The following is a 67,280-nucleotide window of genomic DNA, read 5'->3' on the forward strand; positions in this document are numbered from 1 at the left end:
TTTATTACTCTCGCACAAGCATTGGTACTTCAACCAAAGTGAATTTTCTCAAACCATGGGTTAAGCGTACATAGGATTAAGATATTATTATCTTTAATACATAGGCATACTTTATGCTTCTGAGATATAAGAAACTAACGAATACTCAACAAAATTAAGTTAATACAAACTTAGTACATTGAAAGGTTAGAATTAGTAAACAACAACTTTGTTTGAGTTCAACATGTGCACGGGGGCAAGGGAGGTGTTTTCGCTTACTTGCGTTTATTTTTTCTGTATTATCACAAATAATTTTTAAGATTATTTAAGACTAGATCGATTATTGAAGATCGATCCATTCTAATCGATTTTCTTTGGCGGAATAGATCGAATAAAATCGATTTGAGTCGTACATCCCTAGTGGCAACTGATCGGACGCTGTCACATATTTCCGGGATTTTTAGTTTTTTGCTATATTTGTTTTCTGTGGTTTTTTGTGTTTGTTATGAAATGCAGTGCAGGTGATACGGGTTGCGCTCGCGATTTTAGTCAATTTGACAAAATATTTTTTTTTTCACAGGTTTGTGTTCAGTTTGGAATCATAGTTGTTATCAACCCTTTTTTTATATGAATAAGTTCTTAAAATATATCTATTTTGTCTGTATTGAAATGAAACCAAGCCTGGTTTGACTATGCTCAAACAGCAATCTAAGGCCAGTAAGAATAAGAAATTAATTTTCTTTTATCTAGGTAGGTACCTAATACTTAATAATGTGAATATAAAAATCCCTTGTATATTTGTGCTTTGCATGGAATTATAACTGTTATAACTGTTTGTTGAATTATAACTGAATTATAATTATCCTGGGTAATACATACCTAATAATATGATTAAATTACATTTAAAAAGCATTATCATTTGCTGGTGCTGTTTTCTGTTTTATCTTAAAAGTGTTTTATCCATACTTTATATACCTTTACTTTTAGGTTATTAAAGAAGAAACAATGGATGATGTAGGGGTTGCAGACTCTAAAACCAACACAGTCCAATCTAAACCAGGCTGTACTAAAAACATTAATAACCCTTTGGCCTTAGTGCATAAACTTTCAGTGGCTTCTGTTCACTGCCGAATATGTTATGATAATGAAAAGGAGGAAGACCTTATTGCTCCATGCCACTGTAAAGTATGTAATGCATGAATGTGGGCGTCAAGATGGTTTAAAGTGTAATGAAATATGATTTAAGAACATTGAGATATTTTTCGAAAAATGGAAACCGAAAATCCACTTAATTTTTTCTTAGGATTCCAGCAAAGAGATAAACCAAAACTATAATGATTTAATTTACTAAGTACTTAGTAAATTAAATTAGAAACTTGTGCTTCTACTTACTTAATATCACAATGTGCACTTATTATAATTTTCTGCTCTGGGTATGCCTTTCCTGTTTTAATTGTTGAAATTTTATTGAGTGTAGGGCACTGTGGCATTTGTTCATCGGTCATGCTTAGAAACATGGTTGGGAGAGTCAGGAACAAGTATATGTGAGTTATGTCATCAATATTTTAAAACAGAGAGGACACCAAAATTTTCTTCTGTAAAATCCATTTGGCAGTGGCTAAGATATGGACATAGCTATCCTGGTACTGGAGTGAGGAGTGATATTGTTGCTTGTGCAGTAAGTTTTAATTCAAAACCATATTATAAGGGTAGAGTATCTTACACAGAAGATAATACTAAAAACCTGCCTGAGGCTTTCCATATGATATATAAAAGAAATTAATATATTTGACAAAATATGTAAATTAAAAGAATACAATAGGTTGGAAATTTGTTATTTGGATTTTTTTTCTCTATTTACAAAAAATATTGTATAGTCTCTCTATTTTCAATTCAATAACTGTAAAAAATCATCAAAAGTTATAATCCTAAAGAAAGCCTGATATACTGGGGTACGTTTCACAGTGGCAGCAGCAGTTTCATTCCATTGTTATTAAAATTTAGGAGACAATACTCGCTTTCATATTTTTTTTATGGGGTTTCTCACTTATGAAAAGACATACATAAATGCGGTTTCGCGACACTATGCAAATTTTTAATAAAACCAAAGATGCACTAATCAAATTTGCCATAGCTAACTTGGTTTTTGTGCTACAGGGTGATTTTGAAAAAATTGCATTTTCAATCATGCCCTCTAACTCTGTTATAGTCAGAGAAATTAAAAAAGTAAAAACTAGTATGTGAATTGACCCAAAAATACCTTGGTCCAAAAGTTGATAGATTGCAAGATACAGGGTGTTAAAGTTACAATTTTATTTTCTATTTTTCAAATAAAAAAAGGTCCACTTGTTAAAAGGATCTAGTTGAGAGTTTTTGAGATATTTGTTTTTTTAAAGTTCTAATGATGATAAAACATATGCATAACATAATAATAAACTTGCTTATATTTACCGAAATAGTGCTGCAAGTGATACCTTCTAGTTCGTCAGTCAGAGCCTTGTTTCTCATGCTAGAAAAGCTGCCTATATTAGAGTTTTATGCCAAAATCTGAAATGTCTGAAAAATCGCAAAGGATCAACTTTTGGACTAAGGTATGTTTGGGTCAATTCACTTGTCAAAATATGGCCTGTAGTATCTCCAGTTTTGAGATTTTCCAACCTTTCATAGATATCCTGTATATGTAATAAAATCATGATTAGAAGAAAAATATACCAGGTGGTGCGTCGCCGCGCGGAATATAGGAAATCTCATGTAAATTTTAAGCGGGTCAATTATTGGCTTCCCTGTACATTAGAGATAATTTTTTGAAGAGACCAATCTGGCAAACCCTTGTGCAAAGTTTCAAAAAATTTTAATAAGCGAATCTTGAATTATTCAATTAAATGTAATTGCAAAGTTAGCTAATTTTCGGTTCAGGTAAAACCAAACAGGCACCAGTAAAATAAATATTGACACTGACGTGAGGAAAAGTGTCAATAAATCAGTGACAGTCGATATTTGAAAACAAATATGAATTATTCAATCGACGAAAAAATAGTTTAATAATTATAATATATAATTAATATTAAATAAAAGTTTAGATAAAAAAGTAATGTTAAGGTGTCTTACTTTAAATGTATGGTGTGAGATTGATAAAACGAAAAAAAAACATTTCTTGTATTCGGCTGTACGTCAGATTTGACAAAGCCTTATAAGAAATTGTTTGCTGGTGGCTGGTGTCTGGTTTTACCTGAACCGAAAATTTGGTAATATTGCAATTACATTTAATTGAACAATTCAAGATTCGCTTATTAAAATTTTTTGAAACTTTGCACGATGTTTTACCAGATTAGTCTCTTTAAAAAGTTATCTTACATTTTTTCTGTAAAATGTACAGGGAAGCCAATAATTGACCCCCTTAAAATTTACATGGGATTTCCTATGTTCCGCTCGGCGACGCACCACCCGGTAGAGTAATTTCTTGTATAATATATTTTATAACCTCTTAACAATATTATAATTTCATTGCAAATAAGAAAGGGATAAGAAATGCTGCATATTGTTGCGGTGATTTTTCATGTATATGTTTTTGTGTCCCTTGTCCTTTGTTTTACACTTCTTGAGGTGTGATTATGATTAACACACATTTTTCTTGTATCCCTGTAGAGTATTAATAGTTGCACTAGGTCTAGTCTGTTATATCAAAATTCAATTATATCAAATGGGGTATCACTATTCCCAAAATATTGTTTTCTATCAAAATATGTAATAATATATCATTGGTTCCATTTAAAATAAAAAGTTCGTGTCACTTCCTGTGGAACCGGAAGTGATGAAAAACAATAGAATATTTCAAAAGATGCTCTTATAACTGTTCTATCGATATACCAAATTTTATTTGCTTATCTTGAAAAGTAAAAAAGTTATTAAGTGTTCCCTTTTTTTCATCACCCGGTATATGGGGAGAAATGCTATGTATAGAGCTTACCATTCATTATAAATGTACGTCAAAGTTGATCATATCCGAGCGACAAGGGCAGTTGGAAATGTGCCCGTCTGATGTAACAGTGGCAAGTCTTTCACTTGTTATTAAAATAAAAATTGTTTTTTGTTTTATTGTAAAATTATTTTATATTTAATTTTTTATGTTTATTGTTTTTCATCACTTCCGGTTTCACAGGAAGTGATGAAAAACAATAGAATATTTCAAAAGATGCTCTTATAACTGTTCTATCGATATACCAAATTTTATTTGCTTATCTTAAAAAGTAAAAAAGTTATTAAGTGTTCCCTTTTTTCTGTGTCACCCGGTATATGGGGACAAATGCTATGTATAGAGTTTACCATTTATTATAAATGTACGTCAGAGTTGATCATATCCGTGCGACAAGAACAGTTGGAAATGTGCCCATCTGATGAAACAGTGGCAAGTCTTTCACTGGCAAGTCCATGCCATTTGTTAAAAAGTAACAATGCCTTAAAGTTTCATATCGGTACTCGATGTAGCAAATTTTCGTTTAAATGCACCCTTTACGAAATCACTTGCTAAAGGTTGGGGCAGTGTTACGGGCTGGCAAGCCGTAAGATTCAGATTCGCAACATATTTTACTTTCATGTTAATGTAATTTAATGGAAGTACATTCTAATGTATCTAAAGAGTCCCAGTGGGTGTCAAGAAAAGCGTTTAGTTCGTTAAATAACCTAATCAACTGATTGCATACATTATTCTGTAGTTCCGATTAACCAGTTATCCGAATAGTAATCATAATAATTTAACATTGTTGCTGTGATAGCATATTTCATCACTGATTGTTCCAATTAAGTTGTTGCATAAAAACTACTAATACATCATTATACGTTATGATAATTAAATATACCGAATGCTATATTTTTACGTTACATCGTCGATCTATCTGCCGACATGCTTCGCGTGATGTCACATCGGGTTGCATTCGATTCGAGACCCTGTGGAAGTAAAGTTTAGCTTCCACTAACGTTCAGTCATTATTTTACTTTTACGAAAATAATCAAAACTACTTTCCGATAAATTTCGCTGTACGCGGATGCGGCTGCGGGTTTAGGCTTGGATACGAGGTTAAATATGCATGTTACGAAAAAATTTTAATAGTTGAACCCTTTTATTTTTATTGCATTTAATATTTTTTCTTTTATTAAGAAAAAGAGGCCTTTGTGCCTCCTGGCAGTAGCTGCCGCTAAGTATCCGCTTATTGATTGGCTGTGCTAAACCTGCTTCAGTAGTCATGTCATTATGCGCTATTCTTCAATTTAGATATTATATAAATGGATCTTATTAAATATCTATCATGTCTTATGCATGTTAATATTTATTATATACAAGTTTCCATATTGAGTTTCTTGCAGCTTTTAGCTCATGCCAGTAATAAAAATAGAGCTAATTATAGTTTTTGTGATACCGTAATGATTTTAATAATATTATTTATGTAATGGGCCAGCCTTAGATTGGATTATCTCTTATGTAATGGATAGGCGGCAATTTGTTCAGGTTGTATCTAGTCAGGGGACGATTGTCAATAAAAAAATTCAGGTCGACCACTCAAGTTATAAGGCACGCTGTCCCGCAGGTGGAATACGGTCACCGCTACTTTTTTATTTTACAATAACTTGCCTGAATTAAATGACTCAAGCCAACACCAAATCAACCAATTTGCTGATGACACATCCCTTATAGTTTCTAATGTGACACAGGAAAACCCTATTATAGACATAAATGCCCACTCTAATAACATTTTAGAATGGTGTATTGACAATGGATTATTTCTTAACCCTCAAAAATAAATGTTCGGTCTACAATATTCTTTAAAACCCAACTAAGATTGAAAAAAACTAAAATTTATTCTATAAAACTAATTTTTTCTGCTTTTTTAATAGATTGATTTGAATTCTATTATAGTTTTTTTATTTCTTTAACAAAGCAATTTTGCTTTAGGTAAAAATATATAACGATAAAAAATATATTTTTGGTGTAATAGACTCGGAATATCCTGCTAAAAAAATATGTCCTCGATTCTCAATGTATTCCGAATTCTTTTATAATTTGTCAGTATTTTTGAAGAAAATAATATAAAAGTGTTGTATTGGACGATAATTTCGCGATTGCTTGGCCCACAGTTTGGTAAATCGAATATATATGTAGACTGCGTTCCATTTTGGATGAGATTGCAGAATATCTCTGTCGTTTTCTAGGATATAACTTTGCGGTTTTTCGCGACCTTGTATCACTTTTTTATAAAACTTTTAAAGCCAGAAACAGAAATATTCCAACTAAGATAGAAAAAAAATTAAAATTGCTTATAAAGATATTTTTATTAAAGTCAGTGGCGTATTTAAAAAAAATTTTAGAACACTGTTTTTAAGATCAAGCGCAAACTTGGTATTTTTTTAAATAGAACACCCTGTATATTTTAACGTCAAATTTCTGCATTTGTTTTTCTGAATACATTGATGTATCACAACCTAATCTTTAATAAATTTTACCTTAAAAAATCAGAAAAAACCATATTTGTGATTGTTTTTTTAATAGTAGGCTATGAATTCTTTCACATATTCTTTTACATATTTATCTAATAATATTTTAGACATAAACTCATCAAAAACTCAAATATTACTCTTTAACATAAGCTTAAAAATATTAAAAACAAAAAAATTATATCAGTACAGATTTAACATTAAAAACTGTAATTACGACATTGACATTTTATGTTTTATCACATGTAGTTTCAATTCGCCTTAAGGCATTTAAAATTATAAAGGCTTGCCTTTGTAAGTTTTTGAAGGCCTCTTCAGTTGAGGCTCGGAGTTTATCTATATTACGATGCCGATTTGCATACATTTTATTTTTCAAGTATGACCATACGAATAAGTCTAAAATACTTAAATCCGGTGACTCAATATTAAATATGCCTCTGCTCCTTATATGGGATTCGTCAGATCCTATTACCTTTTTTTAGCAAAATCCGGATCTTCATTAGTTTTGGTTAAATACCAATTAGAAAATTCCAATCCTTCAGCCTAGGTTTTGAATAACAGCCATAATTTAAAAGATTGGATTTTAACTGGAATACCGAGCCCGAGATGGCTGATGACTTTCTGGAAACCTAACAAGATCTTTTTTATATTTTGAATTTTGTAACAAAATAAATTAAGCCGATTCTTTACCTTTTTAAATATAATTGCAGCGCTGCTTCCAGATTTTCGTTAGAAATTTTTAAATATTTAATTTTTTAATTTATATCTTCTTTATATTTTCATTTTATACTCTTAAAAATTTTGAAATTCCTTGTTTCACCCTCATTATTGATTTGTATTGATCTGTTTTCCGTGAATGAAATTAACAAAACATTTTTTATGCATGTTCAACTTTTATTCATGTGTGAAAAAATTCATGGCCTACTAGTAAAAAAACAAACATAAAGAAATATGGTTTTTTCTGATTTTTAAATAAATAAGTTTATTAAAGAAATGATTATGATAGATTTATTCAGAAAAAAAAATGCAAAAATGTGATGTTAAAATATACAAGGTGTTCCATTTAAAAAATAAAAAGTTTGTATCCAATCTTAAAAGCGTTGCTCTAAAAAAAATTAAATACGCCACTGACTTTATGTAAAAATATCTATTATAAGCAGTTTTTATTTTTCATCTTATACCGGGCCTGAGAAATAACATGTTGTTGGTTAAGTAACAAGTAGTTGGAGTATTTCTGTTTGTGGCTTTAATAGTTTTACAAAAAAGTGAAACAGGGTCGCGAAAACCGCAAAGCTATATCTTAAAAAATGACAGAGATACCCTGCTATCTTATCCAAAATGGGACAGAGTGTACCGGGTGTCCAAATAAGAAAGGACGCCGGCTGTATCTCGGAAATTTTTCATCGCACAGCGCTGAAAAAAAAAATTTCTTCAAATTTCGTCTAAAATAGCCAGTATTAGGTACCATTTTGAAAACATCAGAATAATCTTCATTAATTTTGCCTTAATTTGGCTAAAGAATTTTCTTCAGATCTCCAATGAGAAGGGTGGGGAAAGATCATAAATAATGCAAATTTTTAATCGCCCTGTACTCAGATTCTTTATTAAAAGTAATTCAAGTGGGTTTAACTTGTTTAAAAGGAAATTCAAAGGGCTTTCAAAATATGCACCTGTCAATGTCACTTTGTTTTCAGTGAAGTCGCCAGAGGGCGTTGTTTAACAGAGACTGGGTTTAGAGATTTTCTCTAAAAAGTTAAATGCAATGATATAATTTTTTCACTGCGGTTTCGAAGACTTAAAACATACTAACAAACCAGTGAAAACCGCGTTTCGATATCTCCATTTGTTTTCGAGTAATTTTAAAATAATCTATTTTTCAAATTTTAAATATAAGTACCTATAATTAATTTAACAAATGATTCAGAATTAGCAGGAATTGACAGATTAGATAAGTCGGAATAAGTTTGTCTCAGCGTTTTTACATATATTGAGTCGCATTAATATACAGAGTGATTCACGGTAGATCGCCTATTAGACGTTTTACGCGAGTGGCAACGCCGATCAATCTGAAAAAAAAAACGTTACAAAAATTAAACTCCCCCGACTTGATAACAGTTTATTTCAAATGCAATCAGAACTCAACGGATGCCTCTAGAATAATATATATGCTATGCGGTATCTAGAACAGAGACATTATTCGAAAAGAACATTTGCAAGATTAGCTACTCGGTTAGCAGAAAATGGTAGCATCCGTTTACCTCTTATTCAATCTTCAAAATCCTTCTGACTAAACAATTATAACAAATAGCGCAAATTAATACTAAATATAAAATAAATAAAAATACAACATATAACTAAATCAATTTCTTTCAAGATGTTCGAAGTGTCTACCATCGTTACTAATACAGTCGCGTACTTTTCGATAAGTAACGTGAACTGCAGCCTCCACTTCGGCAACAGATGTGCTTGTTACCGCATTTCTGATCCTGACTATCATATCATTTCGTGTTGTAGGTCTGGTTTGGTAAACGATATCCTTTAGTCTGCCCCACAAATAAAAATCTAGGCAAGTCAGATCAGGAGATCGCGGGGGCCAAGGAAATATACTTCCTCGACCAATCCATCTATGAGGAAACCTTAAATTTAGAAAATTTCTCACATTTATCGCAAAATGCGCGGGACATCCATCGTGCTCTAAAAACATCCTTGCACGGGTTTGAATTGGGATGTCTTCAAGCAGTACAAGCAAGTGATCTTGTAAAAAATCTAAATAGGTGTGTCCATTGAGGACTCTTCAAAAATGTATGGACCAATAATCCTTCCCTCTATTATCCCACACCAGACATTAACAGACCACCGACCCTGATACTGCACTTCTCTCATCCAGTGGGGATTTGTGGGAGCCCAATAGTGCATATTGTGTAAATTTATACTACCAACATTGGTGAAAGTTGCCTCGTCTGTCCATAGAATGTTTGAGACAAACTGGGGATCTTCTTCCATCATATTGCTAAACCAGTTACAATAATCAAGTCGTCTATCAAAATCGGTTCCTGTTAATTCCTGATGCAGCACCATATGATATGTATGCAACCTAAAATAACATTCAAATTAGGTAAAAAATAAAAATAATATATATTTTTTAATATTCGATTCTAGTAAGAGTCAAATTTAATTATCAACTTTTTAACAAACCTGTGGTCTCTTAAAATGTTATGCACAGTTGATTTCGTAATGCCCAAATGCAATGAAATTTGCCTTATTCCTATGTGAGGGTATAATCCAATATAAGCATGCACATTAACAATATTTTCTTCAGATCGTCCAGAGCGACGTCTTCTGTTAAGAGGTAAATGGATACTGCCATTTTCTCGCAACCGAGTAGCTAATTTTGTAAATGTCCTTTTCGTATAATGTCTCTGTTCTGGATACCGCATAGCATATATTCGAGAGGCAACCGTTGAGTTATGATTGCATTCGAAATAAACTGCTAGCATATTATAGGCTACTTCATTTGGAATTTTCATTTTTAAACTTATTAATTTGTAGTAAAAAAACACTTACACATAAGAAATAACTTAAAACTGACAATTTAAGTAACTTTAAATGACATTTTCCAATCCTTTGTTTCTGTTTATATTTCCATAGGCCTCTTGATATAATAGTAATATTCATTCATAGAATATTACTATTATATCAAGAGGCCTATGTTATATATCATATTTATAGAATTAATAAATTATGCTCTAATAAATCATATTCGGAGATTCTCGATTGCCAATTATATTTTGAAGTGGAAATATGATTATGAGCAAAAATTTTTGATAATATTCTGTCACAAAGACCGCCCTAATATTGCTAATAATATTTAAAATTTGAAAAATAGGTTATTTTAAAATTACTCGAAAACAAATGGAGATATCGAAACGCGGTTTTCACTGGTTTGTTAGTATGTTTTAAGTCTTCGAAACCGCAGTGAAAAAATCATATCATTGCATTTAACTTTTTAGAGAAAATCTCTAAAAACCCAGTCTCTGTTAAACAACGCCCTCTGACGACTTCACTGAAAACAAAGTGACATTGACAGGTGCATATTTTGAAAGCCCTTTGAATTTCCTTTTAAACGAGTACCTACTTGAATTACTTTTAATAAGTACAGGGCGCTTAAAAGGTTGCCTTATTTATGATCTTCCCCCACCCTTCTCATTGGAGAAATGAAGAAAATTCTTTAGCCAAATTAAGGCAAAATTAATGAAGATTATTCTGATGTTTTTAAAATGGTACCTAATACTGGCTATTTTAGACAAAATTTGAATTTTTTGAAATTACTGTGCAGTTACGCCCTCTTGTGGTAGTCTTAGGAACTTGTAAATATTTTCCAGCCATTTTTTTGGTCACTTTTCTTAAGAATTTTTTTTTCCAGCGCTGTGCGATGAATAGTTTCCGATATACAGCCGGCGTCCTTTCTTATTTGGACACCAGGTACATACAAATAGGGAACTGGCCTCTGGTCGAAGAAGAGTTAACTCATATTGCTTGGGTAGAGAGTGAATATTTGGAGTTTATTATACCTTGAGAAGAATAACACGTATAGCTCGGCTCTAAATCCAGTTGAACATTTTTGGGGAGAGACTAAAAAACACGAGTACCGTATATCAGAAAGAATATCTAGATTTATTTATTCAATGTGATGAAGGATGGAAGTTTTTGTTCTTGTTATTAAAAAGTGTTTTAAACGGGAGATTTAAAACACAAAATAAATTTTTGACAAATAATTTTCTTTTGCTTTCAGATAATTACTCCCTTAGCTATATTAGTAACCTACATATGCCTGTACTCGTCTGAATATTACAGTCAGCAAAAATTTTCACAAATACCTGCAGCTAAATGGACGTCAATTTCATTGCTGATTATGATATCAGTCATGCTTTTTGGATATTACCTCTGGGTTCACTCAGTTATAAGATTACATGCCAGAATGTGGTATAGTTGGTGGCAAAGAACCTGTGTAGTAAGGTAATTAATCTTACTCTTAATTCCAGAAAAAAATTCATAATTGTGCAAAATTCCTAAAAGTTATATTTGACAAGTTGTTTTTAGATATATACCTCCGAGCACAGTCTCTCTCCACGCAAGGGTAGATGAACAGTCTATGCTGGTTCCAAATAATACACCTAATCCACTTTTAAGAAACGAACAAGATGTTAGTGGAAGTGAAAGTGCCTCCGTCATAAACTTTGAATCTGTGATAAATATAGAAACTCCAACTGACATGTCACAAGGTGAAGGCGTGACCATTAAGAGGGAACCCGAAGTTGTTATTGATTTGGTTAATGATTGTAGTAGTGAGTTTTTTGATCTGAAATAAATAATCTAAATTAAAATGTGAAGACATACTTTATATTTTTTGCGCGACATATGTTTATCGCGTGCTGGAAATTTTAAATATATTTATGGACTCCTTTAACGTCTCTTTCCACAGTTCTCAAATCAGAAAGTGTGGGTATTATTAATACCCCCTTAAGAAATAAAATTGATCCTCATAGTATTGACTTCATACTTTCTCTTTTCAATGTCTACCTTTTTCAGGGCTATATTTATTTTTAACACTTTTTCTAACAAATAGATGGCTTAGCTTAGAACATTGAAAGGCCTGTCAATGTTCTAAGTGGCTTAGCCGTGGGTAGTTGATTATTTCTACTTTTGGCTAATTCAATCATGGACCACCTTAAATTTTATAAAAAATAATATATAATAAGAAATCATATTTTGTTATAGGTAAGTACGCAGCTGCTGCCTCTGTTTTCCGAATTGTGACACAAGAAGCTGTGTTGCTTTTAGATAAGTTAAATAAAATACACTATAATATTTCATTCACATTAGAATTATAAAGCAAAAATAGTTTAAACTTTTTAGATTTAACCCTTTACAAGAAATCGAATAATCTAGAATTTGTCATCTACCGAAGACACATTCATTATAATCACCCTTAGCAACACAAAATGGCTTCAATTACTACAATTAATACTTTTTTAATGGCTTCCTGAATAAACGATTAATATACTTACAAAAATTATTGACCTATTAAAAAACAAAACGTCTACCATTGTTGATAATATTTCAAATAAAATGATTAAATTACGATATAAAGCCTTATGAAAACCTTTTATTTATTTGATTAACATTAATTTTAATTAATTATTTGAAAAATTAAAATTTCGACAATAAGTATTATTTGTTATCAAATGAACAATATGGCTTTAGGGAAAATTGCAACATACGCACTTAAAAAGAATCGAACCACATTCTCTCTAATTTAAACATGGGCATGATCTTTTTTCTTGATTGAGCAAAAGCCTTTTATACCGTGCCACACCATATTCTGTTAAAACGTCGAGAAGATATGGGTACAATTTATACAATATTAGCTAAGCAATTATAATCGTTACAAGAAAATAGAAAACAGAGGGTGCAAGTAAATGACACATTAAGTTGGTTATTTGATAACAGTCCTGCTTATCTTAAAAATAGATAAAACAAGGCTTGTGTTTTGCTATGAATAAATCTAGTCTGCCAGGTTATGGTATAAAACTTTGGCAGAATCTATTCTTGGTTACGGTACATATACTGTTTTAAATGCGTTCTTCATCACAAAAAGCATTGCTAAAAGTTTGCTTATTTAAATATAAATACCCATTGATTGATTTAGTTGAGGAGGCAGGAGTTTTTCGAATTCAACACCTATATGTAAGTTCAGATATAAAACTCCTATGTAATAATAAAATAAACATAAAACTAAAAATACAGCATAGCTTTTACTAAATATATGTCATTTATGTCATGGATGTAATTTATTTTTGGCAGACTACAAATAGTTTGTTAAAATTTATAACGAAAAACAAACTCTTTTTGTCTAAATTCAATCAACTTTTATTTAATCTTTAACCGCCACGACTTCATATGGAACTGTTTCTTGTTTCTTACTAAAAATACGCCTTATCCTCTAAACCTTTTTAACCTAAACAAAGTATCAAGTTACAAACTAATATTTCTCGGCTATCGCTACGTACTTCTTAAGTGCCGCACATCATTACTTTTCCCATAAATAACTGACACTTATTTCGAACCTATATAACAAAAAGATTATTGTCCTTATATTTAAACCGCGTAATATTCGGCCATCCTAATTCTCTTTTCCGTCCTCGGAAAATAATGATCATGACTTCCTGGCCAACAATCCTTGATGACCTCAACAATCCTAAAATACAAAATTCTACAACAGCAAGATGGCTTAGTGTGGATCTTGGTTGTTCCTTTTCTTAAATATTTTTTTTTAATTAATTTAATACTTTGCCTCTTAATTAATCGAAAATACTTTACATTTTCTCCACAGCGATTTATTACTCAATCATAGCATTTCATAGCTATTTTTGAAACTATCTGATGACTAATTTTCATTTCACCACAATTAGTTCATTTTCTATCTTATGTCACTTTCTCAACCCTATTTACAGGTCATTCACCCCATACGTTACACTGGCCAGATTTTTTTTTTTTTTCAACTGTTTAACACAGGTTCCCTTTTAAGTCGTCCTGTCCGACTATTACATTTAACACAGGCTACCTTTTAAGTCGTCCTGTCTGACTATTTTTATTCATCACAGGTTACCTTTTAAGTCGTCCTGTCCGACTATTACATTTAACACAGGCTACCTTTTAAGTCGTCCTGTCCGACTATTTTTATTCATCACAGGTTACCTTTTAAGTCGTCCTGTCCGACTATTACATTTAACACAGGCTACCTTTTAAGTCGTCCTGTCCGACTATTTTTATTCAAAATGCCAAGTGCTGTAGTTAAGAAAAGAAACAACAATCCAACAGTTCAAATTCTAAATTCTACATTAACTTTCCAATAAATCAATCAAATCATGTCTATCTCTTGCATCTTCATCGGATTCACTACCTGAACTCTCATTAATCATTATGCTACGATACGGTCGTAAAGAGTCAACAGCAACCAGTGTGTTAAACTTTTTATAGCCTCTCATACCCTTTACACTTCTAATCTTATACCTATCGTTATCAAAAATCTTTTCAATTACATACGGCCCTGTAAATTTACCACTTAACTTAGAGTTGACGCCGGTCTTACTACAAGACTCACCACCTTTCCATAACACTAAATCACCCTTTTTATATTTTTTCGGTGGTTTTCTCTTTCTATCAAAATAAACTTTCATTTGCTCAGAAACCCGTTTCAAATTTTTACTAGCGTCCTTTCTTTTATCTGAAAAATCAACCGTGATTGACCCTTCTAAATCTCTTTGAACATTATTTTTATACCCGAACAAATGCTCAAAAGCACTGTATTTAGTACTCTCATTGACAGTATTATTAATGCCCCAAATAATTTCAGGTAACTTATCGCTCCATTGTAAATCACTATCACTAGTCATTGTTCTCATTGCGTCTAAAAGTGTCCTATGAAACCTTTCTACTTGACCGTTAGCCCGTCGCGGTAGCTGTCCTTATATGTTTAATCTGTTTACTATCTACAAATTCCTTAAAATATCTACTGGTAAATGCCAACCCATTGTCAGAAACAATACGTTTTGGATACCCTAAATAACCACCAAAAATCTCTCGTAAATTCTTAATACACTCCGCCGAACCTAAAGTACGACAAGCCCTTGCTACCATGTATTTCGTAAAGGAATCAACAATGGTCAAAATATACGTAAACCCTGATTTACTTTTAGGAAATGGACCAACGTGATCGATATGAACTGTGTGCATAGGCACATCAGGTTTTGCTATAGGATGTAATTTACCCTCTTCTTTCCCGTAACTACCCTTTTTATAATTACAATCTAAACAACTTTGAACATATTTTTTCACAAATCGAGACATTTTTGCAAACCAAAATTGATCCTTTATTAATTTTAAACAACGTACAAAGCCTGGATGACCTACGGAATCATGATATTTTTGCAATATTTGGAATCGTGCAAATTTTGGAATAACTAATTTTTCGCCATTTAATGTTTTCTTAAAAAGTCGACTATTTTTATATACATATTGCCTTTTAAAATCGGGATTAGAATTATTTTTAATTTGATTTATGATATTTTGTAGTGTTTCATCCTGCATTTGGATTGTTAAAAACCAATCTTCAATATTAATTTTTCATATATGCACCGGCGGATTTCTACTTAAGGCATCTACATGCTTCATAGTACTTCCAGGCTTATGTTCAATTTCAAAATCGTACTCTTGTATCGATAACCACCATCTAGCAATTCTTGGAACTAAATCACGTTTTGCAAAAGTATACCGGACTGCAGAGCAATCAGTTATAATTTTAAAATGTGAACCAATAAGATAAATACGAAAACGTTTCAAGCTTTCTACTACTGCTAAAGTTTCTAATTCATAACTATGATATACCTGTTCAGCCACCGAAGTCACTCGGCTAAAATAAGCCACAGGTTTAAGTCCTTCATCGTAAATCTGAAAAAATATACCTGCAATACCCTTCGAGCTTGCATCGGTATGAATTTCAGTTTCACGATGCTGGTTAAAGGGCGTTAAGATGGGTCTTGATATTAATTTATCTTTTAACTCGGTGAAAGCAGATATCTGGTCTTTTTCCCACTTAAACGGGGCATTCTTTTTTGTTAATAGCGTAAGTGGCAAGGCAATTATGGCAAAATTTTTAATAAATTTTCTAAAGTACCCAGCTAAGCCTAAAAATTGTCGAATTTCGTGAGCATTAGTAGGCTGTTTAAAATTTTTGACCGTATCTATCTTAGCTAAACCCGGAGACAAACCATTTGGACCTATTTCATGACCCAAAAATTGAATGCTTTGTTTTAGAAAAGAACATTTTTTTAAATTTAATTTAAAACCTGCCTCAGACAATAACTGCAAAACTTTTTCTAATAACTTTAAACCTTGCTCAGGAGTACTAGTGGGGATTAGAAGGTCATCCATGTAAACTAGAACTTGATCAAACCGCAAATTACCCAGAGCTCTGTCAATAGCACTTTGAAATACAGCTGGCGCATTTATCAAACCAAAAGGCATCTTTATATACTCAAAATGACCATCTGGGGTGACAAATGCCGTTTTATCAACAGAGCCCGAGGCAACAGCTATCTGGTGGAAGCCTTGATTACAATCTAAACTTGTGAACTAATATTTCCCCCCTAACATATTTAATTGTTCTTCAATATTTTTCATAGGATAGACTTGTTTTTTAGTTATTTTATTTAATGACCTATAATCACAACATAAACGATATGAATTATTTTTCTTTTTCACTAGAACAATAGGACTAGCAAAATCTGAATTAGATTCTCTTATAATACCTGCAGAAAGCAAGTCATCGATTTTCTCTCTTACTACATCTCTCTCTTTCAGGGCTAATCTATAAGGGCGATAACACACTGGTTTTGACTCATCTTTCAACTCAATTTTTAGCTCACAACCCTTGACCGTACCCAATTCCTCTGTTTTACTGCAAAAACAGTGTTGCCGTTTATTTAACAAAACTAAAAGCTTTTTTTTTATCTCTCTCTCTAACTCACTATTCATATCTACATCGTTCAGGTCTAATCTACTCATATTTATTTTATTTTGTACTAAACTCACCTCGCAACTATTTTTCCCGGACATGTTCGCAGCACATTTGGTGCCTCTGCCCAACAACTTTCCAGCCTTCCATGTTATGGCCTCCTCACCCATATTAGAAACTGGCAGCATCGACAAAGGTCCCCTAACTATAGCTCCTGGTATACAAATCAAAGATTTGCCCAAGCGGAAACATTTTCCATTTACAAAAACGTCTTCTCCATCCTTCACCCCCGTGATATCCACTGGAACGACGTGGGTTGACCGTGGACTAATAATACTATCCTCTTTAAGCAACACAAGTGGCCTCAGATCTTCAGCTTCAAGTGTCAGTTCTTCCAATAAACCAGCAATGTCTTGGCTCAATTTTGCCTCGTCAGAGTGGACCAATAAAGAAATTCCTGTAGCGTTAATAATGGGTTGTCCAATTAAAACATCAAAATCACCCATTGGAAGGTTAGTTATTAAAGCGGATGTTTCTATTTTAACCTCATCAATTTCGATGGTAAATTTAGTTGTTGCCTCACTTACGTAAGTGCCACCTCCAAAAGCAGTTAAAATATTTTTGCATGGAAATGTTGGCAATTTCATTTGGTTTACCACATCGCAGTTTATTATATTTTCCTGGCTACCACTATCAATATATCCGGTTACCAGATGCCCATTGATTTTACAGGATTTCTTGTAAATTTGATTCACGTCTTTGTTTAAAAACTTGACAGATTTTTCCCCAACGTTTTCACGTGACGTGCTAGGAGTAGCAATATTGCGTGAATTTCGTAGGCGGCAGTTTTCCGTTTTATGGCTCAATCGACCACATAGGTAGCAACGTATTGTACTCTTAAAAAGGCAGTCTTTAGCTATGTGGCCCGGTTTTCCACAAATGTAACATTCTGTTGGCTTTTTGGTCTCACCTTCATGCTTAAATCTTTTTGATTTAGGTTCATACGTAGGGCTTTGATAATTTTCTAAAGGTGCTATAAAACCAGCATACAGTTCATCTGTAGTAGTGCATTGGAAAGCACGGGCATTTGCCTGCAATTCTAAGGGTAAACCCTTAATAACGCAGGATATTGCTGCTTCCTTATCCAGCCTGCATTGTTGAATTAGCAACAACTTATCATGATAATAGTGGGTCATTGTCTCATTTGGCCTTTTTTTTCTATTTACTAGCTCTTCCAAAACTGTGGCATAGTCTGTACATCTGGGAAATGCCCTGGTAATAGCCATTTTCCATTCTTCCCACGTTTTTCTGTAGTCGTCAAGACGATTAAACCAGCTACGCGCAGCACCACGTAACTTTTGTTGCATATACGCCGTTTTCTGGTAATCTGTCCAGCCGTGAATCTCACTTAATTGGTCGATTTTCTGAAGCCACCCTACAATTGTAGTACTTTTATCGTCTGGGTCAAAGGTAGGAAGAATATCACCCCGTACAATGATCGTAGAGTTCTCTCCATTATCACTTTCCCTTTCGGTTAAATCAACCTCAGCAACCTGTCCAAATTTCCTCTTTAATGCTTGTTCAACTTTCCTTTCAATGTGCTTTTCCAGCAAGCTTTGGTATAATTATTAAGTTATTTTCATCATCACTCATGATTTTTTTTTATTACAAACACCGAAACACCCTGTATATTACACAATTAATTTTGCCACCTGCACTATCAAACAATCACTTATACGAAAATAGTCTAATTCAGCGAACGACTCTAATACTCCGGCGCGTAGAGTTCATCCCACTTCTGATGTTAAAATTTATAACGAAAAACAAACTCTTTTTGTCTAAATTCAATCAACTTTTATTTAATCTTTAACCGCCACGACTTCATATGGAACTGTTTCTTGTTTCTTACTAAAAATACGCCTTATCCTCTAAACCTTTTTAACCTAAACAAAGTATCAAGTTACAAACTAATATTTCTCGGCTGTCGCTACGTACTTCTTAAGTGCCGCACATCATTACTTTTCCCATAAATAACTGACACTTATTTCGAACCTATATAACAAAAAGATTATTGTCCTTATATTTAAACCGCGTAATAAGTTTATAGAAATTTTCTTACAGCATTTATATACCTAGAAATACTTGAAATTTTTTTTACACGGTATCTGGCAAAATTGAAGCAACTTTTGATTATTTGTTTCTAAAGGTAAACTTAATAAATTAAAGCCACAACTATTTACGGAGAACACCTTTAAAAAGAAATACAAACATAATATTTAAGGCTTATAAATTTTAGTTTTTATGTAAATATCTGATACATTTTTTAAAAAAATTGTATGAGCGCGACAAAATTGGAGCAACTTTTGTATATTTACAAAATTAACGCAAAAATTCTTAATATAAGAATTATAAAATATTAATATTTAGCCCAGTAACCATTGTTTTTAATTACGTCTGGGCATGAAATCAATTAAATTATTAATAACATCATTAATCACCTTCCATGCCTTTTCCACTCCTTCATGTAATTGTGCCGCATTTCTGATATTTTTTGTTCGAATCTGGTTTTCTAGGATTTCCCATAAATTTTCTATTGGATTAAGATTCGGTGACCGAGATGGCCACTGCAAAACTTTAATGTTGTTTTCCGTAAACCGATGCTTTACAATTTTGGCGGTATGTTTAGGATCGTTGTCATATTGCAACACGAATTTTAACGGCATTTCCCATTCTGCATAGGGCAGCATAACATTTTCGATGATGTTTCGATAGTCAAATCGGTCTTATTTCCCTGCAAATTTTTTGCAATGGCCCCATACCATATGTAGGAAAGCAACCCCAAATCATTATATTACCTCCTTTATGCTTCACTGTCAGGTTAACATATTTAGGATGTAGTCTTTTGTCTTCTGGTCGACGTATCGCAATCGGTACCGAAAATGCAAAATTTTGATTCGTCGAAAAACAACACTTTTCTCCAGTCTTTGGCCGTCTAGTTACGATGAGAAGTTGCAAAAAGTAACATACTGTCTCTATTTTTTTTCAACGCCAAGGCTTCTTTGCAGGTCGTCTTGCTTTCAGACCAGCTTCAACCAGACGTCTTTGAATTGTTTTTCAGGGCACACTAGTACCGTCCGCATATTTACAAATGCTAGCGTGTGTTGACACCAGAGTGTTGAAATCGGTGAGGTTTTGCAAAAACAGTACACTTACAAATACTAGCAGATTTGGACACCAGAGTGTTTAAGCCAGCGAGGTTTTGTAGTGGCTATATATGCACAGATGCTAACGGAGACTGACACCAATTCAAAATACCTACCTGTGCGAAAAAATATTTATGTGATTGGATATTAATACACAATTAAACTGTTTTGGAATATTAAAAATATATCAATCAATCAATGCTTTATTATCATAAAATTTAAAATTTTGTTGACAAAGCTATTATTTAAATAAATCATACAAACAAAATATACACAAAGACAAAACAAAAAATACAAATATATAAAAATAAAAAATACAACAAAACATACAAAAAACTTAACAATTTTATAAATTGTTTAGGTCACATTTCCTTAAAATCTATAAAATATATATACATTCACTTGTATACAAAGTCGGCAAAAGGCAGTTGTTTACAAAAACATTATTAGCAAACTACTAATTTGTTTATATAATATACGAATATTATTTATGTACATTATCATAACAACATAAACAAATTTACCAGTGTTTAGGAAGCGCGTGCTTAAAATTACATAACATTAATTATTAAAAAATTAAAAAAAGTCGTTTACTGTGTATAAGGCTCTCTCCAGCAAGTATGATTTCAGAGCTTTCCGAAATTTGGAAAAAGTTGTTATTGATTTGATTTCAAATGGGAGATGATTGTGCATTTTTTTTGCATTATAAAGAATGGATCGTTTAACTAGTTCTGATCGTGGGGTTGGTAAATAAAGATCGTACTCTGCGTTTCTAAGAGGATAATTGTGAGATGGCCTTTCTGACATATCTGATAAGTGCTTGCGGATTAGGCAGACGGATTCAAATATAAATAAGGAAGGAAGAGTTAGTATTTTAAATTTTTTAAAATATTCCTGGCAGTGAGTTCTGTAATTTAGTCTTAATGAATAGCGTATAGCTCTCTTTTGTAGCTTAAATATGCGTTCAAATTGAGTCGCACCACACGTACCCCAAAACGGAAGGGCATATCGGAGGTGCGACTCAAACAGGGCATAATAAACTGTTATAGCCGTTGCCAAACTTAGCTCCCTGGATACTGATCTCAGAGCAAAACATGCAGAACTTAATTTTTTGGATAAGTAATCGATGTGGATATCCCATTTTAAAGAGTTGTCTACCATCAGTCCCAAGAACTTTACGGAATCAACGACCTCCATTCTGTTGTTATTTATTACAAAAGGTTGCAACGCACCGCTAAATGATAATACTCTAGTTTTTGAGACGTTAAGGCACAAGAGATTTGAATCGCACCACGATTTAATGGTGACTAGGTCACGAGATATGGTTCTACGAAGAGCCACCATATTTAAGTTGCTCCAAGAAAAACTAGTATCGTCCGCAAAGAGACAAATTTTACCATTTATGTCCAGATTAGCAATATCATTTATAAATAGAAGAAACAAAATAGGGCCTAGAACTGAGCCCTGAGGTACCCCGCATTCTATTGGCTTGCTTGAAGACGTCATCGAATCAACCCTAACAGACTGATTCCTGTTGTTCAGGTATGACATGAACCACTCGAGAGGTGTTCCTCTAATTCCATAGTGCTGCAATTTATTAATTAGGATATTATGGTTTACACAGTCGAAAGCTTTAGAGAAATCACAGAAAATTGTTGCTGTAGAAAGATGGCTGTTTAGGCTGGAGTATATATTATTAAAGAGGGACAACATAGCATCATTGGTGCACTTGTTACTTAAGAATCCGAACTGATGCGGGGTTATAATTTTATATTTAAACAAAAAGGATAAAAGTCGTTTCTTTACCAGTCTTTCAATAATCTTCGATAATGTTGGGAGAAGTGCAATTGGGCGATAGTTCGAACATTGATCCTTCTCGCCCCCTTTATGTAAAGGAATAATAATTGCCGTCTTAAGGCAGCTTGGAAAGATTCCAATTTGAAGAGACATATTAATCAAGTTGGTAAGATGGTTTAAAGTGATATCCGGGAGATTTGAAAACATTTTGAGCGTTAGACCATCAGCCCCAGATGAAGATTTGTTTTTAATGTCTTTTATTGTGCTGCGTAGTTCTTCTAATGCTATGGGTGTAAGAAAGAAATTATGTAAATTCTCATTAGCGAGATATGAGAGAGGATCGTGGGAAGGAGTTACGGTATTCATGAGATTTTTGGCTACATTTATAAAGTAGTTGTTTAAGTTATCCGGTGAAGTGGGGATTGTGATAGATGGAGAAGCCTTATCCCTTAATTCATTAACAATAGACCAAGTTTCCTTACCAACATTTGCAGAATTAGAAATCCTTTTATTGTAATAGAGGTCCTTGGCTGCCTTTATTGTTTTATGGTAAATTTTTTTGTACAACCTTACGTAATCGTGGAAGAACACACTGTCTGAGAATTTTTTTAAGTGTGATAAGGAGCGTATATTTTTAGAAGACAAGCGTAAGCCTTTAGTAGACCATGGTTTTTTTTGTTTAATTTTGATGGGTCTAAGAGGAAATGAGTTGGATGCCAAATCAGACAGTGACTTTATAAATCGAGAAAACTCAGTGTTAACATCATCAGATAGGAAGTCCCAGTCCGTTCTTAGACATAGATTTTTGAAATTTAGGAAATTTTTTTCCCCAAAGATACGGCACATTTTGCGCGGGACTCTTTTATTTTTGTGATTTAGAGAAAATTTAGTTAACACTGCTTCATGATCGGAGAAACCTGAGTTAAAGATAGTTAAATCAACGAGTTCCGGATCAAAGGTTGATACGACGTAGTCAATGATACTAGAGCTAGTTTTGGTTATTCTGGTTGGGGAGTTAATATGCATAACCATCCCAAATGAATCAAATATGGACTGAAGGGATTCCTTAGCAGCACACACACTGGAGAAGTCAATATTAAGATCGCCACACAAGATTAATTTGCTTATTAAGGGCAGGGATTCTAGCAAGCTTAATAATTTTTGGCAGAAAATTTGCACGTCCGCGTCAGGTGTTTTGTAAATACAAACTATATAAAGGTCAAGGGTATTATGATAGACAATGGAAAATTCGAATACTTTTTCAGATAATAAATTATCAAATTTTGTGACCGCGGAAAAATCGTTGTTAGTGGACATTATCATAGTACCCCCATGAGATAAATTACTTCTATTATATCTAGCTAAAGTGGTATAGTTTTTAATAAATACAGGCTCATCAGTCTTTAACCAATGTTCTGTTATGGCAACAATATGTGGAAAGTTTAGCTCTTCCAATAAAAGATGTAATTCGTCTGTTTTATGTCTTAAGGACTGAATGTTAATGAGAAATATATTAAGCTTGCTAACGTCCATTTTTTTAGAGGGTGCTTGATCCTCTATTCGCGTCGTTTTATTTAAAAATTTTTTGACTTAGTTGGAGAAAAATAATTAGTTTGACCTTCTCTAATTTTCTGGAGCCGTAGGAGTCTTTCTGAAGAGAAGAAGGATCCAAAGGCGGAGAGGTCTGCTTCAATTTCAGCCGAACCAATACCATAGGCATTATGAAACCGACAGTATAATTTTCTCAGGGAGTCCATGTCAGTGGGAAGTCCTTCTGCGGCAAGCATTAGTTTAATGCTAGTTTTCGTGTGCCCTTCAAAGCATGTACTCGCCGGCAGGTCGTGGAGGTATGCCAGGTAGAGCCTTAGTGATTTTAAAATTGAAGGGTCTCTCAGTCTGGCCAATAGGTAACGGCTATTCTCAGGATCAGAATTTTGGGACAGCCTCACTATTGGCGGAGTCAACGGATCCATAAAGGGCTCGTCTTCGTTCATCGTTTTTTTTTCTATTATTATTTTAGAGGGTTTCCGTGCAAGGGACTTACTCGCAACGATTGCTTCCTTGTCTGAAGCAATTCTTAAAGATCTCTCTGGCGTAGCAGTGGCTTCTGGTGGTGGCTGAATATTGGATGTTGGTGAATCTGGATGGGTTGAAGCATTCAATTTGTAGCCATCTACAATTGTACCTGCTGGCCACATAGTTGGGTCTTTTAAAGTTTTTAGGTGCTCCTTTTTTTGCACGCCAACTTTGAAGTCTGAGTCTGGACAGTCCTTGTTCTTCAGCATAGGAAAGCATCTAACAAAGTCCGTGGTTTTAAGTTTCTCCTTGACGTAGTGTGCAAGTTGATTTGCTGTATAGGATGAGGGGATCCTAGACACAACCACGTATTCCCATTCCTCTTTTACAAAAGATTTGGAAGGTGGAGGAGTGGTTTTGTTTATGGGAGTCTTCACATCTATAGGCTTTTCCAGATGCTCGGTCTGCGTTGAACAGGATTTTTTTGGTTTCGGGAGGCTACTTCCACTACTCGTGTTTCCCTTAGAAGTTAAATTGTCGATGGAAAGTGCCATTTGGTTAACACTTTTTCGGAGATCACCCATTTCCTTTGCGAGCTCTTCCCTTGATGAGTCGTGTATCTGGACCTTAACAGAATCTCCATGATTATCCAGGAGAATAGACGAGAGATTAAAAATGCCTTGCTTCATTTCCCTGATGGAATGGAATAAGGTTTCTTTTCCGTTTTCAGGAGTTCTTGTATGGAGGCAATGAATTTCATCTATTTTATCGTATAAGGTCTTCCATTTCGAGTCATGGTAGCTCAGAATGTCGTAGATCTCAGATAATACAGGGAACAGTTCGTTGTTCTTTTTTAGGCACGTTCCCAATGCTTCAACAATTTCAAGGGGAATCTGACTTTTTTGTAGATGAGAGACTTTGTCGTGCAAGTATTTGAGTGTCGGAGAGTCACAGACATTGCAAAAATATCTTACATTGTGGCACTTCTGCTGATAAAGCGCTTTTGTCATTGTCTTGTCCAGCCCGGTGCAGTTCATGCAGAAATTCCGGCGACACTCTCCGCTGCAACGAAGTTTATATTTATCCTTATCGGATACGGTTTTTTGACACGAATCACATTTGAACTCAGTCATTTTTTTATTAAGGTGAAGAAAGAAAAGAAATATATAATAATAAAAAATGTAAGATTGTAGACTAAAAAGTTCAAAGACAAAAACACTTATGTAGGGGTCAATGCTAATTGCCAAAGTCAAGTTCAGTTAAGCGGGAACAAATTTATAAACAGGTAGCACGCGCACAATAACCACTAGCCGCGTCGTCGTAATGTTATGATGGTTCAACAAACTATGTTGACAAAACACGTGTATTAAACAGGAACTACTTTTAGATCAGGAACAATAACAGTCAAGCGGAACTATTATTTTTTGCAGGAATCACGCACAGCAGAAACGTCAAAAAAAAAAAAAAAAAAAAAAAAAAAAAAAAAAAAAATCAAAACAGAACAAAACAAAACAAAACATCAATCCGGCAGAGCCAACGAGTGGAAACACGACCGCTTCGTACGACTGCTGCAGAACTAATCTATATATATACAGATCTGTATATATACAGATCGTGTTTGCGTTCGTTACTTATAGGAGACCGCATAGAGGCGAAATTTTGCAACGTCGCGCGTGTACGAGTGCCTGAGACAGAGCACCGCCCCGGCCGGCCCGAGGACGGGATTAGTAAACATCATAAAATATGAACCTACGGACTCCGTAGTTTCATATTTCCGTCAGGTATCATCATATGTCCGTAGGTTCATATTTTATGGTAAACATCTGACTTTCGTGGGAGCTACGTCGTTTGGCGACAAAATGTCCCAAAATATTACGCGAAAATCCAGGCATTTTTAAAATATTTATTCTAATGCGGGTTTTACAGACATGACAATGTGTAAAACCCGCATAAAATTGTCATCTTAAAATGTTTAATATGCTGTGTTTTATGCATAATGAAAATTAACGCGTTATTCTAATAAAAAATAAAATATCAACTCTGATAAAAATATAATAAAAAATCAGAAATAAAACTCTAATAAACAAACTTAACAACATATCATTTTTTAAATAAAAGGCTCAAATGAACCGCCTTCTTTCGCTAAACAAAAACTTAACCTATCGTAAAAGCTATTTCGCACCTTCGACAATTTTATTCCGCAACTCCTCTAAATTTCTTGGCCTACTAAATTCATGCTTGTAAATGGTCTGCTTAAGGTAACCCCACAGATAAAAGTCATTTGGAGACAAATCTGGAGATCTAGAAGGCCATTTAATATCGCCAGTCCCACTAATAAGGCGGTTAGGAAAAGTATTTGTTAAAAATTCTTTTACCCTAGCCGCGTTATGAGCAGGACAGCCATCTTGTTGAAAATAAACCGATCCCAGGATTCCCAGGTCTACATCAGGTAGGATTTGAATGGCACAATAACGAACTATGGAAGGATTGCATTCGCCATGTAATGGAAAAGAATATTCACCAGAAAACAAAATATTTTTTTAAAAATATTCGTTTTCATTTGCCTTTTCCATCATGGTTTCACAAAATTCCATTCATCGCCACTGGTCTTCAGGAAATTGTTCCTGAGTTTTTGAATACTTGAAACATTTGTACCCATATTTTTTCTAGATACGAGCAACAGTTTTATTGCTCATTCCCAGTCGAATCAAGTTCTAGGGTACTGCAAACCATTTCTTTCCGCCGTTCTACCCTGGACCATTTCAACAGGTGGTTCTTGACGTTTTGTATGGCATTTTTTACAATCTTGAAGACAAAAAGATGTCTCAAAACTTGTAACCACATTTAAAACCGTTTTTGCACAAGGAATCGGTCTATTCTCAAATGTCACTGAAAACAAATCTCTACATTGTACTGCCGAATTGAAAGAAATGTTGACTGTCGTCTGTCGATAGTGTCAACATTGAATGTTGGCGGTTTTCACCGATGTTTCCACATTGTTGTCAAGTTAAACTAAAAAAATATTTTGGGTGTTTTCCATTTGTTAAACTTTTTTGCATTTGTGCATTTTCATTTAATTATTACTAATTTGTAATTTACATACAACTAAACAACAACATAAACTGTATAATATCCGTCTAATTTCTTTTGATATAAACCAGCATGAACGCGATAGCCGCCATACAATATTTAAAATCAGTGTCAATATCCGTAAGCATCTGTGCATGTATAGCCACTACAAAAGCTTGGTGATTTCGACACTCTGGTGTCCAAATCTGTTAGTATCTGTAAATGTACTGTTTTTGCAAAACCTCACCGATTTCAACACCCTGGTGTTAATAGCATCTGTAAATATGCGTACCGTCCCTATTGGCCAAAATTTATAGAGCTGACATCTTAGAATCACTTCGACTTATCCTCTTTATACGCCGGTCTAGTTTTTTAAAGGTTTTTCTGTGGTGGCCACCTCTTACCACGAATTCGAAATTTCTTATTAGTTTTTGAAACATCTTTTCCGACAGAAAATTGTTTTGATGCAATTATTTATTGGTTTGAGAGGCGCTTTATATACGTATTTATAATGCGGTCTTTCAGATCAATTGATAAATTAATTTCACAAGGCATACTTAAATAAGAAGGAATGCGAATATATTATGCACTCAGTCTTAACAAAATACTAATATTACATTTTTGTAAAGCTTTAATTTTGTTCGAAAAAATTATCAGCATATTTTGGAATGTTGAAACTATTTATGAAGATAAATGACGCATTTAACACATTTGTCTGAACTAAGCTGTTGCAAGATCAGAATTCTTCAACATATCTTCAACATAATTTAATATCGAACTGAAAATATGGGTCAACTAATAGGTTTATAAAAGTTCCTTTAATTTTGTCCGATACTGTATTCGGCTTTACAAAAAAGTAGTACATTTTCGCGAAACCGCATTTCGCCCACTCGTTCAGCACAAAAGCACCCAAAATGGGATACCCTTTATATCTGACAAAAAAAACATTTCTATTGGATTCTAATTCATTTTGGATCTATAAAGCTGATCTCTTCCTTTACTTTTAGTTGATGTAAGATAGAAGAGTACCTATATCTTAATATCTTAGATAATCAAAAGGTCTATGTGTAGAGAATTGTAAATCTTTTTAGATTAAAACCAAAGATATATACAAAATAATTATAAAACAATATTATATTATTTATTTTAATATCACGAAAAAATATGACAGAATATACAAGTGACTATAATAAAACATATTATACTAATTGCCTCTATAAAGAGAAAGATTTTTTAAGTAAAAAAATTATGCATATACTATAATATTACTCTAAAACCGAATACATACGTACAAAAATGTATTCAGAACTATTTATAGTTTCTAAATGTTCAACCCCCAAAGAATGTCTTTTATATTATACCTAAAATAGTTGTATAAACATAAATAATATGACGATCTAATCCTAGTATTAATAATGATAATAATAGTATTTTTAAACATATTTTTTGACGATAAACAAACTTTTAACTAAAAAACATACCAAATCCGAATCTAAATTACATTCCTAGATTATCTAAAAACAGGCCCGTACGCAGATCCTTAAGTTTAGGCAATTTTGCTTTAATTTTGGAATTTTTTTTTTAATATAAATAATTTTATAACATGGCACACGCTAAACTAACAGTTATAAAGATAGTAGGGTAGAAGTCCATACTTTTGCAGAGGACTGGAAATTTTTAGTACATGATTTCTGTTTTTTAGTATCTGATTATGGCTATTATAAAAGTCTAAATGCAATAGCCAAAAAACATTGAAAACATTGGTTTAAAGATGTTGCATTTTATTGTGGCGAGAACATAACCTTTATTATAAAGATTATAAATAAGAAATAAGTAGTTATTGACGATTATAAGTAACACAAAAATAATAAAATAAATTTATTATGATATTTATTCTAATTATTGTAACTGATGTTTTCACATTGTTGGCAAATGATCTTCGTATGTATCTTTGTTTTTTTATTAGATTTACGGATTTCTAATCTATATAAATCCATATTTCTTTAGTATGTATCATTTACCACCTTTGTACATATTTTGGAGATAATGCTTTGACGCTGCGCCGCTAGATGGCTCTAGCTACCTCAATTTAATTATCTCTCAATAATATTATTTTTACTGTTTGGTATAATGGTTAAACGGCGGCTATGAGGATGCTTTCTCTCCGTTTTGTCTTGAGAAATTAAACAAACGTGTTTGGGGAGATCGAAGAACGACCTCTCCTCCGTACGTACGGGGCTGTCCATAATAAATGCCTAAGTGCGGATATACACGATCCGGTTTCAGCGGATATACGCGATACACACTGCGTAGCAAACGGATATGCACTAAGAAAAAGTCCAAAATTGAATTGCTTTGAGACTTTTATAGAGAGATAATGTCTTCATTACTAATAATTATTTGTGATCTTGAAGCAGATCTTTTACGAGAGTCAGTATAACGTAAACATATTGAAGGCATCCATATTTTGAAATCGGTGTAGAAAAAATCGACAAATTTTATACAAATGTTCGGCAGTATAATGATAAGTTTTTCAATTATTATAGAAAAAAAATTGTCAATAAAAATGAAATCATTTGGCGAATTGTTAACTGCGTTAAAATAATATATTTAATGTAATAATTTCGGTGAAAATGACTAAAAACGCGCGTTACAACCTGAACGTGTATCGCGATACACTTAAGTACGTGTGTTGGCTAAGGACCCTCCCGTCGGCGTCGCCTGTTGCAGCCGCAACAGTCTGCGTTGCTCTTCCGTCGATGCGGTACCACGAACGTATAAATGTATGTACCTGGACTGCTAATGCATATGGCTACGATACCCAAAAATTACCACTGCATGGTGGCCGCCATTTTTATAGGGTTTGTGTCCTTTTGATGTTCGTCACTCTGAAAATTTTTAGTGTTACCAACAAAAAATATATTAAATATCGGTAATGAAGTTGACGACGCTGACGTTTGACGTGTAAGTATAGCGTATTGCCTGGTTTTTGGGGATTTGTAAACGACGCTTGGTTATATTGTCTGGAACAGGTGATGTATCTTTGTCCTTATTTAATACGTGAATAATGTATCACCATCTTTACAAACGCTCATAAAATCATCTATATTTTGATTCTTATAGATGGGTGTACCTATTAATGTGGAAGGAAATTATATTCTCTCTATCCTATATCTATTCTATAGGAAATAATAATCATCCTATTACATGGAAGGAAAGTAAAAATAGAAAGAAAATAAGAGTTTTTAACTGAATTTGTTAAGTAAATACAAGCAAAAATTTAAATGAATATTATGATTTTCATCGTATTAGTATTTATAAGATCCAAGATTATCAGTATGATAAAACAAATATTTTAAAGTGCATGCATCTATTCCAAGTTGATTGAAACTTTGTCTCATTTTAGGTGAGGATTACTTTCTTTCATAAATTTTAACGAAATTCTTAAAGAAGTACCAGAAAAATCACAGCTCTAACGCATCTTAAATTCTTACCTATATGTAACTTTCTATTTTGTATTTTTGTAAACATAACCTCTCAAGAACTTTAATTGTTTTGTTTCCCTATAGTTGGCACAACTAAAATTTGTCAGAGTGATCAACATCGAAAGGACACAATCACGCAAAATGGCGACCCCCTAGTAGTGGTAATTTACTTTCCATTGAATTGGCAGTCCAGGTATATTTATAAGTTCGTGTGCGGTACTAATGCATCGTGTATCGCCTCCTATTTAAACCTATGTGTTGTCGTACCAATGCGGTACCGCTGCGTTTCTACCGTTGAAACCGGATCGTGTATACCCGCACTAATACTTTTTTTAAAAGTCATTTTAGCTTTAGCACATTGAATACACTAGAATAAACATTGGCTGTTTTGGATTGAGCGCACCATGTCCACAGGGGGCAGTTGGGATATTTTATTAATAAGATATTTTTTGGAAACTGCGTTCATTGTTTACGTCTGAATAGTATTTTACCTTTCTTATAGTACCGTATTAGTATGAAAAGGATATTTTTAATGGTTTCTATTGTAAAACAATAAAATGATTTTGGTAGCGACCGACAACCGGTTAATTACAACCAGTTGTTGTGGTAAAATAGCCTAAGTAGCTTAAATTCAATGTGTTTGCTATATAATGAAAAAATATCGGGTGCCTTGGAAGTGTAATGCCTTTTTAGTAGTGATTGTATATTTAATTAAGATCCCAACTTCCGAATAAACTCAGTGGTTCAACAATTTCAGTGCGTTTTTTTATTAATAATATCCTTTTTCATGATCCTTTTTTATGACAAAAATACTGTGAAGTATGTCATATATTTCAACACTGAATAGTTGCGTTTTAGACATATATTAGGTATTCTACGTTGCCAAGCTTTTTTTAAATTGTTTTTATGTTTAGAATACTTTTTAATTCTGAAAAATCTGTTGATTCATCTTAAAGTATATCTAATTAGATAGCCAATAGAACACAATAAAAAAATGTTTATGATTAAGAAAAATAGATTATATTGTATGAAAAATTGGTAAAGCGATTTGACATCAATGTCTGAGAGACGGTAAACTCAAACACCTCGTCTATGGTTTGCAGCAAGCCTCATTCTAGGTATTCAATGTTCTAAGTCTCATTAAGTAGTCTTGTAGGTTGTTACTTCAAATTTATTAAGAACCATAAACGGATACATTTTAATAATACTCTAAGCCTTTCAATATAAAACGCAGTGTTTTTTCCGACATAACTATATTTATGCACAAATATTAAATAAAATTAGTTTTGAAAATAAAACCTACTGTGTTACCGTGGTTGCTACATACTGTCTATAAATGTGCACGGCTGTCAAATTATGAGAGTTAAATGATCATGTTAACTTTGTACCGAAATGGGGGGAGTAGCTGGTGGACTGCTTGAAGCTCTTTGAGTAAACGGATGGTCAACCTGAATCGATCCGTTTTGAGATGGTGGGGCAGAAGAAACAGCTGGAGTACTGCTTTGAGTCATATTGCCGGCATTTGCGATAGCCATTTCCCGTTGCATCGCTATTCGCCGAGCCATTCTTTCTGCTCTTTCTTTTCGGAGACTTCTGAAGAAGGTAAAAAAGGTAAAAATTCCCAAGCCCTAAAAAATATTACATTAGGACACGTATGTTCTACTAAGCTTAGGTAAATTATTTTCATTTACTTTTTTTTAATACATGACAGTATATATTTTATTATATATTTCAGTGACGTAAACTCATGATATTTTATATACAGATATTGTCATTAGGAACTTAAGTAAGTTTAATTAAAACACTTGTATGCTGGCTAATAAATAACAATAAATTTCTTCAAAATAAAAGGTTTTAATACGAATTAAAGTGGAGCTTCTGGAAGAGGAAAACTTTGCTTAGTGAACTGTATTAATATGTTAACAATTAATAATTACAGGGTGGTCCAAATTTTGCCCCAAAAGTTACATTGAACTAATCCTGAAAAGTCAATATTTTTAAATAGAAACTCCTTTTTTATACTCTTCAGAAATGTATATAATATTTAGAATTAGAGGAATTTATCCATTCTAATAGTTTTCGAAAAATTGATAATTTTGGATAAATAATCTTTTCGAAAAATACCGTCAAGTATATTACTATTATATATTAAGTATAAACAGTGTTACTGGCAATTCAAGACATTCCTTTGGAGATTGGGGAAGGGGTATGAAGTAAAAAAGTAAATGTTTTTCTCCAAAAGGTCAGTTTCCAGAAAATCCGCTGTACATATTTTTAAACGTTTAATCAAAATACATGCCCAACCCTATGGTGTTTTTGCAAAAATTCGTAAATAACCATAGGTAAATTGTAAATGAATAGTGTACATTTTTTAATTTGAAAATAAAATATTAGACTTTCTAGTCATTATTTTTGGCCTACATTTCTCAAAATTTTCTTTAAACTACCTTATTACCTAAGATAGCTCACAGCCTATAAATGCTTCCAAAACTGCTTGAATAGTTAAAAAAACGCACTTAAAATTCCATTCAGTGTTTACTCATTTTTGGCGATAACACAACAATTTGTTTATTTTTATTGTTAAAAATTTATTGTGCGGATAGTTAATAGCAATAACTATAGAAAGAAGTTTGATTACGAATTTCAAGTTATTTTACTTTATTGCTTTTTATTATTTATCTTAAATTCTGAAACCAACAAATTTTCCTAACCGGCATTATTGAAGCGAAGAAAATCGCCATTTAATAAGAAAAACTAATTTTTAAAGAAAGTGTTTTGTAAATCTCGATGGGACTTATTGGTCGTGATGTAATAGGACCACATTTTTTCCCAGACCATTTAAACGAGGATATTTATCAAACATTTTAATTATATTATTACAAATATTTAATTGTAGCCTGGGCTGAAATGAAAGCACTGGTTTATCCAACCTCAATAAATACCTGGGAAGATCTTATCCAAAGAATAACCAATGCTACCCAGGAGATCTGAAAGAAAATAACAACCAGAACAACAAAGACAGGAATAAGAAGATGCTGCCGAGCTTGTATCCGCAATAGAGGTTTTCATGTTAAACAAGATTTGTGAAATGTAAAGTTACTTTTTTACTATTCATAATAAATTAGAAAACGGTGTCAAGCAGTTTTGGAAGCATTTGTAGCCTGTGAGCTAGCTTAGGTAATAAGGACGTTTCAAGAAAATTTTGCCCAAATATTTTTAAAAAAATAATTACTAGAAAATGTAATTTTATTCTAAATTTAAAAAAAACATCCACTTTCCATTTACAATTTACTTAATGTTATAACTATTTCTGAATTTTTATCGTTGCCAACGTAACACCATAGTGTTGGGCATCTATTTTGCTTAAAAGTCTTAAAATATGTATAGATTTTCTGTAAACTGACTTTTAAACCATTATGTTCTCCCTTTTCGAGAAAAAAACAGGAAAATTTAAATATCTTTAAAACTATCACTTTTTGCATTATACATATTAGGGTTCAATTTACTTCTCACTCCCTCCCCTCCTACTATCTCCTACTATCTCCTACCTTTGCCTCCACATCTGTAAAGGAATGTATTGAATTACCAGTAACCCTGTTTATTAAGTTAATATATTAAGTGCTATTAGTTAGCATGGCAACGATATGCGATAAAATTAAACACACGAAGATAATTTAAATTTGTCTACGGAGAATGGAACAAGTTTTGTCAAGGATATTTTTAAAACTACTGTTAAACAAGACGGAGCACCCCCCGCATCATGCATCTCTGGAGTATATGGAATATCCGGGATAAACATTTCATGGACTGGAAGAAGAAACCATATTGATGGCCTGCCATATCTCCTAATCTGTCGACATTTGACTTTTTCATGATGTGGACTTAGAACAGTGCCTTTACTTTTGCGTGGATGTTGGACTAGGGCACTTTTAACATTTATTTGATTAAAAATTTAATATTATAACATATTTACTGTTTGTATATACCATTTATTAGCTAGATCATTGTTCCGGAAGGTTCGCTAATTTTCTATCACGGTGCGCCATTCACTCGCACCTTCAGGTCTAAGTAGCGGACAAGACGATTTCCGAATACCGGAGTAAGTTTCCGGTATATTCCAGGCTGTTAAGATAAGTTACACTGCTTTATTCCTAAGGCAAGCAACTCCTCCTTTAGAGAACACAAAGCGTCTACATCATCCTTATAGAATCGCCAGTGTAACGCCTCTTTATTAACCAGGCAGAAAGTCTTTCTACCAGTCTCTTTTTCAGTTATCTTAAGTGCTTGCCTGACTCTGGAGTTAAAACAATAGGTCTTGAATTTTTTCTAAACTTTTTGAGGAAAACCTCGTCTTTATACTAACCTCCAGACTTTTGTAAATCCTTAGTGTGTCGGAACATACTCAGCTAAGGACGTAAACAGGTCTTGCTGCAGTTTACAGGTCACGCCGTATCGACTCTTTTTGCCATGAATTCATCGGCGATCATCTATGAAAGCTCGTAGTCTTCGTAGTTTCTATAATAAGCCAGCCGGTTAAAGTGAATGACTAGAGCTTTACCCCGGGGCGGCTTTTGTATCCCGTAAAGGATATTGTCGATTACTTCCAGAACTCTATATGACCCATCCCAAGATGAGGCAATAAGAAATTTTTGACAGGTGACAAAAAATTCGTCTCTTGGGGTCTTAAAGCCATATCACCATTATTGTAACTCTGGTCTTTAACATTGACATAATATGTTTATTTTTATATGTCCAGTACAAATATCCTTCAGGTAAAGGATAGCTCAGGAAAGGAGCACTCCGTAGAGCCTTGTTTTAGGTGATCCAAAGCTTCCTGAAGGTTTTGAGACCATTGGGATTTTCGTTCTCGTTCTGTCAGCCTATCCAATAGTTTTGCGAGGTTGGAAAATGCCTTCACATAGGGTCGTAGTAAGTGCATAATAATTATGGAATTATTCTAAAAAGCTGAATAACTGAATAGCTTATGCTTGTCTTTGGAAATTTGCTAGTCTTGCAGCCTGGACCTTTACTTGTCAAACGCAACTGCGTGACTGAAAGCGACGTTACCCAGAATCCAGATATCTGAGAGCCCTTTAAAGCAGATAACAATTCTTTGAGGTCAACTTTGGTCCAAAATGTCAATCCTCAATTGATTTTTCTACCACAATAATGTCATCAAGATATCATAATCAGACATGTCTTCCAGGACAGTCCTCTTAAAATAAGTGGCACCCAAGGAGAAAGCCTTCTTTTTCTTCAGAGGCCAACTCAACTTCTCCACTATTCAGTTTTCAGGTCTATCGTGGAAAAGAACATCGATCCAGTCTGGGCATCCAATGTATCATCAATACCAGGAAGAGAATAACTCTCCTTTTGGTCATGTTATTAAGTTTCGAGGTAAACTCATGAAAACCATTGAAAAGCGATCTTACATTGAGTTGTGCAACCTTCATGCTTTATAAGAGAACACAGTTATATATAGGCATAATAGTGAAATTTTTTATTACCAAAGGAAGTTTATTCGACTAAAGAAATAAATGGAGTTAATACAAAAAATAATTAAAGAAAACAAAAATGGTATATGCTTTAGAAGAAGTGATATTTTGTTATAAATATTATCTATATCTATAATCTATCTATAATATGAACCAGAGATTATGAAATAGATTTATAAATATAGTAGCTATTAATTTAATTATTAATTAAATAAATATTATAGTAAATTTGCAAACGGTAATCCGACCTAGTTACTGCAAAAGACAAAAGCGAAGAAAAAAAAATAAAACAAAATAGCAGCTGAAGCTCGTCACAAATTTACCTTCATGAAAACAGCTTCACTTTTATATTAACATAATCAAAAGGTAGTTGTAAGCTAACGTTAAAAGGAAGGAAAGTTATATAATTGTGCAAATGTGAAAACCAAAAAATAATAAATAAGATATAAAATACGATACTCGTGCAAACATTCCTAGGTATGAATTTGTATGAAGTTTAGGCACTATTATGTAATGCCACCCTACATGTAATGTTATTAGAAAAAAAATAAGGAATTATAATCTATTTTCTATTAAAACTACTATAAACTCAAAAAAAAACATTCATGTTCAATTAATATGATTATCAGGTATATAAAGTGTCCAATAGAGCTGGGGAATTTAAAATACACAATAAATAATAATAATTAGGAGTATTAAGACAGACCTGACTTTTCTGAAATGCATGCTCAAAACCTTATATGTTTATTCAAGCCCATTAAGCAAGAAATACAACACTCCAAGGAGAAAACAAAGTAATGGTATTTAAGTTAGTGACTACCAGAGGCAGCTCTAATCTATAAAGAAAGGTCATTTGAAGGTCTTAAAAGTTTCCTCTCACCTTAAATAAGAGCATAAACGGAACCATTATATCGTGGGCGTACAAGGAAAACCCTGTAAGTCCTAAAACTAAAAATGTGAAAAAAGCGATTTTAAACTTTCAAGTTTTATGTAAAATCCAATTTTATTTTTTATGTTTGCTAAATGCATTTTTTGGGTAGTAACATCTGTTTAGAATTAGTTTAGGTTAAATTAAAATACATTATTTTTTAGAACAAATTGTTTATTAGCATTTTTAAATAATAATTGCACTTAATGGGTTTTCGCTGACAAACTAATCACATTTTTTGAGACTTATCAGATTTTTCTTCATAAATTGTATTCGTTTTTCTGAACAAGATAATGGGAAAGAGGTTACTTTTTGCAGTAGAAAGAGACTGGTACCACCCATGGAATTCTGAAGAAATAGCACCACTTTTGCATAATTTCAAAAGATCTTCTTTTTTCTTTGTGCTTATCGGTAAAGGGCCTTTATATAGTTTCTCTAATTTTTTTGGAATTGCTGGTGGTCTTCCTTTTCCCCAAATTCTAATAACCTTATAATCGCTGCTATGTTCGTATTTATATTCGATAATATCAGGATGCAATTTCGAATACCGCAAACTTATTATTGGACTTAATGGATTTTTTCTGAGTGTCAAATAATTTATAAATCAATTAAGTGAACTTAATAGATTTTTCCTGAATAATATTTAGTCTCTCCGGACTTAATAACTTCAAAGCTATTCTTCTATTTGAACTATATTGGACTTAACGGGTATTTAGTATGATAGGTTATATTTAAATGGACTTGGTTATGCAAAAAAACGATTTTTTGAAAAAAGTGGACTTACAGGGTTTTCTTTGTACGCCCACGATATGACCACACCGATATTCCATAAGATTCGCGAGCACACTAAAACACTTTAAGGTTCTCTGAAGTTTTGGGTTTCCTCTAGAAGGAACCCTAACAAAACGAAATGATATAGGTTTCCTTATAGCAAAAATCGACAATTATTGCAGAGTCTGGAAACGTCTTGTTTAACAGAAAAACTTTAATATTTCAAAAACGGTAAGACTTAGATATTAACAAAATTAGGATGTTATACACAAAAATATTTAGATTGAGACTGATCTAGAATTCAAAAATATAATAATTTATATGGTGTTCAATTTAAAATAACAAAGGTGATACCTACTCCCGGTATAACTGAAAATGCCGCCATCTTACAAAATTTTAGCCGAGTTCCGCCAACACCCCCGAAATCAAGAATCTTTATTTCGGTGGTGTTGGTTGCGCCCGTCGACATAAGTTTATTGCCAATTTTTTTGCCATTTTCAGATTTTTCCTAATTATAGTTTTCCTACAATCGATCGATGCGGTTTCTGGAAACTCACCCTGTATATTCTTATTTATTATAAGAGATATCCAGAGATAAATTATAAAAGAGACTAAAAAAATTTTTAAACTGTCTTGTTATTATTTAAACTTATTCGAATTCAAAATTGACAATTTTAAACGTAAAATATGTTGAGGATTATCTATGAAAAACATCATTTGAAAGATGAAAGCACCTTTAAAAGAATGATTCATCCGACTAAATTAAATTTTTAAGGGTATTTATCATTCCAGGCGTAGGTGTTATAGATTCATAAATAAGTAATTTTTTTAACAGTTTTCAGAGAAAGTAAAGATTTAGAGGGGTATTCGCCGGTGCCGTATACTTAAAGAGTGCCAAAACATCTGCTATTCCAAAACATAAAGAAGAGAAAAATTAAAGGAACAAGGAGAAGAACATCTGGGGTCCAGAATTTAAGAGAAGTGGTGAAGTGGTTTGGAACAATTCATCAAATCAATTGTTTAGAACAGCTGTCAATGAAGTGAGAATTGCCCTTTTGATTTCTACTCTCCAACAAGGAGATGAAACGTGAAGAATATTGTTTTGTCCTTGAAAATAAAAAATTGACGGGTATGAGAGGATGGTGTTTTTATTCATTTTTAATTAAATACCTGTAAAATCCAAGGAATGTTTTCGCTGCGCCACCTTGTATAAGGGAGTATGTGAAAACAAATTGTTCGTTTAGACCTCTGTATAGGTGTCTCCTATATACTATTAGACTGTTATTTAAATTTTAGAAAATGTCACTCTTATTTTTTTACTTATTATTTTCTATTATAATTTGTAAAATGATATCAATTTTAATTCATTTCTATTATCATAACTCTTAAACTCACCTGAAAAATTACACATAAAAATCCAATAATAGCTCCATTAATTAAAATTGTTTTAACATATTTTATAAGCGGTAACTTGCAACCTTCCTTATAGGTAGTTCCTTGTGAAGAATTTTGCGAAATTATAAAACAAGATGCAGGATATGCATCAGTTTTATTATAGTCTCCTAATCCATTTATCCCACAGCAATGAAGCTAAAATAAAAATTATATAAAAAAAGTTTTGACAGCGGTGGGATTCGAACCCACGCCCTTTCGGACTGGTGCCTAAAACCAGCGCCTTAGACCGCTCGGCCACGCTGCCTTATGATTCGAAGTTTGAATACGTTGTTTTTATACGTACTTGGGTTTGTAATTTATTCCAATCTTTTTTATAATAATTCATTGTGATGAGCTCATCAAATGACTGGGTCATTAAGTCAATTGATCCCACTTCAATTTCGTCCCATAAAATAATCGACCATACGCCAACAGCGAACTCGCATGCCAATAAAATTAGTATCAATATTATAAACTGAAAAGTGAATGATTTTATGTAGATGTTGTATGGTAAGTATAATGTGAATTATACACATTGTAAATTATATTTATCTACAGGGTCACCCAGAATATGCGGGCAATTTTCCGGATTTGTATACCTTGCAAGATAAGAAAAGAAAAATTTTAATAAAATCTATTCCCACTGCTTCTTTTTCCCCGCTTATACGCATTTAGAAGACACCTCTCGAAAAAATCATGTTTTTTACGATAATTTTAAATATCACAAAAGGAAAGGATAGGTTAATCGGAATAGCGGAATATTCCGTGAGTTGGAAAGAAAGAAAATATAAGGATGGTATTTGCCGGCAGTATATCTACTTATTGACTTCTTTAAGGCTAAGCAACCTTAGCAACCAAAACAACATCAGATCCCTAGGTTAAAAAATTAAAATTGATATGGATGTCTGAAAAACTAGGAAATACCAAGTAGGCTAATTTACATACAAAAATATAAAGTAAACCGAAAAAAAACTCTTTTGCTATCATTGATATTATACGGGCATCCCGTATATCTTACTCTAAAAGGAAAAAGTCTCCCTAAAGGAAGAATACCTACTTTTGTGACTACATCACGTAGAAGTGAGCCTATTGATATTACAATGTGTACTTCGTATACAGGTAACTTTATTTACGACTAACATGTTTAAGCCATAAATACATCTTGAACATTACCACATAGTCGTTGAACATTATTAGTATTAGCCGGGAAACAACAACTTATCGAAATGCTAGAAGTCCATAGAGAAATGAATATTAAATACTTTTAATTACTCTATGTAGAAGTCGTTCTAAAATTTGGATTGGCGGGGAGAGAGGTCTATAACGCAGAACTTGTGCGGGATGGGCGAAAGTAGCGAAAACGGCTTCTTGGACGAAGTACTATAAGGAACATATATACATTTACAGGAGGAGAAACTGATCGATTTTTATCGGGTTCATTTTCCTGGAAATACCTTAATAGGCCAAATACCTGGACAAGAGGCCATCTTAGAACGAGCTCCATAAAAGTCATCGGGAAAACTTGCCAGTTGGAAGAAAAACAGAAAATAGCTTTTTATCAAATACCGAAGATTAGACACACAAAATTAAGACATATCTCTCTCTATAGCTTCATTTTAAGGATGCTTATCAACTGATGCTTATCATTAAAAATTCACCAAAATAAATAACGCATTTAAAAAGTGATGATTTAAAACGTGATTTTTTAGCGTCGTTTAATAGTTAGTAGATGTTCAAAATAGCTTCGTACGAAGGGGCTGTAGGATTTTTTTTTAATATAACTTCATTGCATTTCTTTTCTTAAAAGCTATCTAAATCCGGTTTATATTGTGGAACATATCGCATATAGAAATAGCAAATAAATTGTTTTAAATGTTTCGTCAGATGAAAATAATAATTTTTTAGCCTATAGAATTTAGTTTAGTATAGTATTTTTTCTATATATAATAACATTAAGCAGCTGTTATTAATGCTTTAAATATTACAAAAATTATGTTGAAGTAATGAAAAATACTGCATTCTTCTACTACTAGTAAATATAGTTCTTTGCTGGCTATTTAAAAATAAAAAATATTTGTTTTATTGGATTATTCAAGATATAATGTCAAAAGCAATCAAAGTTTAATATCCTGCTTCGCAAGTTTTTTTAAATTTCGTATTATGAACCGAAACCTGTTTAACCCTGTTTAAATCCTTAATATGATATTTGTTTCGCTTTTTTTTTAAAGAAAAAAGCCTAGTCAGATATTGATACATTTTTCATTTCTGTTACTAATATTGGTACACAATCTGATGAGATAGTATTGACCCTAACAAATGTTGTGCCTGCCTTGACCCAGACGTATGCCTAGGTAGGAGAAATTTACAATTTTAAAATAGTTGAATTCCCGAGTAAAGGTACATACTGAAGTGGACTCGAGATTAAATGATTAATATTTAAATTAAATGTACTTTTTAAGAATATTGTTAAGAGTTACGATTTTTTTAAAGAAGTAAATTTTGTTTTTTTAGATATTCAAATAAGAACAAAGCGGTTTGCTGTTCTCCGGTATTTTGCTTCTTAGGGGTTTAGTAATATTTGCCAAATAGGAATTAAATACGTTTTCCATATTGTTGTATCTGCTAAGAAGTGTTTTTTAATTTAAAATTGAAATTATATCTTGTTTATAGAATGTTTAATTACAAGTTCAATTTGAATTACCACAATTATTTAAGATATGTACTTAATTGTTCTTTCAATTAAATGGCCATAAGTTTTAAAATTATATGTTTGATTAAATGTGGCGATGTAATATATCTCAGCAATGACTAACCGAAAAGTTTTGATAAAACGGTTAATACAAGTTGCCAAAAGAAAATGATGGAAATAATTTTAAAGTTCATATTTCATCGCTGGAAAATTATTCGAAAATGGTGATGAATTGGACCTTACATTAAATAAACTTTTTTTTATCAGAAATTAAATTTTAATTTCAAGTTTTAAAATTGCTAATTTGTTTTCTAAATAATTTATTTGCATTTCTATAAGATTTCACTGGGATATATTGCGTGGCTCATTAATGTATGTAAAACTGGCCTATATAAATAAAAATAAATTTATTCTTACCAAAATTATATGGAAGTTGTGCTCCCTAGAGGGTCCTTTAATGCCCAGCCATGTTACAAGCAAGTGCGCTATTCCTAATAAAAATATCACAAAAAATGGACCGACGCTGCCTGATGGTATAAATGTATAGTGGTAGAATATTTTAAAAAGTAAATAAGATGCGACGCCTATTAGTATTAACCCTGAAAACTGTAGTATATTATGTATTATTTTATACCTGTATTAACGTCCTAATTAATGGATAATAATAATATTTAATTTTAAATGTTATGTACTTACAAACAAAAGCCCAGAGAATGCTAAGCAACACGCCTCTTTAAACTTTAAAGAAGCCATCACGAAAAGCTTTACTGCTACCAAGTATACATGAGTAAATCAGTTTTTCTAGGTCGTGAGGTAATTTTTAGCACTAAAGTGCTGCACAATTTTCTTACAAAAACAAACATAACATCACAATCATCCGAGTTCATTCATAAGAAATTTAATTTATATTAAAACATCATTAATGGAAGTTTTAAACTGTTTATTTATAAAGGTGTATTTTACTGAATCGGTGAAAGTAATCTGCTAAAAATAACTGTACCGTACGCTATATTCAGTTCTGTGTGATATAATTAATTCTCGAACGCAATACCATACGGGTTTTTTACAAGGCGCGACTATTTTACGACGTATTTTATATATATTATAGTTGGTAAGACATAGGCAACCAAAAATACATAAATTTCAACTTACAAATTTATTTCAGTCATTTAAGCGACCATATGGTTAAATTCTTCTGGAAATAATAAGGATAAAAAAGAACAATTTTGTGGTAAAACTAGCATACTGGCACACTGCAGCCTTATCTATACGGAGGAAAAAAAAATATCAATTAAAATATATTATGTAAAATATTATGTAACTACATGTTTTTGTGTAAAGAGTTTTTACTCTGTAATAATATCTATAGTATCTAAAGAAAAAAAATATTTATAAATACTTAACAAAACAAAATTTAAATATTCTCGCCTTTTCGTTCAAGATTCACGGAATATTTGAATTAGGCATTTGCGCAAAAAAATGCCACCTTTAGGAAGAAATTTGGGACAATCAATTTATGACTATAATGGATTTTTTAGCGATAATTTATTAAAATCGTATATTTTAAATTTTTATAATAAAAACTCTTTACGGACGCTGTTTGGGTAATACAACCGGAAGCACTAAAGATGATGATGTATAGTTCGCCCAGTGAATAGACCCGGACGAAAAGAATTTAAAGGATGCAGAAGACAATAATCTGTGGCATTTTTGTGAGATTGTCAGACTTTATTTATGAATTTTGCTATCTATTATTTATGAATTTTTGTATTAAAATGTCTTAAAATTTCTTTCGAATAGGACTAATAATTGGACCCAAGGAATATTTCGTTTTCAAATCGACGACGAAGCAACTTCGGAGTCAAAGTGGGTGGGACCGTATCGGCATTCGACCTACGCAATTTCTTAATTGTTCAGAAATCAAATATTTAATTATGGCGTCTCTAATTTCTATTATTTTATTCTGATATTTGTGTTGTGTTTAATTTTTTCTTGTTTCATTGACTTGATTACTACTTTTTTCTTGCGGTATATTTTGTTCGTGAAATTGTTTTGTTAATATTTTTAACTATTTCAGTGGCCACTATTTAATTATTTGAATTTTTTTTAGTTACTATTAAAGAGCTGATATAGGGAAGTATTAATTAAGTATTATATCTACATAAAAATATTCTAAATAATGTTTAGTGCATAAGATATTTCATATCTAGATATTTAATTACTTGCATGTAGCGGGTGTAGAACTAAGAGAGGTCGCCGGCCATATCTCAGTAACTAGTCATCCCACAGCAGAGGGAAAAAATATTTCTTATAAAAGCGGCAAAGAGAAATCGTTGGAAATTATTTACAAGTTCGTACGATGACCGCTAGGGGGCGTAATACAGCATCGAAATGGAAAAAAATTTTTTGTTGGTTTTATTGAAAATATTCAAAGTGAATCCTAGAGAGGAATGATGCCATTTTAAAGTATGATAAATTCTAAACATTTTTTATTTCAAACTTATTTTTTTAATCTGTCAAATAATAGGTGGGGAAAGGGTTGAATATTTATATCTAAAATTGTTGATAACTTTTGATTGGCCTTACCAATTTTAACGAGCTTACTTTCGTTTTCAAGAATAATTATCAGGCTCTTATGTGGTATAATTTACTTAGCCGACTTAGTTGTTTTGTTGAGCGCTAGAGGGCGGTTTGTGTTATTTTGGACTTTTTAGCGATTTTCTGGCAAATAATAAATACAACGATATAATTTTTCTTACTTAGGGTAAAAGAGGATAAAATAACATGAAAACTGGCGCAAACCGCAACTTGATATCTTATTTTATTCCAAAATTATTAATTAAAATGTTTTTGAACAATAAAAATAAAACAATAAAACTCCAGAACTCAAATTATTGTAATAAATAAATTGTTTTATATTTTTAATAGTGTCTTAGATGCTCAAACTGTTTTCCTTCATTTTCAATACACAGTTGAAGTCGTTGCGTCGTTGACAGAACCGCTGTCTGGATTTCTGCTGTGGGTAAGGAATTTATTGCATTGCGTATTTGGTCCTGCATGTCGTTCTGTGTTTTGGGTGGGGTGACAAAAATTAAATCTTTAATCCGTCCCCACAGATAAAAATCTAGAACAGTCAGATCTGGGGATCGAGCAACAAACGATGCTGTCTGGTTAAGTATTGACGAACTTGTACTGCAAAATGTGCAGGGCAACCATCATGAAGGAAAAATATTTGCCCTCTTGTTTACAAATCAACATCTTCGAGTAACCCCGGGAGATCATTTTGCAAATAAATTAAATACACATTACCAGAAAGTGTTTGATTGAAAAAGAAAGGACCAATAATTTTTCCGCCAATAATTCCGCACCACACATTTATAGTCCATCTGCCTTGGTGTTGAGTCGCCTTGGTGTTGAGTCTCGCAAATCCAACAGGGATTTTGTTCTGCCCAATAATGCAGATTATGCAGGTTTACACCACCATCACTGCTAAATGATGCCTCGTCCGTTGATAATATATTCGAGATAAATCGGGTATCTTCTCTAACCATGTTCAACAGCCAATAACAGAAATTAAGTTTGTTATCAAAGTCTTTTTCGAGAAGCGTCTGTTGCAGAACCACGTGATATGGATTAAGTCTAAGTAAAAAACAATAAATATAAGATAATATGATGCTTATTAGTGTTGTAACAAATGAAAATAGGTACCTGTGCTCTTTCAGAATATTTTCTACTGTATCGAGGGACACTCCCAATTCCCTAGAAATATTTCGGATTCTTATGTGAGGGTTTATTTCAATATATGCCAAAATATTTATAACGTTTGCCTCTATGCGCCCTCGCCTTCGATGAATATTGCCGCAAATAATTTCAGTATTTCTTAGCCTGGTAGCTAAACCGGTAAAGACTCTATGATTATAGTGTCTTGTGTGTTGCATTAACTCCAAATTCACTGCTAGCATATCAAAAGTTATGTCATTTGTAATTACGTTTGGCATTTTTAAAAACTTAAATGATTTCAAAATTTGTCTTCGACGTTACATTTGACATCTATCATAAACGTTTTATCATGGCCCCGAAAATATTTATCAAATTCATTTGTTTCCAAAGCTTACTATTGACTATGTGACGCAATAATGCCAGCGCGGCGACAGATTTCATTCAAAAATATTTTAATTTATAATTTCGGAATAAAATAAGATATTGAGTTGCGGTTTGCACCAATTTCTATGTTTTTTATGCTCTTTTAGCCTAAATAAAAAAATTACATCGTTGTATTTAATATTTGCGAGAAAATCGCTGAAAAAGTACAAATTAAAACAAACCGCCCTCTAGCGCTCAACAAAATAACTAAAACGGCTAAGTAATTATACCACATAAAAGCCTATCCTTTAAAACAAAAGTAAGCTCGTTAAAATTCGTTAGGCCAATCCAAAGTTATCAAGAATTTTAGATATAAATAATCAACCCTTCCCCCACCTATTATTTGACCGATTAGAAAAAAAAGTTTTAAATAAAAAATGTTTAGAATTTATAATACTTTTAAATGGCAGCATTCATTTCTAGGATTTACTTTGAATATTTTCAATAAAACCTATTTTTTCTATTTCAATGTTGTATTACGCCCCCTAGCGGTCATCATACAAACTTGAAAATAATTTCCAGCAATTTCTCTTTGCCGCTTTTATCAGAAATATTTTTTCCCTACGCTGTGCGATGAGTACTTACTCAGTTATGGCCTCTCTTAGTTGTACACCCGGTACAGGGTGTCCAAATTCGAACACGCTGTTAGGTTAATGGGTTGCTATATAGGAGATAGCGGGGCCTTGTGGTTTTTGCATTGCTCCTTTTTTATGAAACGAAATTTGCTATTGTCAAAAATTTGACAGCTCTCATAGTTTTTATTCTACAGAGTGGTTTTATTTATTTATATTTTATCTATTATATTTAATTGTATCTCCATTATTATATAACATATTTAAAAAGTGAAACTTATCTTGGTTGGGACTTATCTTTATATGGTTTTTTATAGAATATGATTATGTTATCTGTATTATTGTGAATATGTAGGATTTTTAGATAAAAAAATATAATTGTGTTTTTTTGAAGAAAACTCTGTATATTTTAGCACTTGTAGATAGGCTAATTAATTATCTATTTAATGATATACATTACACAAGCATATAATGATATAGATTGTCAGATATGGCCAGGGTTCGTGTACTTCCCATAAAAACCTATAAAAGGAAGAGAGATGCGCTCCTTGTAAGATTATTTTGATAAGATTATATTTTAAGGTGAGATTATTTTCCTCTCATATAATTCTGAGAGAAAGTATTGCACATCAGATAAGTGGGTCCTGGATAGTATACTACTAGTATAGTTCCCTAATCTGATGTGCAGTATGCTACATTGCTCAAAAGAGAATTCAAAGTTTATTTTTTTATCTTAAGATTGTAACACTACAATAAAATAGATACATAAATAATAAAACATCTCCGCGTTCTGTGAAAAAAAACCAATAAAAACTGTTTTTTACTTTTTCAAAATTTTAAATAGTAACACAGATACAAAAAAAGTTCCAAAATCATAAGATTTTCAAATTTACGCTGTAGATTAAAAACTAGAACAGCTTTCACATTTTTAACGACGGCGTACTTCAGATTTTAAAAAAGTAGCATCGCAAACGACAAGGCTCATCTCCCATAGCAATCGAGCCTTTTACATCAAAGACAATTTACATCATAAATGTTTAAATACATCATCTTATAAATTGTCATAAAGTACTGCTATAATAATATTTGAATTTTAACATAGATGTAAAATAGGCATGCAAAATAGGCTAAGGTCAAGAAAATGAAATAATATACGAATAAAATCTATTTAGCTTTTTAAATAAAAAAAAATATTTGACTTTAGTTTAATTTCTTTCTTTTCAAGATTTTATACAGTTTTCTTGTACATACATACATATTTTGCTAGATATTTAATTATTTAGTCCCGGTTGTACAATGGGCGTTCAACAACAGTTCATAAAGATCTCCGGTTCAGCGGAATTAATCCGTTGTACAATGTTGGGTCAAACGATAACCTGCAGTTCATCTTGAACGTCCAATTTGGAGCGTTACCATAAGGTGTTGAAGTGGTAGTCAATTTTTTAAATTCTTTTAATAATAAAAGTAAGGTTCGAAGTTTTTTATTTCAACATCTTCACCTATAAAGTCCACTAAAAGTATGGACTTTTCTTCATCGTTTTAAACGCCTGAAAAAAACAATAAAAACTGTGTGTCTAAAAGTTGTACATTATACGTAGGAATATAGAAAATAACACAATTTTTGAATTTTCAAAAAATGTATTGTCCCTTGAACAAAACTATCTTATTGCTATGATGTCTTATGGTTTCTGATTTATTTGTTTTTTCTTTGGCAAGATGGTATAATCTAATATTTGTGTACCTATTTGCCACAGCTTTTATTAACAAAATTCGGTGGTTGTCAAATACTGACTGATCATAACTATGAACTACTAAATTTGAAAATATGTTTCTGTTCACAAACTTTTTAAAAGTTATATTTACTACAGATACTGCTGAGACCTGCTTTTTTGGACTGGATAATAAAACGTTTTTTATAACTTTTTCAGTTTCCATACATATCTCCAAAACATCTGTTGATGGATATTGAAGTCCGCCTTTATTTTTTTTTATTTATAAAAGAAAATAAGAATAAATCCCTGGTAACGCTTGTCAAAGCAGATACACAGTCTGAACATATAATTTTTTTCTTTAAATAATGTACAACATATCCTGCTATATAGGTAATAATATGCTTAGAAAATTCTGAAAGAGGATCTGGCAAACAATCACGATCTCGGTTAACTAATTTGGCTAACTCTCCGTCAGTATTTTCATCGAATTCAAGAGCTCTATAATCTCTAGAAGTAATATTAATTTGACTTACAGGCTCACATTTTAAGATTGGAAGTTGCTCTAAGGGCACCGCATTTCCACGAAAACTGTAGCGCAATTCCACATGAACCAGTAATTTTTTATAAGCGGATTGAAATTGTCGAGCGGTGGGGTTATTAGGGTTGTTAGAGCGGATAGACCCAAAGAACAAGTCCAAGTGATCTTGAGAAAATTTTTAAAACTGTAAAATATTTGAGGTCACTTAATTTTTAAATAAAATGTTCAGACTGGCTATACATATTTTCAGCCCTAAAAATCCTGTATATCTTGGAGAATCTAAAAGTAAAGTTCCACCAACAAGTGTTTTTAAAAAGCTTAAATATTTATCTGTAGAATTTAAGAACAAATGCATTTTTTCATAATTCTTGAGAGATAAAGGTTTTTTGAAATCATATTGAACTAAATTCATAGAGTTTAAAATATCGAATAAATTGTTAATTATTAACATGAATCTCGCAGTAGCCCCAGCTCCAATGAATTGTTTTAAATGGAGTTCATTTTCACAAAAAGCTAATGCAGTGGCAACACTTTAACTAAACACTTGAGTAGCAAGCTTTACATTCATTTTTTGCTTAGTAAAAGCTACATGTTGTTGCCTTAATTTATTTGCCAAATGAAATGATTCATTTTTTTGTAAAGTAATTCATTCCTTAACATAGTTCCAAGACACTAATTCATCATTATCATCAGCAAGTGAACCCTTTTCACCCAGAGTATTACGAAGCACCTTCACCATATGACATGGATCTAAAAACAAAACAACATCATCGTTCGTTGAGGGATGTTTAAAAAAGGTTTTCAAATTTTTATGGTTCAATCTACAGCCCAAAAGATTTGCCATGGCCAAATTTACAGGTGGGCTATCACATGTCAAACTGACCACCTTTATACCACTTCATGGCATTTTTCCAAACACTGTAGCACAAGTCCCTTTTTCTGTTCCGAGGTCATGCCGGCAATAAGAAAAAAGCCCACAGGAATTTTCCAGTAACCATTCACACAATTTAAAAGGAACACCAAGGCATCCTTAGCAAGAGAGTTTCTTTCGATCCCGTTCCAAGATCAACATACCCATAGCACTTGTCTTTTTCAGAATCCCATTCTGCATGTTGCCGAATAGACATCTCATCGATAATCAGGCTGCATATTATTAGATTTCTCTCAGCAGAAGCTTTTAGCTGTAAAACCTTAAATGATTCACTGGTAAATCCAGGTTCTCCGTTAATGCTTTGGTACCACCGATTTAACGTTCTTGTGTGAGGTAAACACAAACTAAAGGTTTTTCTTACATAATTATATGCGGCTGGGGAATAAAAATGAAGAGTTAAAGCGAATACTTTTAATTCTTCAGAATACTTTCTTGGTAATGCTTTGTTTCTTCCTCTTTTATATTGCCTCATAAATAATTCTTGAGGTCCCCCGCCTAGTTTGTTAATCACATCTAAACATTCTTCTTGCATAAATTTTTCTTCTGTATCTCTTGAATAATCTCCTGCATAGTGCCAATACGTTTTTCTCTTCGAACTAGTTTTCTTTGTAGTGACCTAATCCTCCTTTTCCTCTCCCTACTGACTAGTAATGTTTTATCTAGTTTATTAATTAACTTTCTTTTTCTGGGAGTAATATCACCAGTATCACCTGCCTGCATCATAGTAGATGTCCCTGGCTCTGCATCATTACTAGTTTTATCCCCTTCATTACCAATTGAACCAATATTAAGTGCTTGCTTCACCGGGGGTGAAGTATTTGATAAAATTTGAACACTAATATTTGGTGGTTCAACTTCAACTGCTTTATTGAACTCCTGATTGTCCACTTGCTCCTAAAATTTTAAATTATGTATACATATAATATGGTAAAAAATGAAATACAAAAAGGGGTACTTTTTAGAAGTCATTGGAAATACTATTAATTATATCCAACATCTTAACATCAACAAAATGAAAAAAATAAATTAAATAAAATAAGTATTAGGCACCTAAAAGTTGCATGTTTGAATCCATACAGCATTCAAAATCAACTTATGCTTTCATGTAAAAAAAAAAAGAAAAAATTGTACAAGTGTGAAATTAAAAAAAGTATAAAAAAAATGCTAAAAAAAGGAACATTAAAGAAGATTTCGACTTCAATTCATTCAAACAACAATTTATTTAAAAAATTGTAATTTATTTATAACTTATAACTTTGCAACAAGAGAAAGGTAGGTTCTTACAAAGTAAAGATGAGGTCAACTCGTTAAACCATAAAAATTTTTGTGTAGAACCACTCCTAAACTTTGATATATTTTTTTTGTATTTTTGTGTTTTAGTGTTGGTTGTGGGTATAATAGGTATATTATATGTTGTATATCAATTTCTTATAGATTGTAACAATGGGCTTTTGCTCGTTTATGTATGAATAAATAAATAAATAATGTGCATGCTGCTTAAGCTCGATTTTACATTAAGCGAGCTTAAATTTTGTTGGTGCCCTTACCGGTCAATTTTTGTTTTATTACTTACAAAAATAAGCATTGCCATAAAAAATTAACCACTTCGATATAGCCATTGATTATGTTATTGTTTAGGTAAGTTTAGGTTTGTTATTATTTCCTAAACAATAACATAATCAATGATATAGCCATCATACAACCACAATTATTAACTACTGATATTACTTATACTACCAGAATCACATTTATTTAGATATTTACAGAGTAATTATTTATAACACCTTTATTTATTTATCCGAGTATTTACCTGAGAGGGATAAAGGGTTGGAACAGTATTTCCTCTTAAACGAACATATAAGTTTAAGATAGAAAATTCAATTATGAATAATCACTGTTACTATCTTCCGAGCTAGTTTCACTGTTTATACTAATCAGAATTTGAAGTATCTCTTCAATAATGACTTCCCTATCATACCAGTCCTTGATTATTTTTTCAGTGTGGCAAACCTTAGCGTTCCATACTTCTGCTGTACATTTCTCTAATGATTTTTTCCACATATCCAGTACATTTTCATCTTTATGAAAATGTAAAGAACTTGCGTCTTTATGAAAGAACTGTTTGTAAAACAGAAAAAGGTTTGGCAAAAAACTATTTCAATAGAGCTTCAACCAAACACAAAACATAACAATGAACAGTAAATAAGAAAACAAAACACATCAAATTTCTCTAAAACTCTTTGGCAAGGCAAAGCAAAGTCGAGAACATAAACAAACATGGTTGCTTGTGGTTGCAGACGAAGATCTAAGATGTACAAAGAACTTTCCACAAAATGTACTTAACATGAGGTGTTATTACAGAAAATTCTAAATTAAAACTTGTTTTATTTACAAGCCGTGGTTTCCTTTGTTCATTAGAAGAAAGTTATTTTTTAATATCTAAACATAAAACATATATTATACCAGTATACTTCTATATAAAAAATTTATTATATTTAGTACATTTTTGCGAAAACGGGCACCCTCCCGGAAGGAAATAATCGATTTTAAAACCCGACGGGGAGCCAATGATGTTGAAAGTTTATCATAGACATGCGATCGAATGTTTGTCCTTGTCTAACTCATAACTGTCGCTCCGACTCTAGGTCGAGTATTTTGAAGACTTACGTTCTGTGCTCTTTCTCATTTGATTTGTCTAAAGTAGAAAGAGAGCGGATGAGAAACAATTGTGTTGAGTTGAATGATAATTTAGTGACGTGAACGCAAAGATCCATTGATCCAACTATACCTTATGTTTTTAAATATTTTTTTAACAGAAACCAATCAGAGCAAAATATGAATTGTAAAAAAAAATAAATAAAGTAATTTTTTCTAAATGCAACTTTAAAAGTTATTGCATTATTGCCAAATGCCTACATGATGGTTTTGGTTAGTCACATTAGCGTAAAGATGTCAAATGCAGTGAGGTTGTCCTAGGTATGGAAGTTGAAAACAGGAAACATAATAAAGCATCTTTATTGAGTTAACAAATAGCTTCTTTATTAACTCAATATAGATGTTCTCTCTCAATTTGAGCCACATCATTGAATACATCTTGAGACACACTTGGAATATCAAGGTTTAAGAATTAGAATTGAATTGTAAGGATTGGAAATTGTCACATAGATATGTCCAAAATTGAAAAATTGAATCTACAATTATACCTTGGAAAATGGCAATACATCCAAAATACACCTCAACATTATTATAAGACACTTAGTTATGTTCAAGAATGTATCTATCCTTTGCTCCGTGTTGCTCAGCAATGATTAGATGTTTTCACACTTGTAAAATAATTCATCAACCCACAATACCGGAAAATCACAAAAAAACTACAAAAAGCTATAAAATTAGTTAAAAACAAAAACATGAAGCTTGGTTTGTTTTCTACATTTCCACTTAAAGGGAACATAAAAAAAGTCTCGTCGTCTAATACGACAGTAAAATTGTGATTAATGTCATATTTGACGTACGTCAATAATAAGAATCCGTCGACCATCTTATTCCGCCTCGCCATATGAAACTTTCATACCTGCATAGATTGATACTTCTTAGATAGGAAACTACCATAAGAGTCAATAAAATACTGAAAGCTGATTAACTGGTTGCGTCCTCTGAATCTCGGGGAGTAGTACTAACCGAAAGTGAAAATGGGCTTGTGATGTCATAAAAGCGGATAATTTAAAACTTGATTGTGGCGCCAAATTTGCATTTCGCTCTACTATACCGTGCGCTTAAAATTAGTGGGAAATTCGAGGCTCTTTTAAAAAAGTCCCAATTTCACTCTTTTTCAAGCAGATTAAAAAAGTGTTAAATTGAGACTTTTTTTCTTCCTATATTAAATAAATTCCTTGATTTGTCACTTTTTCTATTTGCGTACTATCATAGAATAACCAGACAAATTCTCTCATTAGCCTATGGTACTATAATTTCTAAAAGAACCATATATTCCTACTAGATACTTAGGCCTCAGTTTCAGAAATTATACAAAAAATATTCACAAAATGTATTACTATATTATAAGAAGAGATTATAGCAAAAAATTTACTGAATTTAATAGTGGTGAATATGAAAGAAATCGTTGATATTTAGAAGTATGGCCATTATGAGTAAGTTTGTCCAGATTGTTATTAAAGTCATATTTTAGCGAGTAATTGCCTATAAGCGTCTTTAAAGGTTTGTTCTCACAGCAGTAAGAAACAAATTTTCGATAAATACACATGCGCAATAGAGTAAAATGCGTTCGCACAGGAACTTCTAATCGGTTTCAAATCAAAAGTTTGATGTTCTTACACAAATTCCTGATCGTGATCTGATAGTCAGACTTGTTTTCGGATTTATTTCAAGCAAAGTGTCAGAGCATTCGTGTAGCCAATCAACGCCGATCTTCGGAATATGAACATAACCTCTAAATTGTTGTTTGTATTTTGTCGTGTTGTATAGTCCTTGATATTCGTTTTGAAAATTGTATTTTAAATTGTTGGATTAGTCTAAAAATAAACATTAAGGAAACAAGTACTTTTGAATCGTCGGAATCGGAATCAGAATTATCTTGATTCCGACACAGACTTTTAAAGAAGATTTAATTGAAGAACGGATAAAGCCCAAAAGTCAAAACTATTTTCATGAAACCGTGTCCCAATTTAATAGAATATAATTTCTCAAGCATTTTAGAGTAAGTCTTGAAGTAGCAAATAATCACACAATCTTAAACTATTAATAATATACAGCTATTTCAAAGTTGTAGTATAATTTTTGTTTTGTTTATGTTTTAGTAATTTTCCCATTTTTCACTGGCATAAAAAAGTGAGGTTATTTTTCTTCTCCACTCAACCCGTATTTGATGTTTGCACAGACGGTTTCAAATCGATCCGAAGTTGTAATATTTTACACATGCGCATCAAGAATGGTTTGGAAACAGTTTCAAACTTGTAAGAAATTTGCAGTGAGAACAAACCTTAAGACATGTCATTTGAGCGATCAAGTAATGACGTATAAGGCGCTTTAAGCGTTTCTAAGGTGTCCGGAGACTGCTCGATATGTCAAAGTCAAAGGGTAAGTCATAGAACACAAATATAGAGAAATGTGTGTTGCCTAATGAACAGATAGAAATTCTGTTGACAGCTTCATTGACGTTGTTGACAAAGACGGGGGCATCAATCTTGGGTGGCGTGAAACTTAAGCTTGATCTGTTGCCTGATATTTAAATTTCAAGTAATTTGCAGTTGCATTACAAGGTTGATGCGTTAACTGACGAGTGATAGGATATATTTAAATAGAATTTTATTTTATTTAAAAAAAACAATATGCTTATCATTTTAGAAATACCCACATTTAATTAAAATCGTTAATTTTAAATGTTGAGAAAAAATAAAAAAATATTAAAACAAGAATTATAGATTGGCACGATAGATATGGGACCAAATTTTAAATAAAAAAAGAACAAAGCTAAATTGTCTTAAATGTTTTATTTTAAGATGAATTAAAATAAATTTAACAAAGGATTTTAAAATGCATAAAAAAAGTTACAATATATTCTAAATGAAATACTGCCAACTGTAAGTATGGTATTAATAAGACCTTTTATGTAAAAAATAGATTTGTAGCAGGTATAAAGCATATTTTAACTGAAAATCCTAATTTCTGGAGTTTCAGAAAAAAATTACCAGCTTTTTTTGTTTCCATAAGTGTATAAAACATGATAAGAAATATGTAACAAACATACCTAAATAAAAAATTAAACATATATATTTTTTAACCATCTATACAATTGCAATAAAATAATATATATCCACAAATTATGGAACACAAAATATAAGCTCTTATAAAGACAGAAACTGAACCTATCTCTTGAAATAAATCTGGCTTCTCATTGTAAATAAGTTAATTAATAATGACTAGATATAACACAAATATATATGTACGAGTTAATATGCATGTTTTTTTCCATTTTATTTTTTTAGTAAAAGCAAATAAAAACAAAATATGACTTTTGATTAGTCACAATCGGGTAAAGATGTCACAAGTCAGTGGGGTTGTCTCCAGTAAGTAGGCAACATGAAACATAAGAAAACATATTAAGACAGTGTATTGTGTATACAATATTATATTCTAATCGGGTTAAAATTAAATCTCCTAAAAGTATTTCATCCTAATGATCCAAAATACATAAGTTTTTATTATTAGTAAGTATTGATTATCACATAAGTTATGATTACAATTAAGGTTCTAAATAATACCTTAAAGGATTTGATATTAGTCTATAATTTTACTTTAAGCTAATTATATGATTTTAAATATGGGTCAGTAAAAATAAAATAGGACTGTAAAAAGCATAGCATTTACTATCAAAATGTCTCAGGTAATTTAGGTATTCTAATAAATAAGATATTATATACTAAAATATTAGCTAAAAAGTTAAGAAACAAAATTATTCTGATTGTGTATCATGAGTATTAAATGAGGATATTCAAGATTTTTGTTTTTTTGAAAGCATTTTAGATTGTCAAATATTTTTCTGTTTTTTAGAATGACCAACACTTAAAGACTGTTGTTGTGGTTTTAAAGTTGGCTTTTGATTTTATACTTTAAATATTTATAAACCAACCAAAACTTTTTCTCTAAATTGACTAAATGACCATGGCTATCTATCCATAAATGTGTATAACTTAAGGTGAATTAAGTAGATTAGGGAAATCAGTTTTTGAGAAGCATGTCAATCTGTTTTCATTAAATTGAACAAATAGGTGTTGTGTGAATATCATTTCTACTTAAGAACCAGAAAAGTGTTTGGAACAAACTCGATAATTGGTGACATTTTTAGTCACGACTTGCATGACAGACAAGATTTTTGTAAGGATGGATTCAAGAGAAATTTAAAAACTCTATGATTTCTGTGACTGTCTGGGCAATTCCAAATATATAAACTACTGAATAAAGGATATTTGCTAAATATCTTAATCTAGATGAAGACAAGGAAAAGGAAATACTTCATATTTTCCCAGTGAAGGTTCAAGAATTAAAACTGAAATGTAAAAAAAAAGTTAAATTGAGAACAGTGACAGATATATCCAAAATAGGATTAAATCTATAATTATTATATCCTGGAAAATGATAATACATCCAAGATACACCTAAAAATTATTAGAAAACACTTAGGTATGTCATATGTCATAATTGAAATTTACCTGTTTCATGCTCTATGTAGTTGCACGATGATTCGATGTTGGCAGGTTTGTAAAATAATTTATCAACATATCAACCCAAGACTCAAAAAAACTACAAAGTACAAAAAGCTATAAATTTACTTAAAAACTTTAAATTGGAAGAAAGTTTTCCACCCAAAGAGAACTTAAAAAAGACAATTGTCAAATACGACAGTTAAAATGTCATTAACGTCACTATTGTCATATTTGATGTACGTCAAAAATTAGACAATCAGAATCAATCGGCCATCTTGGGTGGCGGACTATTCCGCCCCGCCACATTCAACCTTCAAACCTGGTAAGTTCCGTAACCTAACCTTGGTGAATCGTCGGCTAGAAGCGGTATTTCTACCTATTTCTATATATTTGTGTTCTATGATTTCTACGGTTCCTAAAAATATCGGTTTGAAATGGAACGCTCTGGTTTCTTGTTGGTGGATTAGTCTTGTTTTCGTTTGTTGATATTAGAATATTAGGTTAAAAATTCCATTTTTGTATTATAGGTACCTACTATCATTTATAATACCCATAATGAATGCAAATGCAAATGCAGTAGGTATTCAGTAGGTATATTTGAGCACCTGCTCCTGCAGTGATGAAAGCTCTAGTAGTAGCGATGATGAAGAAATAGTCCTGTGCCTAAGTGTTTTTTTTTTAATCCAACACATCCGTAGGAATAACCGAAGATACCAAAAAAAATGATCGGTCGTTTCGGTTGACATTTGCAACCAATTTTTTAGGAACCGCGTTTTGTAGCCGAACCAAATTTCAGATAACATATGAGTGAGGTTAGGTTTACGCTAGTAACTTTTTTCTTTTTCGTATTTCCTCTTGGGCAAATGTCTGCCCTTAATAAACATTTTGAGGGAGGAATTAATTTGGATCTGATCCTAAAAATGTATAAGATCGGATTTAGATTCAAAACGTTTTGAAAACTTAGGACAAATGAGTGTTTTCATGGTTTAGGTCAGTCTTCGAAACGAATTCAATACCGATGAAAGGTATAGCTAATATTTAGACTCTAACAGCTGTTAGACATGACGTCATTCGAGCGCAACCATATGATGACGTAACGCGTAAGATATCGTAAGGCAACCGAGTAAGGCGATTACTCGCTAAAATATGACTTAAATAAAGGTAATGAAGTTGAAGGCGCTGACGTTTGATATGTGATCTGTCACGAACTTAAAGACATATTTTAGCGAGTAAGCGCCTTTAAGCCGCTTACGGCGTCACCATATAAAGCGCTTTGCTAGTGGTCTCCCCAGATCGCTAATAAGCTTGATAGAGAGAGAATAGAAGAGCTATTCAAACAATATTAAACAATAAATTGATTTCAAATTTTTACGCCAGGTACTTTTTTCTTTTTCATGTTTCTTCTTGAGCAAATATCTTGTCGTTATAAACGTTTTCATGGAGAATTCATTTGAATATCGTTATGATCTAAGTCCGACCGTAAAAATGTTTGAGTCTAGATGTTTTGAAAACGAGACAAATGTGTATTTGTCTCACTCATTCAAAACACCCATGAAAACGTAGCAAATATTTAGGCTCTGACAGCTATTAGATATTACGCCATTGGAGTGGAAAAATATGATGAAGTAACGCTTAAGGCTAATCGCTAAAAAATTAAATGAATTTATTTTTTTCAACGACATTGTTTTCAAACCATAGTCTAAATTAAAACATATGTGCCAGACATTAAAATTGTTGAAATGGGTATAATAAAAACCAAATTAAGTATTAGGATTCATAAGATTCAAATTTATGAAAACAAATACTTTTGTGGTTTAATTCCATTTTTTTATTTAGTTATTTTTTAAAATTTTTGGAGAATAATATTAGCTTAAATGATAGTGATAGCGATGCGGATTTTGCAGCAATATTTTTCAAAAGTCAGGAGATGAAGATTTTATCGTTGATTGAATATTTGGGAAGATACGCAATCCTGTGTTAAAAAGTGTACCCGGTTGACTATCGGATTGCCGTTTAGTTTCGGGTACCGTGTGGTGCTGGCGCGAAGCGTCAAATCTAGGAACGATTTATTTTAGCTGCGTGGACTTGGCTTTTGGCTTCTTTGAGTCAGGTTTTCTCCGTTTACGCGGCCGTGTTGGATATTTTTTTAAGACATGGGATGATGCTGCCAACTAAGTTTTTACTTTTTTTTTTTAACATACAACAAACACAGTGGTGTCATTTAGGTGGTCAAGTGATGAGTGATCTACTTAAGGGTGGAGACATTGAAATTTCTTAAAAGTTAAATTTTATAAAGAAATAATTACTTACTTAAGTTTTTGAGACAAAAATTAATACAAAAATATATATATATATATATATATATATATATATAAAGCTATTTTTACAAAATTACCAACAAAGTTTAATACAAGTTATAATTCCAACAACAAACATTATGTTTTCTCCATTTTGTGTTCAAGAGGATCAAGTTTTTAAATAAAAATCCTGTTGCACTTAATTAACTAAAAACTAATATTCAAAAAATATGTGGAACAAATTTTAAGATATAAGCAGGTTTCACGTAAATATTATAAAAAATAATTGAAATAATTCATAAGACTTAATACCTATGGTAATATAACTTCTTGATCAATAATTTTTTGTAAAAAGTAACCCATATTGTCATGTGATTCGATATCTGAAAAATTGTGCAGCGTAGTGAGATCTGTAAAGTAAGGGGTTTTGAGTGAGGATGTTAATAGAAATAGAAAATAGGCCACATCTTAAGTTTTAAGTGACACAGGCAAATTTTCAATTACCATTTGTTACAACTATACTTAAAACTATAAAAAGATACAAAAAAACTATAAAAAGATAGAGGTGGTATAATTAAAGAAAAGTTGAGCAATATAGTTTCCTTTTATAATAAAATCCAAATACTTGCTAAATTTTGCAAAAAACTGAAATTTGGGAAAATCATTTAAATTTTTTTCTGGCGTTATTAAAAAATATATAACAAAAGTATTTATTAAATGAATAAATAGACACCATTAAATTTAAAATATGACGTTCTGTCTTTAAAGAGCCTTCATCAACTTTGTTTTTCTTTTTCGGCGCAAAAACAAGCATGTTGACCATTTGCAGTTTTGAGTAGCCCTTTTAATTACCTTTTTAATGAGGTATCTTGTATTTCGAATGAGGATTTATGGTCACCCCTATAATATTATATACCTATCTCTCTACCGCTGTTTAAAGTTTAAAGTTTTAAAATAAAGAGCTGTTTAAAATTTTAAAATTCCAATACGGCGCCCATAAGAAAAACCAACTATTATAATGGAAAATGTATACAGGGTGACCCCTTTGGACAGGCTGAGATACATTCCTGGACAAACTTATCGCACCACTGAATATTTTGTCAAGAAAATTTAAATAAAAATAAATATCAGTTAAAACAGTTATATATCTTTTTTCATACAAAAAGCAGAACTAGAGAAAAACTATGTTTATGTTCTATCATGGAACATGCTGCTTGTGAGGAGTGGGAAAACATTCCGCAGAAAAGTTTTCAAAATTTGATACGAGGAATACCGCGAAGACTTCAAGCGGTCATAGAGTCACAGTCAAGCAGCTAGAGGTGGCAATATACACGATATTAAGAATTCATATGGGTCTATTGTTTTATTTTTGCATCAAAATTGAAGTTAGTGAAAATCGATGTTTTTCCTTGTATTGAATTAAGTTAATTACATTTCGTTTTGGTAAATAGAATATAATTTTTTTTGTTAATAAATAAGTTAACAATGCTTATTATTATTTTTTTTTATCTTTATTAAAAAAAAATCTGTAAAAATCAAGTGGTTCGATAATTTTGTCCAGGAGTTTATTTCTGGGGAACCTAAGTTGTTATTTACTTTAGTGTATTGCTTTCAAATAATTTGGCTAGATTATTAACTAGGTTAACTGATCGATAATTTTGAATTTTATTTCGTGATTCGGCCCTATGAATTGGATATATTAAGGAGACTTTAAAGTGTTCTGGTAACTTTTCGGTTTTAAAGAATGGATTAACTATATGTTGTAAAACAATAAAAGGGTGAATTATCAATAAAATCCTGCTGATTTTTCCGTGCATCCCTCGACTATCTGATTTTATTGATGATATATAATATAAGTTCCATGACTGACACTAGTTTTAAAAACAAGACAAGCTGGGACTTTGGTTTGCAAGAAGTTAAAATTAGTTCGAGGAATGAGTTTATATAGGTAATGAAAAGAATAGGTCCCATTATATTCCTTTAAGAAACGCTGATTTTAATTATTTCTGGGAAACCTAAGTTGTTATTTACTTTAGTTTAGTGTATTGCTTTCTTGAGAATAAATAAGTTTTAACGGGCACTTTTATTTCTTGCTCTAGTTCTGTACAGACATCCACAAAGTATTTGTTGCAAATGTTTGACATCACCAGAGGATGTTGGTCTTGTTCATCCTTAATAACCAATGTATTGCTTTTTTGCCCTTGGCTCCACCGGTTATCTTATTTATGATTTTATATACTTTTTTTATATCATTCTTGTTTCTATTTTTATTTTGTTTTTGTAAAATGTATACTTTGTTATATTTATTAGTTTATTTAAATGATTTCTATAAGCTTTGTAAGTGTTTGTAATTCATGATCGTAATGTTTTTGTAGGTTCTTCTGCAGTCTATCCCTGTACATGTTTAATTGAGGCAATCAGTCCTCTTGTTATCCATTCCTTCACTTTCTTTTTAGTGTTTTTAAACACTTCTATTCTCTCAGATGCCTTCATAATTTTTGAACGTAATACCCAATAAAATAAGTAACTCATAACAGATCTAAGTAATAAAATACAGCAAAAACTATTTTTGCATGATTACTTAATTAAAAATTAAGACTTTATCTCATTCATGCCACCCTATTTAAATTAAAAAAAAAAATTCTATGATTATAATACAAAAAAGTAGCAAATGGGGTATCATTGTTTTGTGAATATGATTTTCTATTGAAATACATACTACCATACCAAGTGTCCCATATAAAATAATTGAATGTTAAAATATCCTCTTATTAAAGATTGCTTACCTTTCCAAAATTTGGGAATAGCCGCCTTATGCAGCATCGTTCATCTTGCCACTATAAATGAAGTCTTTATTAAAATTTTTTTCACAAATAAGTCTATTTTTTAGTAAAACCTCATCCACAACATATATTTCCTGGTTTCCACAATTATTTATCCACTCAGTGAGTATTTCTGTTTTTTTTGGAAGGAAACTTAAAAAACTTATAATATTGTTTGTCCTTTTCTTCACGTTACTGCATCCACGATAAACGCAAATATTCATTTTAAGTGACGACCTATTAACAAGTTTTATTTAAAAATAAGCAAAATAAATCTGCTCAATTAAAAGTATTAAAAAATAATAAAGGAAATTCAAATTTAATAATCTAGGTGTGTGCGAAAACTCCTAAGCCTGTTCGTCCGCTCCCCAGACAATGAAATGATACGCGAGATTTTTAAACGAGACCGGGGCGCGCTTCTTGTTGCGCCATCTATCCGCCAGCCGCTTTTAGTGATACGATTTTGCCCGTAAGGTTGCGCATCTTCATCTTCCCATATTCTCAATCAACGATTATATTACTGCTTCATCCGGTCTGGATACCGGCATGAATAGACTCAGCTTACCACCGGCTAGGGTTGGGAAGGGTCTGGGAATTGGTTTAAAGGGAAGGCACGGACAAAGAACAACTACGTAATTCACATATTGATTGACTGGGTGAAAGGTGACGTGGTCCGGCAACCTGTTGCGATAGGTAAAAAGCAGAAAATTGGACATGTGTCCAAAATAAATAATATCTATAGTCGAAGTCGTTTATAATAGTCAGTGACGTCAGAAAAAACCAACAAGCAACACAACTAGAGTGGCTTAAAATAATATTTAACTCCCTAAATACAAAATCCATTAAAAGCCGGTGACACGCGCCTACTCCAATTGTGTGAACTCAGTGGCTGTTGTCATAGGCCCGCCTTGCTCGCATAAAGCGCGCAGTGGTGACAAGTATATTGCTCGTCCTTTTCTCTCTTGTTTCGCGGTAAATGGGGCAGCGAGATAAACAGTCATTACTTTTAACAGAATGGCAACGCCTATAAACGCAGAAACATGCTTTCCTTGTTATACGTTGATTTGATACATCCCATGGGCGTGTTTGCGGGTTTATTGTTTATTTTAGTGTTGTTGCAGTTGCTTGCGTTATTATACGTTATTATAATAAATAATATATATTAATATATATTATAAATTTATTTTATTACTTATAATATTATTAATTTACGGTATTTTTCTTCGGTGTTTAATACGGTGTTTTTGTTGTTTTGTTTGTGAAATTTGTGAAAAAAGCGTATTTCAAATATTAATTTTTAGTATAATGGAACAGGGAGAAGCTTCAACTAGTCATGAACCTCCTCCAAAAAAAGTGAAAAAACATTTAACTATGGGCCAACATGCAATGGTAAAAACTGTATATGAAAGTATTCGCGCTCAAAATCCCGATTTATGTGCCGAAGACGCAGCAAATTTGTGCGGAAGTTAATTATGAGAAGAGAAGAAAATTATGTCCTAGGACAGTTTTCCGATCGCTTAAAGTTAATAACAAGAAGCAAAAAAAGGAAACAAGAGGTAGAAAGAAAATTGTTCTAGAGGATGATATAAAATATATACTTCGCCGCAAAGTGCACAGTTTTTTTTTTAGAAATGAAATGCCAACACTAAAGAAAATTAAGGCTGAAGTAGATGATGATGATTCCTTAACCAAAATATCCCTTGGAGTTTTAAAGCGAATATTACGCGGTTTAAACTTCCGGTATTTGAAGCGAAATCGCAAAAGCTTTTTATTTGAGAAAAATGACATTGTGTTGTGGCGAAGAAAATTTTTAAAACAAATACGTGACCATAGGCTTAAAGGGAATAAGATATATTATACTGACGAGACTTGGTTAAATGAGGGACACACTCGCTCAAAAGTATGGCAGGACTTAAATGTCACAAGCTCACGGCAAGCATTCCTTGACGGGTTATCGACAGGCTTGAAATGTCCTTTCGGTAAGGGCCGTCGTCTGATTATTACCCACATAGGTAGTAACTCTGTTTTGGATGGCGGGCTTAACGTTTTCGAATCTAAAAATGACGTATTTGAAAAGTGGTTTTCATCAGTATTACGGCTTGTGGAACCCGGTTCGGTGATCGTTATAGACAATGCGCCGTATCACAGTCGCCGAGTAGAAAAATTACCTACGTCTGCTTGGCAAAAAGCCGACATAATAGACTGGATAAAATCAAAAGACATCCAGTTTGATGAAAATTTGCTAAAAGTACAATTACTTGATATTGTCCGGGTACATAAAGACCGATATATTAAATATGTTATCGATGAAATGGCGCATAAATGTGGAGTTACTCTATTGCGATTACCTCCATACCACTGTGAGCTAAATCCGATAGAACTTATATGGGCGCAGATAAAAGGTGAAATTGCGAGAAAAAATACAACCTTTAAATTAAATGACGTTAAGCTGTTGTTAAGTGAAGCTATTAATGGCGTGACAGCAGATGATTGGAAGAAGTGTATTGGGCACGTCATTAAAGAAGAACAAAAAATGTGGGACTTGGATACGCAAGCTGAAGTTATGGTTGAACCTCTTATTATCACTCCTGGTTTCGAAAGTAGTGATAGTGACGATTCTTGGACCGCATCAGATAGCGAATGACTAATCTATCATAGTATACTCGCTACTATATAAGTTTTATTTCATACAGTTCTACCTGAAAGAGTTTTAGGGTTTGCTACGCTGATTATTTACTAAAAATTCTACCCGTAATTAGAATAATAGAAAAGTCATAAATAGGTTCTCGAACTTGCAATGCCTTTATTTTAACATTTAACACGACGTTTCGGTTGGTAGTATCCCCAACCGTTATCAAGTGTAAACTGTATCTATTTATTACTACTCTACCAATGTCTACCACCTTCAAAAACAGAATAATAGGAATTATATATATAATAGGAATTTATAAATATAGTAAAGGTACTAAGCCCATATGTGAAATTCAAATCATTTTATCTTTTAAAACTAGAAACTCTTTAAGTAAAATCTGTATTGTTGTGACGAATTCATAATGAGTTACTTATTATATTGGGTATTACGTCACTTATAGCAAAAATCAATTTAGAAATCTTTTATCTCACACGCTCAACAATTATTGAAAAGAAGAAGAAAATAGACTTATTCACGTATTTAAAAGAAATATGAACTTAAATCTGTAACGATACCGTTCGATATATTTAATTTAATTTAAGTTCAATAAGTTTTAAATACAATAATTTACTTGAGGTATAATAGATTTTTTTTATATACCTAGGAGCTGAGGTTCAATCTATTAATCTCTGAGCTCGTTTCTTCTTTTCAATATCCTACCTAACTTTGTTATGAATATTATAATTAAAAAAACGATAAAATACAACAAGAAGACCTACTTTTTTTAAAAAATACCTAATTTGAAAAATAAATTAGAGAATGATAATAATTTGGCAGAACGTACAACATTAAGCGTTAATACAATTTTAGAACTTTTAACCTATTGTGTCAAAACTACTTATTTTCAATACAATAATGAATTTTATCAACAAAACTTTGGTATGGCTATGGGTTCTCCTCTTTCACCAATTTTAAGTAATATATTTATGGAAAATTTTGAATCTGAAATTATTAATACATTTGATAAAAAACCTAAAATATGGTGGCGATATATTGATGATATTTTTTCAATATATCATCATAACGAAATAGATCTTATAAATTTTTTAAATTACATTAACTCAAAAGAATCTACTATAAAATTTACTCTTGAAAAGGAGGCTGATGGTCAGCTTCCTTTTCTTGATATTTTAATTAAAAAGGATTTACAAAATTTTGAAACTAGAATTTACCGTAAACCAACTCATACTAATAGATATCTTAATTTTAATTCTAATCATCCAATAATGGTAAAGAAAGGAGTGGTAAAAAGTTTATATGATCGTGCACACATTATTTGTAATAATCAATATTTAACAACTGAAAAAGATTTTATTAAAAATATCTTAATTCAAAATAATTATCCCAAAGAATTTTTAGAAAATTGCTTTAAAGAGTTTGATAATCCACGTATAAAATTGAATCAACCACTTTTTACGACAAATCTTATTTTACCATTTATTCCAGGTTTTTCTGATAAGATAAAAAGAATTGCTAAAAAATTTAATATAAGAACTATTTTTAAATCACAAAACACATTACGATACTTATTAACAAAAACTAAACCTTTCAATGAAAATGAATTTAATAAAAATGTAATCTATAAAATTCCTTGTATTTGTGGTAAATTTTACATAGGTGAAACCTGTAGACCATTACCAAAAAGAATTAATGAACATAAATCTTACATAAAAAACAATGAATTTCAAAAATCAAAAATTACACAACATGCATTCGACAATAACCACAGAATAGACTGGAATGCTTCCTCAATTTTAGCAAAGGAACCAATTTCAAAATTACGTAAGCTAAAGGAAAGTGCATTTATAATGTTAAATGAAGATAAATGCTTAGCTACTTGTTCGGTTGATTTTCATAATACATGGATTCCTTTGCTAAAGAGAGAGGTAGATCAGGGTATTCTCAAAATTAATTAATGATTTAAAATATTTGATATTCATGTATTTTCTATGATTAATTTACATTAAGATCACACCCCTTTAATTTTTAAAAAAGTAACCTTTGAAAATTTTGTTATCTTTCAAAATAGTTTGTCAAACTATTAATAAACCGTCAAATCATATAAAAAAGTATATAAAGTATTTTCGAATTAGGAAGAAATTTTGATGAGACTGGATTACTGAAAATTTGAAAGATAAGTATATTTTATTTTTAATTTAATTTAATTTTACTTTAATTACCTTGATAACGGTAGTAGATATAACTACCGAAACGTTGGTTCAAATTAGGTATTTTTTAAAAAAAGTAGGTCTTCTCGTTGTATTTTATCGTTTTTTAATTATAATATTCATAACAAAGTTAGGTAGGATATTGAAAAGAAGAAACGAGCTCAGAGATTAATAGATTGAACCTCAGCTCCTAGGTATATAAAAAAAAATCTATTATACCTCAAGTAAATTATTGTATTTAAAACTTATTGAACTTA

The 67,280-nt window shown here is 32.0% G+C and overlaps 2 protein-coding genes and 1 non-coding gene across 4 annotated transcripts; 1 reads left to right on the forward strand and 2 right to left on the reverse strand.

Moving 5' to 3' along the window:
• Nucleotides 1-398: 398 nt before the first annotated feature.
• Nucleotides 399-11,855, forward strand: LOC126742003 (E3 ubiquitin-protein ligase MARCHF3-like). Its single transcript, XM_050448530.1, has 6 exons — nt 399-500; nt 560-729; nt 967-1,164; nt 1,457-1,657; nt 11,258-11,481; nt 11,566-11,855. Exons 3-6 carry the CDS (start codon nt 985-987, stop codon nt 11,831-11,833), a joined length of 873 nt encoding a protein of 290 aa, XP_050304487.1. The 5' UTR covers nt 399-500; nt 560-729; nt 967-984; the 3' UTR covers nt 11,834-11,855.
• Nucleotides 11,856-31,761: 19,906 nt separating this feature from the next.
• Nucleotides 31,762-42,937, reverse strand: LOC126742004 (leukocyte surface antigen CD53-like). Of its 2 annotated transcripts, none has more exons than XM_050448533.1 (5): nt 42,625-42,937; nt 42,346-42,534; nt 39,544-39,714; nt 39,201-39,395; nt 31,762-32,204 (listed from the first exon to the last, which is right to left on the reverse strand). In XM_050448533.1, the coding sequence occupies exons 1-5, from the start codon at nt 42,679-42,681 to the stop codon at nt 32,055-32,057; spliced, it is 762 nt and encodes a 253-aa protein (XP_050304490.1). In that variant the 5' UTR covers nt 42,682-42,937; the 3' UTR covers nt 31,762-32,054. The 2 variants fall into 2 exon arrangements, with proteins under 2 accessions (XP_050304490.1, XP_050304488.1); XM_050448531.1 differs by having other exon boundaries at nt 31,762-32,239; nt 42,625-42,928.
• On the reverse strand, nt 39,425-39,504 carry Trnal-uag (transfer RNA leucine (anticodon UAG)). Its single transcript has one exon. It is a non-coding gene; the product is annotated as a tRNA-Leu (tRNA).
• Nucleotides 42,938-67,280: the final 24,343 nt, after the last annotated feature.

Source organism: Anthonomus grandis, chromosome 11 (genome assembly GCF_022605725.1).
Source record: "Anthonomus grandis grandis chromosome 11, icAntGran1.3, whole genome shotgun sequence".
NCBI lineage: Eukaryota > Metazoa > Arthropoda > Insecta > Coleoptera > Curculionidae > Anthonomus > Anthonomus grandis.

Excerpts from the sequence above, each read along its gene's own strand:
- LOC126742004 (XM_050448531.1), bottom strand. The coding sequence starts at position 42,681 with ATGGCTTCTTTAAAGTTTAAAGAGGCGTGTTGCTTAGCATTCTCTGGG. Across the intron at positions 39,715-42,345 it reads ACAACTTCCATATAATTTTG|TTTATAATATTGATACTAAT; the intron begins GTAAGAATAAAT and ends TTCACTTTTCAG. Across the intron at positions 32,240-39,200 it reads TTTTATGTGTAATTTTTCAG|GGCTTGGGAATTTTTACCTT; the intron begins GTGAGTTTAAGA and ends AATATTTTTTAG.
- LOC126742003 (XM_050448530.1), top strand. The coding sequence starts at position 985 with ATGGATGATGTAGGGGTTGCAGACTCTAAAACCAACACAGTCCAATCT. Across the intron at positions 1,165-1,456 it reads TTGCTCCATGCCACTGTAAA|GGCACTGTGGCATTTGTTCA; the intron begins GTATGTAATGCA and ends TATTGAGTGTAG. Across the intron at positions 1,658-11,257 it reads GTGATATTGTTGCTTGTGCA|ATAATTACTCCCTTAGCTAT; the intron begins GTAAGTTTTAAT and ends TTTTGCTTTCAG.